The following is a 72,089-nucleotide window of genomic DNA, read 5'->3' on the forward strand; positions in this document are numbered from 1 at the left end:
GGCACTTCACTGGTCATAGGCCTCCAGTCTGATAAGCATCCTTCCACAATTACCCTCTGCTTCCTACCATCAAGCCAATTTGTGTCCAATTTGCCAGTTCCCAAGAGGTTCCATACTGTCTAACCTTCGGGAACAGCTTACCATGTGGAACCTTATCAAAGGCCTTACTGTAATCCACATAGAACTGGTCCACCAACCTGCCCTTGTCAACCTTTCTTGGTCACTTCATTAAAGAACTCTAACACGTGTGGGGCATGATCTCCCACGCACAAACCCGTTTATACCTCATCCCGTGCTGTCCCTGTTGCTGGGAATGTTTGATGGGGGGGGGGGGGTGGTCAGTTTAGAGGGAGCTTCACTCTGGATCTAACCCCGTGCGTTCCCTGTCCTGGGAGTTCAATGGGGACAGTGTAGAGGGAGATTTACTCTGTATCTAACCCAGGGCTGTTCCTTATTGGGAGTGTTTGTTGAGTTCGTGCAGATGCATCTTTATTTTGTAACTACTCACACTTGGAAAGAGGATTTTTCTTTCTGGTAAAAGATGGTTAGTTTAATTATGACAGAACAGGGCTGCTAAATCTTCACTATATCAGGAGAGGAGACACTGTGACAAACATCGCCTGCCGATTTGTTTACAGTGGTTCTAAACATTATTCAATGTGGCTCATGTTCAGAGACCATAAAGGCTCATAACTGGGTGGGAACTAAAGTGTCAAACGTTAGCGGTAAGTGTTTGTTGAAGGTGTCAGCTCTTTGTCGTGTAAAACCACATCCTGCACCGAGCTGTCCTTTCGCAACAGGAAGTTGTACATTTCTCTGCAATTGATTTTCTTGCTTTTCCTCCCGTTTGTTTTGAGATGGCATTTATTTGCAAAACAGGGAAAAGTGAACCCTTCACTCCTGTGTGAGACACTCTACTGTCTATGTGCTTCTTATTCAGAACTGAGTGTCTGCCTGATACGTAGTGAATGATTCACCCTCGATGTCCTCATGCCAGCTCCGGTAGCTCAGAATCTAGCAGTGCATACAGAGTTGTTTTGCTGTGTGTGGTACTTGCAAGTCAGCTAATCCACTTCCCTTTTTCTTTCTGTGGCCTTGTGCTTATAGGGCCATACAGTTGTACAACATAGAAACAGATCCTTCAGTCGAATTTGTCCATGCGGACTGAATATCCTAAAGTAATGTAATCCCATTTCGCCCATATCCCTCTAAACCCTTTCTATTCATGTACCCAGCCAGATGCCTTTTAAATGTTGTCATTGTACCAGACTCCACCACTTCCCCTGGCAGCTTGTTCCAAATACACACCACCCTCTGCGTGAAAGAAATGCCACTTCAGTCCCTGTTAAATCTTTCACATCTCACCCTAAACCTATATCCTCTAGTTCCAGTCCTGCCTGCTCCAGAGGATTGTCTTAACATCTCTGAATTGGGTTGAACTTTGTTGTTGAAAATCTGAATCCAGGATCTAGCTCAAACAATATACAATTAAAAACATATCCTGGTGTTAAAATGTATTGAATATGTACAATGGATCAACCGTTTGCACAAAATTCCTTTATGAGTCCGGTCGCTCACAGTCATAACAAAAGAGAAATTGTTACTTGGTCAGCTGCTGGGCAATATTAGGAACACAGGGTTGGACAAGCACCAATGTTAGTTCCAAAGTAGATATTATTGTTGAAAACAGTGGCTGAAAATGCATGACAAAGATGGTCGTGTTAATATTCACAGAAGAGGTCTGTTATAAAAGGAAATGTCAGAAAAATGCTGCAACTTTCGCTTCTGTCTTACATGCAGTGGTTAGAAGCACAGCATATGATAATTGCATTTAAAACCACAAAGGGCTTGTACACTGTGCAAATAACAATAGAAAGTATATGTTGTAAATATCTTGTGTTGTTGATTTGAAACCACATCCTTATCCCAGCTGCAAATATTATGCAGCCTGCAAAATCTTCTCATCTATGATGGACAGTAATGAGCACTGAGATGTTGCACGTTGGTCTTTATTGACTGCCTTTCTCTCTGTGATATCCGTATCAGGATAACTCATACTGTGGGACACGGCATTTTGCTTGCAATGATTGTAACTTACATTGAGTCTGTAAAAATTTGTGGTAACATTCTGGCAGCTCATTAGACTGCTCGCCTGAGTTCCGTTTTAAGTAAAGGCAGGTCATTTCAAATTTCCTGTTGTACACCTTAACAAAATTTGAAATCTCTCCAATGTTGCTGGGGAGACATGGAAGGGACTACGAAGCCAAATGTCAGGAAAAAGAAGCCAACTGGTCTGGGGAAGTGTACATTAACACCAAGGTCGTTTTTGATGAATTTAGGAGATTCTGCTGCCTGACCACCTCCTGTCTAACTCACATCTGGGGTGGCAAGGTAGTTCAGTTGTTAGCACTGTTGCCTAACAGCACCAGGTATGTGGGTACAATTCCAGCCTCAGGCAACTGGCTGGATGGAGCTTGCATGTTCTCTCCCTGTCCATGTAGGTTTCCTCTGGGTGCTCCAGTTTCCTCCCACAGTCCAAAGGTGTGCAGTTTAGGTGGACGAGGTAAAACTGAGGATTGCAGATGCTGGAAACCAGTTTAGATCAGAATGGTGCTGGAAAAACAGAGCAGTTCAGGCAGCATTAGAGGAGCACGAAAATCGACGTTTCAAGCAAAAGCTATCAGGAATAGAGGCAGGGAGCCTTCACAGTGGAGGGTTAGGTGGACTGGCCATGCTAAAATGCTCATAGTGTTCAAGGGTATGCAGGCTATGTGGGTTGAGTTGAAATGCTCTTTGGAGGGTTGGTGTGGGCTGAATGGCCTCCTTCTACACTGTAGAGTTTCTATGAGATGCTCAGTACCTCTATTCATGAAGCTCAAAAGCTCATGTGCTTTGTCAGGGGCATGTCCTCTACTTTCCTATCTCTTTTCACATGTTTATACTTGCCCCATCAAGTCTACCACACCGCCCTTCTGCTCAATGCAGCAATGTGCATTTCCCTGTAATAAATGTCATCCTTTGGATATACGTCACATTCAGCTTCTCTATACATACAACAGAGAAAATGGAGCAATTTACTCCTGTGTGTTACACCGTGTGGCACTTTGATAGTTTGTGAATCTGTACAATATATAGGTGAGTAAAGTATTATTATTGCAACCATTCTTTTTACTTTTGTTCACTCGTGAGATATGGGTGTCACTGGCTGAGTCCAGCGTTTATTGCCCCGTCCCGAGTTGTCCCTTGAGAAGATGGTGATGAGCTGCCTTCCTGAACTGCTCCAGTCCATCTGCTGTAGACAGACCTACAATGTGCTTAGGAAGGGAATTCCAGGACTCTGACCCAGCAACACAGAAGGAATGGCCGATATATTTCCAAGTCAAGATGGTGAGTGGCTTGGAGTGGAAGTTTCAGGGGGTGGTGTACCCATGTATCTCCTGCTCTTATCCTGCTCAATGGAAGTGGTCGTGGGTTTGGAAGTTGCTGCCTAAAGATTTTTGGTGACTTGCTGCAGTGCATCTTGTAGATAGTACACACTGCTGCTATTGAGCATTGAGGATAGAGAGAGTGGATGTGGATGTGGTTCCAAACAAGTGTGCTGCTTTGACCTCGATGGCATTGAGCTTCTTGAGTGTTGTTGGGCCTGCACCCACCGAGGGAAGTGGGGAGTATTCCATCACACTCATTACTTTTGCCTTGTAGATGGTGGACTGGCTTTGGGGAGTCAGGAGTTGAGCTATTCATTGCAGGATTTCTCGCCTCTGAACCACTGTTGAGGACATAATATCACAATTCAGTGATGGTAATATCACTGAATATCAATGAACCTTGGTAATATTTGCTTGAGCTGGAGATGGTTATTCCCTGGAAGTTGTATCCTCTGAATACTACTTGCTAATTTTCATCTCACTCCTGGATATTTTCTGGAATTTTTGCATTTGAATATGTTCTGTTTTAGTATCTGAGGAGTCATGAATGGTGCTGCATATTGTGCAATCATTGCTGAAAATCCCCACCTCTGACCTTATGATGGAGAAAAAAATCATTAATGAAGCAGCTGAAGATGGTTGGGCTTAGTACACTACCCTGAGGAACTCCTGCAGAGATGTCCTGGAGCTGAGATGACTGACCCCCCCAACAACCACGACCAACTTCCTATGTGTCAGGTATAACTCCAACAATCCAGTTAGACGCATAACCCATACTTCGAATCTCACCCCCTCTCTTACATCCCATGACATCGATAGGGATCCCCTTCTCCTTACCTCCAATGCCACATTCAGAATATCATTACCTGCTATTTCTATCACCTCCAGTGAATGCCACCATCAGATACATATTCCTCTCCCGTCCCTTGTCTGCCTTCCACAGGGACCATTCCGTCTGAGCCTCCCTGGTCAATTCTTCCTTCACTCCTAAGAAACCCCACAGCCCCAAGACACCTTTCCCTGCAACCACTGAAGGAGTAAAACCTGCCCATTTACCTCCTCCCTCCTCAGTACCTTTGGACCCGAACATACCTTTAACGTGTAGCAGAGATTTTCCTGCACTTGACACAATCTAGTCTACAGCATTCGCTGTTCATATTGTGGGTGACTGCTTCAAAGAACATCTGCGTTCTGCCTGCAAAAACGACCCTGAGCTTCCAATTGCCTGTCACTTTAACACACCACGCTGTTCCCTGGCCAACATTTCTGTCTCAAGCTTTCTGTAGTGTTCCACTGGAAGAACAATATCTCATTTTCCATTTGGGACCTTGCAGCCTTCTGGACTCTATATCGAGTTCAATAATTTTAGGGCATGAACTCTCCCATGTCCTTTCCCCTACCCAACATACCAGGCCTTGTTATCTAATGGTGTACTATTATACACCACCCATTGTTAACCACTAACAGTCTCCAGTAAAAGCTATTCATCCTGCCAGCCAGATTATAATCCAATCTCTTGTCTGTCCAAATCTTCGCTCTTTTTGCACTCATTACTAGCATTTACTCCTTATCCTGCCTCCTATAGCTACCTAGACTACATGTCCTCTCGCCCTATTTCCTGTAGTGACTTAGACAACACTGCCTCACCCCACCTCCTGTATCTATCTAAACTACATCTCCGCCCAGCTTACCTCCTGTAGCTACCTAGATTATACCTCTTCCCACCCTACCTCCTGTAGCTATATAGACTACACTTCTTCCCACCCAACCTCCCTTAAAAACACCCTTCCTTATTCCCATTTCCTCCACCTCCACTGCATCTGTTCCCAGGACGATCAATTCCAACACATAAAGTCCCAGATGGACTCCTCCTTTCATGGTTGCAACTTCCCTTCCCATGTGGTTGACGACCACACGATATGGTCTCCTTTACATCGGAGAGACAACATGCTTTCTTGTAGATCGTTTCAGAGAACATCTCTGGGACACCCACACCAACCAACCCCAATGCCCCATGGCTGAACACTTCAACTTCCCCCTCCACTCCATCAAGGATAGGCAGGTCATAGGCTTCGTCCACCATCAAACCATTACCACCCGATGCGGGGTGGAGGAACGCCTCATATTCCGTCTTGGGACCCTGCAAACGCATGGGGATAAACATGGATTTCAACAACTACCTCATTCCCCACCAACATCCCCCCCCACCCCACCCACGTTATCCCAGCCCCAAACCTCCAACTCAGCACAATCTTCGGTCCCGTCCATCACTTCCCCCCTGACCTATCACTTGCACCTCACCTTCGTCCACCTATCACTTTCCCAGCTACCTCCCGCCATCCCCACCCCCTCTCATTTATCTCTCAGCCCCGACTGACGGGCCTCATTCCTGTTGAATGGCTTATGCCCAAACCGTCGATTCTCCTATTCTTCAGAAGCTACCTGACTAGGCTGTGTTTTTCCAGCACCATACTGTCGACTACTTACCCCCTCCCCCTCTACTATCTGTTGCATAAAAGCTGACATTTTCTGAGTTACCATGACTTCTGAGGAAGGGTCATTCGACCTGAAATATTAACTCTGATTTCTCGTCAGAGACGCTGCCAGACCTGCTGAACTTTTCCAGCAAATTTTGTTTTTTTGTGAACGTAGAGTTTGTCCCTTTATCCATCAACTCCTGTTTTGTTCTGGATCCTTGATGCAACTGGTTGTCAAGGCGTATCACTCTCATCTCATCTCTGGATACCAGCTCTTTTCTCCATATTTATGTTAACTCTTTAATGAAGTCAGGAGTAAAGTAGCTCCAACAGAATGCGCACAGAGTATCCATGAGCAGGTTTCTGCTAATCCAATCTTGCTTCATAACACGAGAAGCATGTTTGTTAATCTATATTTAATCATGCAACAATCACTGAATACCCCACATAGCCATCTCCCCACACTCAGCCACGATCGAATGGCGGAACAGATTAGATGGGCCGAATGATCCTTTATGTCAGGGGTGGCACGGTGGCTCAGTGCTAAGCATTGCAGCCTTACAGCGCCAGGGACCCGTGTATAATTCCAGCCTCAGGCGACTGTCTTTGTGAAGTTTGCATGTTCTCCCTGTGTCTACTTGGGTTTCCTCTGGGTACGCCGGTTTCCTCCCACAGTCCAAAGATGTGCAGGCCAGATCAATTGGCCATACTAAATTGCCCATAATGTCAGGTGCATTGTCAGAGGGAAATGGGTCTGGATGGGTTACTCTTTGGACGGTTGGTGTGGATTTGTTGGGCTGAAGGGCCTGTTTCCACACTGTAGGGAATTAAATCTAATCTTGGTCTTCTCATCACTGGGAATATCACTGAAATTGAACTGTACGAGCCATATAAATATGTTGTTTACAAGAGCAGGTCAGAGGTTGGGCATCCTGCAGCGAGTAACTCACCTCCTGACTCCCCAAAGTCTGTCCACCATCTAAAAGGCACAAGCCAGGAGTGTGATGGAATACTCCCTGCTTGTCCTGGATGAGTGCAGCTCCAACAACACTCAAGATGCTTCACACCATCCAAGACAAAGCAGCCCATTTCACTGGCACAATATCCACAAAAATTCAATCCCTCCACCACGATGCTCAGTAGCAGCAGTATGTACTCTCTGCAAGATGCACTGCAGAAGTTCACCAACGATCCTCAGACAGCACCTTTCATGCCAACGGTCACTTCCCCGTAGAAGGACAAGGGCAGCAGTTACATGGGAACATCACCCCTTGCAAGTTCCCCTCTGAGACACTTCCCATCCTGACTTGAAATATATTGGCCGTTCCTTCAGAATATCTCTCAGAATCCCGGGGCACTGTAGCTGAACATGTGTCTGTGTGGCTGCCCCCAAAAACAATGGAGTGTAATGATAGAAGAAGGAAGCTCATCACAACCTGCCAAAATATCAACTGGGGATTGCTAATAAGAATTGTAGGAGGGTCGCATTGAGAACTCTTCACGTCTCGTTCTATCTCACTCTTACTCTCTCGGTCATCTATGACTACTCTCACCACTGACACATTTGGTCTTCCTTATCCTCTTCCCTACAATGATACCTTTTCAATATGTTTATGTGTTCAAGGTTTACATAAAGATTTCTACCTCGGCTGATGGTTGCCGTGATTATGGATATGATCGCCGAGCTGGAGAGTTGGTTTGCAGACATTTTGACTTCTGTCTAGCTGGCATGTTCAGAGTTTTGGAGCCTCGTTGTAGCAACTGTGAAAGCACTGAAGATGTCATCGAGACAGGGGACAAAACGTTTGCAAATCAACTTCCCAGCTCAGCTAACATACCACAACCATGGCTTGTTTATTTGTCCTTACTCTTATTCTTAAACAATTATCAGTCACTTTACCATCTCGATTAATTTGCATGGGCCTCTAAAATTTGCTTTCCAAGCTTATCTGAACTGAACCAGGTCTTTATAAAGTCTATGCCTTGTGAAATGCTTGTTTATCAATGTCTACATTAATCCTATATGCCCTACCATTGGAATTTTATATGCTGCTCCCAATTCCTCGTTACTCTATCTGAGCCGTAATGCTATTTAATGAATACCGTCCTTTCTTTGTTTGTATCTGTGAGGATATCAGTACTTGCATATCAGAATTCCTTTCTTTTTCCGGCACAGTTCCAAACTGGATCTTCTCCAGCCTCAGATTCAGTATAAGCTGACCATGCTCACTTATTCAACTCTGGATCAGCATTCAAGTAACACCGACTTATCAAACACTTCTTCTGAATTATCTTCAAGTCTTAATAAAGTTTCAGCTACCCTAATAACGATATTACTGTGGTCTCTGCCGATAGACTTTGTTTCGCCATTGCTCTGGTCACTACACACAAATAACTAAAGATTTTTCCACCTCTTCAGCCTCAGCTGGGTTTTTTTTTGTGATTGAAGAGGCAGCTATAATCTTTATTTCTGATAAATCATTCCACAGGAGTAAACAACGCTGTCCACAGACAATTTCTAAACTTCCTGGATTACAGCAAGTTGCACTCTAATTGGACTTTGTACAATGGAACTGGGATACACTCTCCATCCATTGCATCCTTCCTGACCCGTGTAGTTCAGTAGTTCCTTTATCTTGGAGTATAGTTACAGGATGTTTTCTTTGACGAAAAGATATGTTATCGTCCCTTTCGCCCAAAACCTTTCATATTTCTCATCTCCACTCTATGTACTTCTTCTATGTACTCACACAGCAGTGCTTATCTCCCGTCTCTTAATTGTAGGTAAAGGTGCAATCTAATCCATGGCCGTTTCCTTTAGAGTTTCCTTTTTGGACACATCATTATGAACAGCATTAAGTCCCATGAGTTTCCCTCATAATTTCCATCATTCTTAACAGCTGTGTCCCACCTTGTTCCAACGTGGATCCAGATTTCCGTCTCCATCCTCAGTGCTTCCTTCTCCAGTCTGAACATGAGACCTCGGCGCGTTCCCAGCTCTTCATTCTTTACCCTGGCTACTTGCCTTCCTTTTGCTCCCCCCATTTGCAGTCACTTCCGACTGCAGGAGGGTGACTGAGAAAAGAATAATTTTCTTGATTAACTCCGAATCGTTAGCCATTATCGCTGCCTGCCTACCAGTGTCCTCAATGTAGATTTTTATAGCGGAAGGTTAATAAATGGCTTCAGCTTTCGATGTTTGGGTTCTCTTGTCCAAATTCTTCAGCATCGTGATGAGTCCGGCCCAGATCGCGTCCTCAACCCTAAATCCACAAAGGAGAGAGTGGATTTTGTCTTACATTTTCGTTTCTTCATTTTTTTTTTGTTGATTGTTATATTATGATGGAAGCACTGTTCTTCTGATTTTTTTAACTTTATTAGTATAACTTTATACTTGTGAACTTCTGTAATGCTGGACTTCTTACTTTTCTGTTTTTATGCTGAGGGTTTTTACTCATGTATCTTGTGCACAGACAACTGAGATGGCACTGTAAGTAGCAACTCGTAATCTTTCCACTGCATTTGTTTCAGTCCTTGTGACAATAAAGCTAATTCAATTCAAATTACCTTGTTTAATCCTTTCAAATTCAATATCATTTCTCCTGGCTCTTTCTTTAATTTCTAGATGCTTTGTCTCTATGCCTCAGGCACCATTTCCTTTGCATCTATTACAGTTTTCTTTACAGCTCTACAATCCCAAGCAACAGTGAAGCATAAATGTCCTTGTGTTTTGCCTGTTAACCTTCTCAGCACGAGTAAGTGCAGCTCTATTTTGCCTAATTATTTTGTCTAAATATTTTCTCAATTGAAATGAGTTATGGTTCCACATTGTTTTCATCAACGAGGTACCCGTGAAAACGTCAACATTTCTTCCTGGACTTCAGATTATCTACAGTGGAGCATACCTTAGCAAATGACATCTAATGTTAAGTTTATATTCATGTTGTCCCTCTTCTATTTCCCTTTGCAAATCTAAATCTAATTTTCTCCTATCCCTGTATCTGTCTCTCTCTGCTATTTTTGTTTCGCCTGCCTTTCCTTGTCTTTATCTATCACCTCTCGTTTCTTCATTCTTTCCTCAAGCTCAAACTCCTTTCACAGTTATTGAAAATTGCTTTATTCGGAAGTGTCACCGAGCAGAGAGCTCAGTCTTTCTTGCATTTCCTCTCAAGCCAGAAGCAGTGCTCGTACCTGAATTATTTTTGCCTTTGGAGCCATAGCAAAAACTAAAAAAAAAACTGAGCTGAGTGTTCATGTGTTGTAAGTTCGACATCATTGCAACAAATTTGGCAAAAAAACAGTTTCGCACTTTCTGTGACACGGAAAAAGAGGCATGGTAAAACATTTCATCAATTACAGGTGATACTGATTTTCAGGGGTATGTCAATGTCAGTGGAACCGTTTTACTTGGATCATGGGAGGAGATAATGCCTTAATAATGGCACCAGAGCAGTAATCCTCAAATTCAGGCGAACACGAGGAGTGGGAGATGGAGTTTAATTTAGATGAATGCGTGATGCTGCAGTTTGGGAAAGCAACTTTGAGCCGGACACATCGACTTAAAGTCTGAGACAGTGTTGCTGAGCAAAGAGACCTTGGAGTGCAGGTTCACATTTCGTTGAAAGTGGAGTCACAGGTCGATAGGATAGTGAAGAAGGTGCTTGGTATGTTTTCCTTTATTGGTTAGAGTATTGAGTTATGAGTAAGCTGGTCATGTTGCGGCTGTACAAGATATTGGTTAGGCCACTGTTGGAATATTGCGTTCAGGAAAGATTTACAAGCATGTTGCCAGAGGTGGAAGATTTGAGCGAGAGGGAGAGCCTGAACAGGCTGGGGCTGTTTTCCCTGAAGCGTCTGAGGCTGAGGGGTGACTTTATAGAGATTTACAAAATTATGAGGAGTATGGATAAGATAAATAGACAAAGTATTTTCCCTGGGGTGGGGGAGTCCAGGACTGGAGGGCATAGGTTTAGGGTCAGAGGGGAAAGATATAAAAGAAACGTAAGGACAACATTTTCTACAGAGGGTAGTGCATGTATGAAATGAGCTACTAGAAGAAGTGGTGTAGAGTGATACAATTGCAATATTTAAAAGGCACCTGAATGGGTATATGAATAGGAAGATTTGGAGGAATATGGGTCGGGTGCTGGCAGGTGGGACGAGATTTGGTTGGGATACCTGTTCGGCATGGACGACTTAGACCAAAGGGTCTGTTTCCGTGCTGTACATCCCCGATTCTGACTCTGACTGCGTGGGCAAGATGAAAATCCTGCCGTGGGCAATGCTGAAATATGCGTGTGTGTGGCATAAGAAAATCTGGAATTGAAAACTATTCTTAGAAATAGTATCGAGACAATCAACCACCTCTTGGAGAGCTAAAGTCGTTCCCAAATGGGGAAAGGATGTCATTACCTGCTGGGTGTATGTGTGACCTGGTCCACGGTAATGCGATTGACTCCTTCCAGCTATCACTGGCAGCGCGAGATGAGCAGGTGATGGTAGATTGGATGGTTATGATCACATACCATGAAGGGATAAAAGAAAGCCATGTTTTTGGAAGGTGAGGATGAAGGTAAAAATGAAGTGTAATTGCAGTTGCACTACATTAGCCACCCTGATGAAAAGATGGATTGCAAAATGAATTATGCCAAGAGTCACAAACTGGAGCTCAAATCAAGCCTATTCATAAGACGGGACAGGAAAATAAGTGTAATAAGAACGTAAGAGATAGGAACAGGAGGAGACCTGCTCTAACATCCAATAATATCATGGCTGATCTCTACTCAGCCTGAACTCCACTTTCCTTTCCCTATCCCCATAACCCTTCAACGTATTACTAGTTAAAAATCTGTCTATCTCCTACTTAAATTTGTTCTGTGTTCCAGAATTCCCCAGATTCATGACCCTTTTAGAATAGGAATTCCTGTTTTAAATTTGTCACCCTTTAAAACTATATGATCTCCCATTCTAGAGTGCGGACACATCCTCTGTTTATCTATTTTGTCAATTCCTTTTAGTTTCTTGCATTCCCCCTAGTGAATCTGGGCCGAAACTGTTCAGTCTCTCCTCATAAGATAAGCCTTTCATCTCTGGAATTAACCAAGTGGACTTTCTCTGAATTGCAGTCAGTCTCATTCCAGTTATGTCCTAGTGTTCAGGAATGCCATGTAAATTACATTTGAATGGTTGTAATCGATTTGAATTAGACTTATTTTCCATATGACATCGAATTGCTTTATTTATTTGATGCACATAGAATTTATTGCAGAATTGAAATATAAAATGCTGCAGGATTAGTAAGTGTAAAACCATAACCCTCAACCTAATGTTATGCGTAATTGGCACAGAACCACTCTGTGATCATAGATTTCAAATCTATTGAGGTATATATTGGAGTAGCATGATTTAAAATAGCAAGAGGAAACAACAACTTTCCTTGCAAAATAAATCACAGAAGAATCAACAACTAAATTTCATGCTGAAACCATTCAAAAGGAAACAAATACTAGTCAAAAATTGATCACAAATGTAATGATAAAGAACATGTCTAACTCTGAACCGTACAAATTCAAGAGTTAAAGCAATACCCTCACTTCTCTAAAATTTTGTAACTATCTTAAAAAGTGCATTCGCTGGTTTATTAACAATCATTTCACATTGTGTAAATGCTGGCACAATTGTGGAGTCTGTAATCTGTAGGAAACGGTGGAGAACATATCAATACACAGGTGATCAATTCAGAATTTGCAGTAGACTTAACAAAAAAATACACTGCAATGAAGCAATCAAGGAGCTCACAGAATTCATCGCATAAGCAGGCATTTCCCTATCCCCATAACCCTTCAACGTATTACTAGTTAAATATCTGTCAATCTCCGACTTAAATTTGTTCTGTGTTCCAGCATTTCTATGGGAGTGAATTCCACAGATTCATAACCCTATTAGAGGAGGAATTCCTCTTAGCAATACCATGAACAATAACATTGTTGATTTCGAACACATAATCACAGTTTAGGAGAGGTGGTGAAAATCTTGTTTAAAATCTGGGTTTCCAATGGAGAATGGAGGCGAGACAATGGGTGGTGGAAAAGGAACGGTATAACTTACGTCACATGCCTGGGCAATGGTGGTACAATTAAAACCTGAGACTAAAACACATAAGATGTAGAGAACTGCAGAAATAGTAGAACAAAGAACAAAAACAATTTACAGCCCGGGAACAGGCCCTTCAGCCCTCCAAGCTTGTGCTAATCCCAATCCACTGTCTAAACCTATCTCCCAATTCCTAAGGATCTGTATCCCTCTGCTCCCCACCTATTCATGCATCTGTCCAGACGCAAATTAAATGAATCTACCGTGCCTGCCTTTACTATATCTGCTGACAATGCATTCCAGGCACCTTCACCCTCTGTGTAAAGTACTTTCCGCGTATATTCCCGTTAAACTTTTCCCCTCTCACCTTGAATGCGTGCTCTCTCGTTATTGAATCCCCCACCCTGTGGGAAAACAAGCTTATCTCTATCCATCCTGTCTATACCCTTCATGATTTTGTAGACCTCAATCAGGTCCCACCTCAATCTCCTTTTTACTAATGAAATAAGCCTAACCTATTCAAACTCTCTTCATGGCTAGCACCTTCCATAGCAAGTAACATCCTTGTAAACCTTCTCTGCACCCTCTCCAAACCACCCACATCCTTTTGATAACGTGACGACCAGAACCGTACACAGTCTTCTAAATGCAGCCGAACCAATGTCATCTATAACTTTAACATGACCTAGCAACTCATAGAGGCAATATTCCGTCCGATGAAGGCAAACATTCCATCTGCCTTCTTGACCACTCTATCTACCTGTGCAGCCACCTTCACGGTACAATGGAGCTGCACTCCCAGATATCTTTGCTCACCAACTTTTTCCAAGGCTCTTCCATTTACAAACAGTATAGTTTGCTCTAGAATTAGACCTTCCAAAATGCACCACCTCACATTTGCCTGGATTGAACTCTATATCTGCGACTTCTCCGCCCAACTACCCAGTCCATCTATATTCTCCTGTATTCTTTGAGAGTCCTTATGCTTTGTGATACTCCACAAATCTTCGTGTCATCTGCAAACTTACCGATCAGACCACCAATCCCAGATCATTTACGTAAATCACAAACAACAGTGGCCCCAGCACTGATCCCTGTGGATCACCACTGGTCACCTTTCTCCATTTCGAGAAACACCCATCAACTACTACTCTCTACCTCCTGTTGCTCAACCAGTTATTTATCCACCTAGTTCGAACACCTTGCACAGCACGTGACTTCACTTTCTCCTTTAGTTCACCAGTAGAGTTAACTAAGGGTTGGACAATTTTACAGGGATTAGCAGTGATGGAAATAAAGAGGGATATTCAACAATTTTTTTTAACATGATTGATCCCTTGATTGGTCAGTCTAGTAAGCCAGTGGGTAATAATTTGATAAGTGAACAGGACATTTTAAATGTTAGGATACAGTGACTGAGATTCTGGTGAACTGGAAAGGTTTCGATGTAGGTGCCATGAGAACGACAACAGTATATAATGTGACGATGCTGCTCCTTTAACAAGGTTATGTTTTCCTTGCTTTATTTTTCAAAAGGGGTCTTAAAAGGCAGAGGTGCTGACTTGTCTAAAAGGATGCCTAACAGGATTGCCTAAGGTAATAATCAGAAAAGAAGGTTTTCAGTTCTTCTTAAAAAACACACACGCTGGTACAATGAAAGGGGAGTGACCAGTTCTTCCGGTTCAGGGGTTTTTCTACTTTGATTTAGTTTTCAGCTAGGGACCCAAAGAAACAGCTACAGTGAGAAGAGGCTCCATTCTGATTCTCTCTCTGACATCTCTCTTGTCGGAAAGTGTATTTGAAATTACCTTTTCTGCTAAGGGGTGTGGTTATGGGGATGTTGTAGGAAATTAGAACAGCATCATTAAGTTGCGATAGAGTCAGTTGGGCTTTCAGATAGGTTTTAAGTTATTTCATATTCTATTCTGTTTTGTTTGTGTTTCATCTGCTAGTCTGTGAACAAATTCTGTTTTGTTTAAAGCTGAGTCGTTTGACTAGCTGCATCACTCCTGGAATATTCACTATACACATGGTTAAAACAACTGGAAACACTAGGGCCTCAGCTACATTGTTGAAACGTTTGGAGGGAGTCTGGCCTGGCCCCTAATAATAAGCATTTTGGCATTATACGTCTTAACATGTTAGGTGGGTGACATTCTGCACAAGAAATTCTCTTTTTCTTATAAGAGAACTGACTCACTGGACAAGGTTATAACTTGGAGCTTCAGGGAAGTTATGCATCAATAGAAAATATAACACAGCACATCAAACCAATACTCCCCACATTGGAAATTGGAAAGAAAAATGGCAAGATTTGGAAAATATTCAAAAGGCAACATTTGCAAAGATGGAATTATTGGTCATGATTCATATTGGTGACCTCTCAGCAGAAGAATACAGAGCCTGGAGCACTTCCATCACAAACGTCTATTGGCTGAATCACTTCTGATCAGGGATACGGAAACCTTCAATTCTTGAATTCCTTATCTAACCAGAAGCTGGTGAGACCGATGTTCCAGCCAGAGAGGGACAGTTGAAAGGCAGCAAAGAAAATTATTATCCAATGATAACTGGAAATGCAAGTCTGTAAGAGAACAGAAACATTGCCATGAACGGTGTGACTATTGTGTAATTACCTATCCCTAATTAACCAGATGGCAGTTAAGAGTCAACCACATTGCAGGAAGGAGGGCTGGAGTCACATAGAAGTCAGACCAGGTATGGACGAGTTGATAAAACATGGCGTTGGAAAAAGCACAGCAGTTCAGGCAGCATCTGAGGTGCCAGAGGGCTGACATTTTGAGCATAACCCTTCTTCAGGACGAGGGACGGGGAAGAGGGCTGAGAGATAAATAGACGGAGGGAGAGTGGGGCTAGAGAAAACATAGGTGGGATGTGAAAAGGTAGATGATTGTGATAGGTTGGTGGGAAGTGAGGATTGGAAAGGTGGAAAGAAAGATGGACAAGTAGGTCAGGGCAAAAAGGCAGAGCTTGATAAGAGGTTTGGAGGGATGGGTAGATTTGGAAACTGATGAATTCAATGTCAAAGCCATGTGATTTTCGGTTCTCGAGATGAAAGATGATGCGTTCCTCCTCCAGTTTGTGGGTGGCCTTGATGGACATGCCATTGAGGGAGTGGGAGGGGGAGTTGAAATGGATGACTACAGAAAGGTGAGGTTAGTTAGTTCTAAGGACCAGGGATGATCCCTGACCTGTTCTGTGATTTCAGCAAATAAAAACAAATTACCGCAGAAACTCAGCAGGTCTGTCAGCATCTGGGGACAGAGAAACAGAGTTAATGTTTCAGGTCCTCGTTCTGAAAATGGGTCACAGAAGTCTGAAAGTTATTTTCTCTCCCCACAGATGTGGCCAGACCTGCTGAGTTTCTGCAGCAATTTTGTTTGTTTCAAATCTCCAGTTCTTGTTTTTGCTTCAGGTAAAGGTAAGTCGACTTTAACCTGAATAAGCCCTTCTTCAGGAATGAGGAAGATGTGCCAAGCAGGTTAAGATAAAAGCTAGGGAGGAGGGACTTGGGGGAGGGGCATTGGGAATGCAAGAGGTAGAAGGAGGTTAAGGTGAGGGTGATAGGCTGGAGAGGGGGTGGGGACGGAGAGGTCGGGAAGAAGAGTATGGGTCAAGAAGCTGGTGCTGAGTCCGAGGGTTGGGACTGAGATAAGGTGGGGGGAGGGGAAATGAGGAAGCTGGAGAAATCTGCATTCATCCCTTGTGGTTGGAGGGTTCCGACGCGGAAGATGAGGCTCTCATTCCACAGGCATCATGTTGCCATGGTCTGGCGATGGAGGAGGCCAAGGACCTGCATGTCCTTGGCGGAGTGGGACACAGTGGGATGGCGTTTTTACAGGGGACAGGGTGGGAGGAGGTGCAATCTAGTAGCTGTGGGAGTCAGTCTTAGGAGGACCAATTCCAATACCGAACAACCCAGATAGTCTCCTGCTTGGCACACCTTCCTCATTCCTGAAGAAGGGCTTATGCCCGAAATGTCGATTCTCCTGCTCCTAGGATGCTGTCTGACCTGCTGCGCTTTTCCAGCAACACATTTTTCAGCTCTGATCTCCAGCATCTGCAGTCCTCACTTTCTCCTCAGTTAAAGGTAGCAGTTTCTGGCATGAGTGAACTACTTTTTTTTCCTGACAATCAACAACGTTCTTCAGCCCTTCCTCATTAGACGTAATTCCAGGTTTTTATTCAGTTCAAATTCAACCATGGCGGGTTTGAATGCAGGTCCCCAGAACTTTACCTTGGTTTCTGGATTCACAGTTTAGCAATAATGTCATTAACTCATCACTTGCCCAATCAGTGAGGAGTTTAGTTTTGTTGACAGTATTCGCTGTATAGGCAAAAGTGAGCACTGCAAATGCTAGAAATCAGAGTGCAGATTACAGTGTTGCTGGAAAAGCACAGCAGGTCAGGCAACATTCGCGGAGCAGGAAAAGCCCTTCATTCTGTTTCTCTCTTGACAGTTGCTGCCAGACCAGATGAGTTTCTGTGAGCAATTGCTATTTTGAATACAGATTTCCAGCATCCGTGATTCTTAATTTCACTCTAGAAATTACACACCTCTGAAGCATGTGGGATTTAACCCTTGGCCTCCTGATGCAAGGGTAGGGACACTATCACTGCATCGTAAGTGTTCTCAGCTAATGGTGTACAATGCTAGTCACACTGAGATTAATCGATTTGACCAGAAAATCTGTCCACCTTTCATTATTCACCATCAGCTGTAGGCAACCCTCGATTCCCAAGAGAAGGAAGCTCGTTTTTACTTATGCTCATTTTACCTCATACAATGGCAGAGACGAAAAGATTAAAAATTGAGCTGCAAACCATTTGATGACGTTCTCCCATAGCCAAGAGGTTACAGAGTGAGATGTTGAACCAGAATTGTCATAGAAGAATAGAATCCTTACCGTGCGGAAGCAGGCCATTCAGCCGATCAAGTCTACACTGACCCACCAAAGAGCATCACACCTACCCTATCCCTGTAACCCCTGTATTTGCCATGGCCAATCCACCTAGTCTGCATGTCTTGGGACTATGGAAGGAAAACAAAGGGAACCCACATAGACACAGATCATGTGCAAACCTCCATGCCGGCAGTCACCTGTGGGTGGAATTGAGCCTGCATTCCTGGTGCAGTGAGGCAGCAATACTAACCTCTGAGCCACCATAACAATTACACTTGAAGTAAGGAAGAAAGTCAGACAACAAGCTCAGAATTATGAATCAAAAACGAATTTGGATGACCTCATTCACAAAAATACAAAGCATCGAAATTAGTAGGAAATGTAAATATGATGTCATTTTGTTTCCTGTACTCTTCTGGCAACGGATTGGGGTGGTCCTTTGAAAAATAACAATTGTGAAAGAACTTACTAGGGTTTTAGAAACAAGTTACTAGTACACATTGGTTTCATGTTCACACCATTGGTTTTGTTTCAAGCAGCAGTGAAAGCCCTTGGTCAGTTTTCATCGAAGGAAAAATGAAACATAAATCCAAGGATGTATTTTTACTGGAAGCATAAAGAAGGGTGGCATGGTAGATCAGTGGTTAGCACTGCTACCGCACAGGGAGCCGGGTTTGATTCCAGCCTTGAGCGACTGTCTGTATGGCATTTGCACGATCTCCTAGTGTCTGCGTAGGTCTCTGGATGCTCTGGCTTTCTCCCGCAGTCCAAAGTTGTGCAGGTTAGTGTGGAGTGGCCAAACTAAATTGCCCATAATGTTCAGGGATGTGCAGGTTAGGGTAGATTGGCTGTGCTAAACTACCCATGGTGTTCAGTAATATGCAGGTTAGGGTGGATTGGCTGTGCTAAATTGGTCCATAGTGTTCAGGGATGCATAGGCTAAGTGCATTTGTCAGGGGTAAATGTAGAGTAATAGAGTCAGGGAATGGGTCCAGGTGGGATACTCTTCGGAGGATCAGTGTGGAGTTTTGGGTGGAGGGCTTGTTTCAACACTGTAGGGACTCTATCTAAGGGCATCCGTGGGTCCATACCCACAATATTATGTCGAATTCCGGGCCCTATATGTTTTTGAGGAATGACTGGTAGTTTGGTTTTGAGGAACTGCAAAGTCTGATCATTGACTTCAGAAAGAAAGCAGGAGAGCAAGACCCACCTACACCAATGGAGCCGAGGTTGAGAACTTCAAATTCTTGGGAATGACAATAACTGTCAATCTGTCCTGGACTTACCAAGTAGATGCAATAGCCAAGAAGGCACAACAAAGGCTCTTCTTCCTCAGGTGGCTCAGGAAGTTCAGCATGTCCAAAGGATCCTCACCAACGTTTACAGATGCACCATTGAAAATACAGTGTCCTGGTGAAGAACAGTCATGTATGGCAACTGCTCTGTCCAGGACTGTCAAACACGACAGAAAGTTGTGTGCACCAGCCAGACCATCACAGGAGCGAAGCTCCTCCATGGACTCTATTTACACTTCTCGTTACCGTGGAAAGGCTGCCAACATCATCAAGAAGTCCTCCCATCCCCAATTAGTACTCTCCTACAACCTCCTCCACCAAGTAGAAGATACAGAAGCTTGAACACACGCACCAGCAGGCTCAGGAACAGCTTCTTCTGTGCTGTTGTTAGACTGCTGAATGGATCTCTCTAACTTCATATAATGTCAATTTGGCTCATATTGATCTTGCTTGAGACACATCCCATGCAGTGTAACTTGTATGACTAACTCTGTAGAAACAGTCTATGATCTGTATGCAGCCTATGATCTGTCTGAGTACAATAAATTAAAATCAAAATTCAACATCTGAGCAAATTCAACGCAACACTCCTTTGGTATGTGGGTCTGGTTTTTACTGAAAAATTCGGAAGAAATGCAGTGGAACATAATGAGACTGAGAAGACGATTCTACTCTTGGGTGAATCCGGAAATAGCAGGCACAGTTTTGAAATAAGCATTTGAGATTGCAATTAAGCAAAGTAAATCTCAGAGAATGGCATTAATATATGGAATTCCCTACCCCAGAGAGCTGTGCAGATTGAGTCACTAAATATATTAAAGGCTGAGATAGATGGCTTGTAAAAGCACACGGAAAGCAAAAGCCTGGGGAACAGGGTGGTAGATGGATTTGAATTCAGTTTTATGACTTTCTTGATCCTATTGAATAGGACATATTGGCCGAACTCAACTCCTAACTGCAATAGTCTTCTCTTGTCACAAAGCTGGTCCTTTTTTTAACTAAAAGCTGCTCCTTTTCTTAAAGATACTGCATCTTTGGTTTTTCTTAGAAGGCTCGTAAACCAGATCTCCTTTCCGATTTGACTGGTTTAGTACAAAGATTAAAGGGTATTGAGAGAGCTTTTTGTTCGTATGTAAACAGATGCGACTTCAGGTCAAACGGTCATGCTTTAGAAGTGACCTGCATAATGTTAGCTGAGTGGTGAGTTCTCTAACAGAGCAGTTCAGTCCAGTACTAGTTAGTAGTTCAACAGTGGGCGGTGTGGAAACAGGCTCTCTCCCTCTGTCTGCCCTTCTAACTCCAACCTGTAAGCATCTGCTCCAGTTTTACTGTTTTTTTTTTGGGGTGAGGTTTGCTTATTGGGACTGTTGTACACATTTGGAACAGCATAATTAAGTCTAAATTGGATACATCAATTTCTGTAGGGGTTCTTGGTATTTAATTGTGTAATTTTGTGAATAATTTTTTGTGTGTTTTAAACCCTGATAGTCAACCTAGCTAACTTACTCCAGGTAATTTTCACTGTACACTTACCGAAACAAATTGCAAAGCTATGATCTGGGCTGCTTGCTTAAGAACATTTTGAGCGGTCTGGCCTAGTCCAAAACATTCTCCTGGACATTGTGCAACTGTCTAATATGTGTGATAGCAAGTATTTATCTCTTTCATTTACTTGACTCGAGTGAACGCAAACTGAGCTGAGATGTAAAGCAGTTTGCACGCTTATTATTGCCTTGTTAATAGAAAGATCATGAGATCTCGGAGCATAGAGTTATACAGTAAGGAAACATATCTTTCAGTCCAACCCATCCATGCCGATCAAGTTTCCCAAACTAAACCATTTCCACTTGCCTGCATTTGTCCCATATCCCGCAAAACCTTTCGTATTCATGTTCCTTTCAAAATCTCTTTTAAATGTTGTAACTGGACTTGCATCTACCACTTCCTCTGTACGAAAAAGCTGTCCCACGGGTCCCTTTGAAATCTTTATCCTCGCAACTTAAAAAAAATGGCCCCTCGTTTTGAACTCCACCACCCTAGGGTAAAGAAAAGACCTTTGCTATTCACCTCATCTACAGTCCTCGTGATTTTATAAACCTCAGTAAGGTCACTCCTCAACCTCCTGTTCTCCTGCGAAATAAGTGCCAGCCTATTATTTTGGAAATTAATCCTCCCGTCCCGGCAACACCTTGGTAAATCTGTTCTGAACCCTCTCCATTGACTCATCAAGTCTTTCCACCAATCAATGAGATCATGGCTGATCTGGCAATCTTCAGTTTCAACCTCGTGTATTTTTCCCCATTGTTCATAATTGATTCAAACAACTGTTTGTCTCAACATTCAATAAGGACGCATGGGATACAAGGAAATCTGGCTTTCATGATACAGAATTGGCTGGCCCATAGCAGACAGAGGGTGGTAGTAGATAGAAGGGCTTATGCTCGAAACGTCGAATTCCCTATTCCTGAGATGCTGCCTGACCTGCTGTGCTTTAACCAGCAACACATTTTCAGCTGTGATCTCCAGCATCTGCAGACCTCATTTTTTACTCGTAGATAGAAAACAATCAGCCTTGAAGCTCTGTGACTAGTGGGTGCGCCAAAGGGGTCTTTCTGGGACCTCTGCTCTTTGTGATTTGTCTAAATGACTTGGATGAGGAAATGCAAGGATGGATTCATAAGTTTGCCAACGAAATGAAGGTTGGTAGAATTGCAGATAGTGTGGCTGGCTTTTGTAATTTGCAACGGGACATTGACAGGATGCAGACCTGGGCTGACAAGTGGCAGATGGAGTTCAACTTGAAAAAAAGTGTGAAGTGATTCCTTTTTGAAGGTTGAATTTAAATGCACGTTACAGGGCTAAAGGCAGGACTCTTGGAAGTGTACAGGAACAGAATGATCTTGGGGTCCACATCCATAGATCCTTCACAGTTGCCACCCGAGCTGATAGGATTGTTAAGAAGGCGCATGGTATGTTGACTTTCATTAGTTGGGAGATCGAGTTTAAGAGCTGTGAGGTTATGCTGCAGCTCTATAAAGCCCTGTTGAGACCACACTTGGAACATTTTGTTCTGTTCTGGTCGCCACATTTTAGGAAGGATGTGGAAGCTTTACAGAGGGTGCCAAGGAGATTTACTAGAATGGCTACCTAAAATGGAAGGCATATCTTTTGAAGAAAGGTTGAGGGAGCTAGGGCTTTTTAAAATTGGAGTGGAGAAGGATGAGACGTGACTTGATAGGGGTGTACAAGATGATGAGAGATACTGACAGAGTGGACAACCAGAGAATTTTGCCAAGGGCAGAAATGGCTATCACGAGGGGACATAATTATAAGATGATTGGAGGAAGGTTTGGGAGATGGCAGTGGCAGATTCTTTACTCTGAATGGTGAATGCGTGGGGAATGCACTGCCCGCAGAGGTAATAGAGTCAGATACATTAGGGCCATTGAAGCAACTCTTGGATAGGCACGTGGATGTTAGGAAAATGTTAGGTACGTTGGTTAATTTGATCTTAGAGTAGGATAAAAAGTCGGCACACCATCGGGGGCTGACGGCCTGCACTGTGCCAAGCTGTTCTATATTCTATGTACTTTACAATGTAACTCTACAGCAGTCTGCAGTGAGAAATGGCACAGATTCACTGTCTCCTGAGAGATGAAATATGTCTTTATCCCTGCCTTAAATGGGCACCTCCTTACTCCAAGATAATTGAAACTAGACCTAGGCTCTCCGGCAGGGGGAAGAAATGTCTCAACATCAAACCTGCAGCATGGAAACAGGCTGATATCTAGACACAGTGTGTATTAGGGTAGGAAGCTGCATGCCAAAGAGGAGAGATTTAGTGTCAACAATTCTACTATCAGGCAAGAGTCACTGTTAACAGGCATCTCATCATTTCTAGCAAGAATCTCAGCTCAATGTCTCCAGCTTCAGTGAAACATGTGGCTCGTTCCTCCAGACCTTGAGATAGGCGTCATTGGCCCGACCTTACACAAATCTCCCAGATTATTTCCCACAGCCCACATCAGTCAGGCTCTTATTAGACGCCACCTTTAGGGAGAGGGAAGACCAGGGGACAATTATAGGATGATCAGACCTATCATCAGATTTGGAAAAATGCTGAGATAGTGAAGTTGTAACGCAAGACGTGGTCACAGAGACAGGAAGAAAGGCATTTAAGGTGAAAAGGTTTGCATTCAAGCCTTTGATATAACCAAATACAACAAACGTAAGCAAATAAATTGACTGCAGAGGACAAATACACCCGATCAGGAAGGTATCTAGCAAGACATTCTGCTATTAATATCAATAAACATTAATAATATGTACTTCATTTAACGAAGGAGCTTCGCACTTTAGGCAAATGCAATCCATATTGAACGTTCTCACCTTAATGGCTCTAGTCTCTTCAATTCCATTCCAGATTGATAATCCAATTGACGTTAAAGCAATCAGCAAACCTATGACGTTCGAGACAAGTACAATACGTAACTGGAAAGGAAAGGTCAATCATTGGTTAACATGAGTCATTGGGTCATGCAACATGAAAACAGAACCTTCAGTCCAACTTGTCAATGACGAACATCATCCCAAACTTATCTAGTCCCACCTGCCTGCCACCCACCTGCCCATATCCCTCCAAACCTTTTCTATTCATCTACTCTGTCTTTTGAATATTGTAATTGTATCTGCATCCTTCCTTCCACACATGATCCACTCTCTGTGTAAAATATTTGCTCCTCATGTCCTTTTTAAAAGTCTCCCTGCTCTCACCTACTGTTTCTTATGACCCTGCCTCACTAGTTACCTGATGAAGGAGCAGCGCTCTAAAAGCTATGTTATGGACTAAGCCAGGCACTCAAAACATTCTTAAGCAGGCAGCCCAGACCATAACTTTGCAATTTGTTTCGGTAAATGTACAGTGAAAATTACCCAGAGGAAGATATCAGGTTGACTACTCAGTTAAAAACAGACAAAAGTGTATTCACAAAATTGCACAATGAAACACCAAGAACAAAATAAGGAACCGCTACAGAACTCAGTCTATCAAAACGAGGCTTCATTATGCTGTTCCGAATATACGCAACAGTTGCAATAAGCAAATACACTTAGAAACCAGTATAAATAAATGGAACAGATGCTTTGATGTTGAAGTTAGAAGGGCACAGAGAGAGAGATAGATAGTTAGATAGATAGATAGATAAATAGATAGATAGATAGATAGATAGATAGATAGATAGATAGATAGATAGATAGATAATAGATAGATCGAGAGAGAGTTTGCTTCCAAACAGCTCACTCTTGAACTCCCAAGTACCTTTGGACTGAACTAAACTGCTCATCTGGAGAGCCCTTTCATTCTACAGGTCACCTCTAAAACAGTGGCCTGAAGTCTTATCTGTTTACATATAAAGAAAAAAGCATATCAATACCATTTAATCTCTGTACCAAACCAGTCTAATCAGCATCGAGAGCAGTTTATTACCCCTTTGAAATAAAAAACAATGATATAGTATCCTTGAGAAAAGGAACAGCTTTTAGAAATAGGAAACGAGTTTTGTGACAGCTAGTGTTTCCAAATACACCTGTTGGAGCATAACCTGGTGTTGTTGCACTTTTAACTTTGTTCACCTTGAAGGTGTGACCCCTAGTCTTAAAAATGTCTATCCTATGGAAAAGACAACTACCATTAGCTCTATCTGTACCACTCATTATTTTATAAACTTCTACAAGGCCGTCACTCAAACTCTTACACTCCAGTCAAAAAAGTCCCTCTATTATAATTCAAACCCTCCATTCCTGGCAACAGCCTGGTAAATGTGTTTTGAAAGCTCTCCAGCTTAATAATAACCTTCATATAACAGGGCAACCAGAACTGGAGACAGTACTCCAGAAGAGGCCTCACCAATATCCCATACACCCACAATCCTATACTTCCCAACCCTTTACTCAATGAACTGAGCAATGAAGGTAAACGTGACAAATGCTTTTTTATCCACACTGTCTACATATGACACAAACTCCAAAGAGGTCTACAGCACGCAAACAGCCCTTATCCATGCTGCCCAGTATTCACAATTAAACTAGTTCCATTTAGAGTCATAGAGATGTACATCACTTTGCTCCAACTCATCCATGTCGATTAGACATCAGAAAGTACTTTGGTTCCATTTGCCAATATTTGGTCTACTCTCTCTAAACATCTTCTATTCATGAACTTACCCAGGTGCCTTTAAATGTTGTAATTGTACTAGCATCCACCACCTCCTCTGGCAGCTTGTTCCACATACACACCACTCTCTGCGTGAAAATTATATCCTCCAAATCTTTGCCATTTCACCTTAAACTTCCTTTTGGACTCTCCTACCCTGGGATAAAGACCTGGTATATTCACCCTATCCCTATTCCTGTCACGATTTTATAAACCTCTATAAGATCGCCCCTCAGCCTCTGATGCTCCAGGAAAAACAAAACCCCCTGTCTATTTCAGCCTGTCCCTGTAGCTCAAACCCTCTATCCTTAAAATATTTTCTGAACCCTTTCAAGTATCAGCTTTCCGACAGGAGGGAGATAATAATTGAATGCAGCATTCCAAAAGTGGCCTAACCAATGTCCTGCGCAGCCACAACATGACCTTTCAACTTCTACAGTCAATGCGCTGGCCAGTAAAGGCTTGGGTGTCAAACACTTCACTAAGGATAGAGAGAAGGTCATTGATGAAGCACCTGAAGATAGTTGGACATTGTTTTACATAAAATAAACTAGATAACTTAATCACCAAAGATACAATACCTTAAATTTTTCACTTATCCTGAGTGGTAACAAAGGAATCATTCCTATGACACAAAACTGCAACAGAAAAGAGAGAACACACACAAATTAGATAAAAGTATTGTGATCTCTTCTGCGTCAGACAGAAAAGCTCCCTCATATAAATTGTCTGAGTCAATACAACTGCAGAGTTTGTATTTAAAATTATTTAAAACAAAGTATGTCATTAATCAGAAGGAAAATTTGCCCCATTCTGATTGTCTGGTTTCAGCTCAGTCATTCTTTTGTGAGATGCAGGTTACAACTCCTCAGATACTGAAGCAGTTTATGTCCAAAAGCAGCAGGAACTGAACAATAGCTGAACTTGGAATGGAAAATAGCAAGTATAAAGGTTTATAAAATCTTCAAGGGCCCGGATAGGGTGAATCAACAAGGTCTTTTCTCTGGGGTGGGGCAGTCCAGTACTGAACAGTAAGTGGGCGGCACGGTGGCACAGTGGTTAGCACTGCTGTCTCACAGTGCCTGAGACCTGGGTTCAATTCCCGACTCAGGCGACAGACTGTGTGGAGTTTGCACGTTCTCCCCGTGTCTGCGTGGGTTTCCTCCGGTGGCTCCGGTTTCCTCCCACAGTCCAGAGATGTGCGGGTCAGGTGAATTGGCCATGCTAAATTGCCCGTAGTGTTAGGTAAGGTGTAAATGTAGGGGTATGGGTGGGTTGCGCTTCGGCGGGACGGTGTGGACTTGTTGGGCCGAAGGGCCTGTTTCCACACTGTAAGTAATCTAAAATGAAGGGCATAGGTTTCGGGTGAGAGATGAAAAATATAAAAGATATCTAAGGGGTATATTTTTTCATACAGAGGGTGGTGCGTGTATGGAATGGACTGCCAGTGGAATGCATGGAAGCTGCTACAATTAAAAGGCATATGGATGGGGCATATGGATGGGCATATTAATAGGGGGTTGAGAGGAATATGGGTCATGTGCAGGCAAATGGGGCTAGATTAGGTTACGATATCTGGCTGGTATGGACGAGTTGGACCGAAAAGTTTGTACATGCCTAAGGCTCGAAGACTAAGTAACATTCAAACATGAGTCAATGACTGGGCACTGCATGTCGGCATAAGCTTAAGATTATATTTCAAATCAACTTGGTCAACATGCCACACCAAAACGAGATGTTTTCACTTCTCCATTTAATAGTGTAGCAAATTATAGAATTACATTGGAACACAGCAATAAACGTAAGCCTACACTCTCAGAGCAATTCCAAAATGATGACACTACCTCGAAGTCTCCCACTAACATGAACCCATGTCAATCCTATCCAACTCCTACTGATCACCCCTGAATCAAACAAAGATCAATTCTACTTTTTGTTTCCTTCCAAAGTCTCCCACAGCAGTGCATCAACTCTACAGCAAGAGAATTGTGTGCAGTTCTGGAATCCACATTGTAGAAGGGATGTGATAACATAGAAGAGGGCGCAGAGGAGAATTTTACCTGGACTAGAGGATTGCAATCACCAACAACAATTGGACATTCTTTGATTTGTTTTCCTTAGAGGAGACGAAGAGAGGATATGTCAGAGGTGTGTAAAATTATGATGGATACAGTCAGGAAGGAACATTTCCGGTTGGTGCAGGGGTCAATGACTGGAGCATAGATTAAAGGTAGCATGTTCAGAAATGATGCGTGGAAGTATTTTTTTCCCAAGAGGATAGTGGGAATCTGCAACTGTAAGAGTGGTAAAGGCAGAAATCGCCATATCTTTTAAGAACTATTAATAAGGCATGCAAGGCTATGAGCTAAGTGCTGCAAAATTGGATCATTATAGAATCATCGTGTCGTACAGTTGAAACAGACCTTTTGACAATGCTGATCAGATATCCTAAATTAATCTATACCTGTTTGCCAATGTTTGGCCAATATCCCTCTTAGACATTCCTATTTACGTACTCATACAGAGGACTTTTAAATGTTGGAGGCTTCCTAATCTCGATAACATCTTTTGGCAGCCCATTCCATGCATGGACCACCTCTGTGTGAAAAAGTGACGACTCAATTCCCTTTTAAATGTTTCCCCTCTCACCCTAAACCAATGTCCTCTAGTTCTGGACACCCCCACTCTGGACAAAGACCTTTGTAATCCACCCTATGCATGCCCCTCAAGATTTTATAAACCTCTATAAGCCTCTGACCCTGCAGTGAGAACAGCCCAAACCTATTCAGCGTCTCCCTGTAGCTCAAACCCTCCAACCCTGGCAACAGACTTGTAAATCTTCCCAGAACCATTTCACGTTTAACAACATTTTTCCTATAGCAGGGAGACTAGAATTGAATGCAATATTCGAAATGCCCTGTACAACCACAACATGACATCCCAACTCTTCTACTTAATTAGGTGCTTCTTTTTGACAGGTGTGGACATGACGTGATGATTGGCTGAAGGGCCTTTTTCTGTAGACTATATCCACGAGTCTATCACTATATTTGTCACTATAAAACATAGCTTCTAATGATATGTGCGATCCTTGACACAAATAAATCTGACCTACTCCACCCTGTATCTCAAATCACTGTCCAGTTTTCTACCATTAGACCCTTTTTTATTTTTCTTTATTTAATTTGACTTTTTATTGTCACGTGTACCTTGGTGAAGTTTTATTTTGCATACAGTACAGGAAGATCATATCGTAAGAAGTGTATGAGTAATAGAACAGAGCGAGGAATACAACATTACTGCTGAGAGAAGATGCACAAAGATTGAGATCAACATGACATTTAAAACTCGAAAGAGTCCAATCTGAAGTCTAATAACAGCAGGAAATAAGCTGTCCTTGAATCTGTTAGAATGTGTGTTTAAGCTTTTGTATCTTCTGCCGGATGAAAGGGGTTGGAAAAGATTATAACCGAGTGGGAGGGGTCATTGATGTTAGATTCCTTTCTGGAGTAGCAGAAAGTATAGGTGGAGTCAATAGATGGGCTGTTGATTTACGGATGAAGAATGTTTTCCCCATTTTCTTCTATAGCCCTAAATCAATTGCGAAGCAAACCTATCCCAGTAGTCCCATAATAGTCAACCCAAATTAGTCCTTCTGCCCGAATTCCTCTTCTTAGTTCTGTATCAATACAAATAAAGTTCAACATCAGGGTCCAGTCTGAGACCCTGATCAATCCGCAATAGGACCAATTTAAAACTCTTACCAGAACGCCAGACCACCATGGAATGCGGGCTTGTGCAAATGGGCTATGGGGCGTTAAAATCGCCGATGCAGTTCCCAAAATAGCGATTGTGAAGCCCAAGTACATTTGACTTATCTGTAGACAAGTACCAAAGCAAAATAGGACATCAGCAATGAACAGACATAAAGGTTCGTTGATTAGCAGACAATCAATAATTCAACGGTTTTCCAAATCAACATCAGGCTCATGGTATTTCTAACTGAAGAGACACCAAAAGCCCAACATTGAATGGTTATGCTCCATATCGGAACAGACACTGAACAAGCATTTGGAGGTAATGTTCTTGAGGTTTTGTGACTGGCCTAACAATTCAGAAGCCCATAACAAGGCTTGGGACATGAATGCCAGTCCCACCAGGCATCTGTAATGAAATCATGAAACCATAACCGATTGATATAAAAGCCCAAACTGGCCCGTTTATGTATTTTAAATGAATTAAAATCAATCTTCCATTCTTGTAATGACCAACAATGTGGTCGCCTCTGACATGCCTGTACAAGACACATCCATTAAGGACAATAAGAGTTGGGTAAAATTAGCAATGCCCTTGAAAGGAATATTTTATTTGGTTTACGTTTAGAGAAGCTGCTAAATACACCATGGATTGTGTGAACTTGTTGTGGTATTAAAGCATGCATTTTTTCCCCCTTTTTTTGAAGAGACGTTTTAAGGCAGAGGTGATGAGCTGTCTACCACAGTCACGAGGATAAACAGCCCAGCGAGGCGTTGAGTTTTTATTTTAAAAATTGGAACCATAGAAGCAGCCTGAAGGGGTGTGGAAAACTCCCATTGACCTAAGACTTTCTGGTTTAGCTTTCTGCAGTTGCCGTTGCGGTCTTGAAGAAGAGGAAGGGGCATGGAAAGGATAAATAGACAAGGTCTTTTCCCTGGGGTGTGGAGTCCAGAACAAGAGGGCATAAGTTCATGGTGAGAGGGGGAAGATTTAAAAGGGACCTAAAGGGGCATCTATTTCATGCAAAGGGTGGTGCATGAAGAGAATGAGCTGCCGGAGGAAGTGGTGGAGGCAGCTACAATTATAGCATTTAAAAGGCATCTGAATGGGTATATGAATAGGAAGGGTTTGGAGGGATATGGGCCAAGTGTTTGCAAATAGGACTAAATTAGGATACCTGGTCAGCATGAACATATTTGACTGAAATTGCACTGTTTTCGTGCTTTACATCTCTATGAGTCGAAGAAAAAACAAGTTGGTGGCATAGTAGAAAGTGAAGAAGGCTTCCTAAGATTGCAATGGGATATTGATCGAAAGGATCAATGGGCCGAAACATGGCAGATAGAGTACAACCTGGATAAATGCGGGATATCCCATTTTGATACAGCAAACAAGGGTTGGGCTTACACTATTAATGATAGGGGCAAACGTTGTCATTAAATTCTCATTGCGCACCAGTGGGATCTTTTTGCATCCATCTTTTGGAATACTCACAGAAGGATATCGTAGCTTTCCATCACGTCCATAGTCTTTGGCTTTATTTTTACCTGAGAGAGATCAATGTACGGAAAATAGTTTATCATCAGAAAATCAAAATGGGTTTGTAGTATTCGATTAGCAATGTTCCAGCGCAATATTTGATCTTGCTTTAAATCCCTACCTCCCGCCCAGATGAGACTAGAGTTTACTTCGAGGCATAACATGGACAGAACCCTTTGGTCCATCGTGTCTATGCCAAACACCAAACATTTAACTGGAACTTGGTCGATAACTTACTGCACCCTGAAACTTGAAGTGCTCAACTCAATGCTTCATAAATGCTGCAACTGTTCCTGCCAGTCCCACCCTCTCTGGCAAATCCCCATATTTCTACCACCCTCTAGGTGAAAAAATCTGCTCTCAGATCCCAGTTACACATTACTTTAAAATTATACCCTCTGTAGGCACGTCTGCCATGGGGCGGTAATTCCCATGATGCACTCTGTGCTGCCTTACATACATTCTATTTCTGGGCCTGACCATCGATGGAGAGCTCTGCCTCAAAATTTTCAGACAGCACTTCCATAGCAGTCACTTCGCACTTGCTGTCACAAAACAGGAAGGTTCGAAGGACACAAAGCTTCAGTGAGAGGCGACCAAGTTAATGCATATGTGTAAGATGTGTAAACAATTTGACAATATGTAAACAGCTTGTCAACTGAGTGAGGGGTCAAGATGATAACGTGAACGAGAGGTTGCAGAGTCATAGACATGTACAGCACAGAACGAGACCCTTCAGTCTAACTCGTTCATGCTGACCAGTTTTCCTAAATTATTCTAATCTTGTTTGTTAGCACTTGGCACATATCCCTCTAAACCCTTCTTATTTATATACCCATCATGATGTCTTTCAATTGTACCATACACCCAGATGCTTTTAAATGTTGTGCCAGTCTCCACCACTTCCTCTGGCAGCTCATTCCATACACGCAACCCAATCTGTGTGAAACAGCTGCCCCTCAGTTCCTTTTTAAATATTTCCCCTCTCACCTGAAACCCATATCCTCTAGTTTCGGACTTGCCCACTCAGGGAAAACGACCTTGGCTATAGATCTAACCAGGCCTCGCATGACTTTTACAAACTTACATAAAATCACCACTTCAACTTCTGACACTCCAGGAAAAATAGCTCTAGTCTATTCAGCCTCTCCCTGTAGCTGAAACATTCCAACCCTGACAACATCCTTGTAAATCTTTGTAAGGAGTGTGAAGTGAGGACAAGGGGAGAATAGAGGGGAGGAACAGGGGAGGCGGCAGTGTTGGTGAAGAGAGGGAGAGGGAAAGGCGATAGGTGGGGGTGAGAGAAGTGGAGGTTAGATTGAAAGGGGTGAGGAGGGGAAATGGGGAGAGGTGGAGAGTAGAACAGAAGGGATGAGGAGTGGGAAAGGAAGAGGAAGAGGGAAGAGGGAAAGGGATGAGCAGGAAGAGAGTTGAGTATAGAGGGAAATGGATGATGTGGGGGAAATGGAGTGGTAGAGGGGAGAAGGAAAGGGATGAGGTTGGGGAAAGGTTGAGTGTAGAGGGAAAGGGATGAGGTGGGGTAAAGGGAGAGGTGGAAGGTGGGTGAAGGGATGAGCAGGGCAAGGGGATTGGATGAGGAGAGTCATAGGGAGGGGAAAGGAAGGTGAGGGGTGGGGATGGAAGAGGAGGGAAAATAGGTAAAGGAACGGGGAGGAAGCTTGAGTTTGGATTGTCGGTTAGGGTGTTTGACATACTTTTATGCTCTAACTTTTCCTAGGTTGCTCTCCAAGTAATCATTTTTGAATCCTTCGAAGCTCCCTGACTCCAGCCTTTGATTTAATGGTTTCTGATGCAGAGTAATCTGCTAATCATAAGTTTCAACTGTCCGGCCATCTCCACATAGTCAGTGCATTGGAACCTTGGAACCTCCCTCATTCCTTGGCATGATTGTTTTTCCAAACAGCTGGGTGTGTATCCGAATTTTGAAAAGTACGGCCAATACATTTTTCTGCTCACCAGATAAGTCCCTTGCAACTTGAGATGCTGACCAGACTGTTTAAATACTCACGGGCATTTGTTTTTACATTTCTCTCATTGATTGGCTGCTTTAACTCTGAATCTTGGCCATGATCAGAGCTCGCTCCTGACAATGCTCGTTCTTGATGACATAAGTAATCCACTGACTTTTTCCTGCATCCATCAAGTTCATAAAGGCCCTGCACAGATAGGAATATCACTGAAGCTCTGTAACAGTATTCTGGATGTAAATTCACCACATGAACTAGAGAAACTGCAGGGAGATTGATTATACATTCCACATTCTCCATAACACTGAAGGATGGGAAAAAATTGAATTCGTCCTTCCCACACCCACAACCACCCCACCGCCCACCCCACCCCACCCCCAACACACACACACACACGCACACAAGCAAAGAGTTCTGAAAGGCAAATCTCTGAGGTGTAGAAGGAAAAAGATAATCTGAACAGAATTTATAAGGCAAGATCTTGACTGACTCGAAGAGTTGAATGTTTGAGAACTTTAAATGGAGAGTTAATGAAGGCAATGCATTTGATGTGGATGTCCTAAAAGTTATTGATAAGATTCCACTAGTTTGGAAAATAATACCTTACAAGTCAGGATAACCGAGAAAATCGGATTGGAAGTTCTCTCAAGTCTACACAGCCACCTGCATACTTGACATACCTCCCTATGTCACCAGAACAAGCTCAATCCTCCACACACTCAGTGACCCATTCATTGATATCAGAACTGAACTTATTAAAGGTATTTCCATGAAGAAGCATAACTGGTCTTCCCTGTGTTTCTGTCAGGAAATTCTTATCTATGTCATGTTGTCAGAGAACCTTAGTCAGGATCTTCACGAAACTGATTAAAGGAGCAATATGATGTGCTCCTACTTGTATCGGTTATGTGCTTTGCATTTGTTTCTTTTTCTGGAAGGAAGCACAAATTCACAGGAAATGTTAACCAGCTTTACCGAATTGGTTTCTGTCACTAAGATCTTTGCTAATAGCAGTAAATCATTGAATTAGACTTGTTTCTGGAGAAGGAGAAGCTGCTGGAAACCCATGAATTCCCAAGCGTTTTGACTGTATTGAAATTGCTTCCAATTAGTAAGGCACACAGATCAAAGGATACAATATCATAACGACCACAATAGTAGAATTAGGCCTTTCAGGCCATTGAGTAAGCTCTGCCATTCGATCATGACTGATATGTTTCTCAATCCGACTCTCCTGCCTTCTCCCCGTAAACTTACTAAACATGAACCTATCTATCTTTGCCTGAAATCCAGTCAATGACTTGCCTCATCAGCATTCTGTGATAATTTCTATGGATTCACCTCCCTCCAGCCCTGGATGTTCCTCGGAAACATTCCTCAAAAACATTGGGACCGAAATTAAGAAACCTTTTCTCACCGAGAAGGTTGAGTTACATCCTCCAGCAACCTCTTATATTCAAGAGACAGCTCTGATGTATGAAGAAAATGTGAAAGAAATGGAAAACCTGAAAAATGTGAAGTTGATCCACACATCATTCCGACAACAGGAAATGGGAGGTCACAATGAAGAGAATCCCTACAGCGTGGAAACTGACCATTTGGCCCAACAAGTCCACACCAACATCCCGAAGAGCATCCCCCCTAAACCGAGCCCTCACCTACCCTAACTCTGTCGCCCTGCATTCCCCAATGGCTCATCTACCTAGCCTACACATCCCTGGAAACTATAGTCAGTTTAGCACGGCCAATCCACCCAGCCTATACATCTTTGGATTATGAGGCAAAACTGGAGCACCTGGGGAAACCCCACACAGGCATGGAGGGAAGGCGCAAGCTCCACACAGACACCTGTCTGAGGTTGGAATTGAACCCAGGTTCATGGTATGGCGAGGCAGCAGTGCTAACCAGTGAGCCCACAAAACTCTGCGGTGTTAACTTAGCACAGAGCAATCTACAGTTGCAATGCAATACCTTGGCTCGAAATACTCAAAATTTCCTGCTCTGGAAAAAAAAACACCAGTTGAATTTTTGAGGAAGGAAACTTGAAATTTACCTCTTTCCCTATGAGCCTTTCCACCAGATCCATTCTGGGAATAGCTCCCAGAATATCCACAACCACGTTTAAAGCTTTCTTCTTGTCTTGGTAGAATTTCTTCAGCAGCTCCGCCACCTTCAAAGCATTTGCATTTTCTAGTTTGCCAGCTGGTATGCGATGATCACCCAATAAGTGCCTGAAGTGTTTCATCTCCTCGTCTGTCAAATCCTCTAGAATTTGCTGAATTTTCTCCATGACTTCCTGAAAGGAATAGGGTGACACACTGTATTTGTCGTACAATATCATGTTGTATAACTTTCAAAGGGAATAAATAGTGAGACCGAGAGTTGGAAAAATGACTTCAAAGCTTGATTCAATGTGACTGTGTCTAATTTCCCATCGCCCCGTGCACATATCTCATTAACATCATTGCCCATGAATTACAAAACGTTGTCAATTGCAGTTTCAAACACTTCAAAGATGATACTGAAGAACATAAGAGCCAGTATCAGGAGACAGGAAGACCACAACAGGTGGCACAGTGACTCGATGGTTAGCACTGCTGCCTTATAGCACAATGGTCCCAAGTATGATTCCGGCCACGGGTGACTGTCTTGGGTGAATGAGGCATTTGCACATTCTCCCTGTGTCTGTGTGGGTTTCCTGCAGATGCTCCGGTTTCCTCCCACAGTTCAAATATCTGCAGGTCATTTCAATAAAGGGGGTGGGGAGGGCAGGGTTGTGAGGTGGGGGTAGTTAGACGGTATGACCTGACTGGTTGATGGGAGAAATGAATCCTGTTGGTGGCTGGAAGGAAGGGTCGATGAGAGGAACGGGCGGGAGAGGATGAACAGGACTAGGCCATTCGAACATGCTTCACCATCAATGCAACCATGGCTGATCCCATTTTGGCTTCAGCTTCACATTCCTGCCTGCTCGCCTTAACCATTCAACCTGCTACTCATTCAAAATCTGTCTATTGCCTCCTTAAAATGAATCAACGCCCCTGCATCCACCGCACTCTGGGCTAGTAATTCCACCAATTCATGAGCCAAGTAAATTCTCTTTTGCAAATCTGCTACCGCTTATCCAAAAACGATGACCTCTCCTGGAATGACCCACATGAGGATACGTCCTTTCCATGCAACACATTTTCAGCTCTGATACTCCAGCATCTGCAGACCTCACTTTCTCCTACGTCCTTTCCATGTCTATTTTGGCAATCCCCTTTATAGACTTCAATTATATCTCCTCTCAATCTTTCAAACTCTAGAGAATATTCACTTAAACTGCTCAATGTGACGTTTTAAGACAAACTCCTCACCAAATTTCATTACAAGCCTATTAAATGGCAAAGTAGACGAGTCCTTCAGTTTGAAGATCTATCATTGAAAAATCAGTCTCAGGCTCAGATTGGTTTATGTCCTGGATAGGTCAATCTTCTCTTTTTAGACTGAGTTCTGACACATCTTTGACGCTGCCATAAGCATCAACTTACTGCCATATTTTATTAAACTCAGTACATAAAGTAGTTCCTGATTCTCTCTATGTCCCGGTATGTCACAGCTGCACTGGGCAAATTCTGTTTGAGGGCTTGCTTCACTCTCTCCCTTTCTGCTGTCAGCTGCACTCAACTTCTGATGTCTCTCATAGACGTGTGCTGCCTGAAATCCCGAAAAGGTGACTTGTATGGCCTGAAACCTGTTCTTTCACTTATGGCCAATTCCAAGCTCCAACCAATCTCGTCGCGCAAAAACTCCAGTCAAATCAAACTAGAAATTAATTTTTAGCTCCATCCATCTGCATGACAAGCTAGCCTTTTCAAGATGACTCAGCACATAAGAAAGATTGTTGAATGCTTAACTTCCTTTCTTTATTTTTCTGCATTGTCCCTGAGCTTTTGTACCCAGGTCCTTTTATGTCTAAGAGGGTACTAGGAATGGAGACATTGTATACTTTTTGCTGTGCTTCTGATTACATGAAACAAATTCTGTTTCATTAAATCGCTACAGTGAGGAAACAGGCCATTTGACCTATCATGTCCGCACTGATCCCTCAGAGCATCCAACCACTCTACCCCATCCCTGAATATCCCAAGGCTAATCCACCCAGCTGTAAGTAAAAAATGAGGTCTGCAGATGTTAGAGATCACAGCTGCAAATGTGTTGCTGGTCAAAGCACAGCAGGCCAGGCAGCATCTCAGGAATAGAGAATTCGACGTTTCGAGCATAAGCCCTTCATCAGGAATAAGAGAGAGAGAGCCAAGCAGGCTAAGATAAAAGGTAGGGAGGAGGGACTAGGGGGAGGGGCGATGGAGGTGGGATAGGTGGACGGAGGTCAAGGTGAGGGTGATAGGCCGGAGTGGGGTGGGGGCGGAGAGGTCAGGAAGAGGATTGCAGGTTAGGAGGGCGGTGCTGAGTTGAGGGAACCGACTGAGACAAGGTGGGGGGAGGGGAAATGAGGAAACTGGAGAAATCTGAATTCATACCTTGTGGTTGGAGGGTTCCCAGGCGGAAGATGAGGCGCTCCTCCTCCAGCCGTCGTGTAGTTGTGTTCTGCCGGTGGAGGAGTCCAAGGACCTGCATGTCCTCGGTGGAGTGGGAGGGAGAGTTAAAGTGTTGAGCCACGGGGTGATTGGGTTGGTTGGTTCGGGCGGCCCGGAGGTGTTCTCTGAAGCGTTCCACAAGTAAGCGGCCTGTCTCACCAATATAGAGGAGGCCACATCGGGTGCAGCGGATGCAATAGATGATGTGTGTGGAGGTACAGGTGAACTTGTGGCGGATATGGAAGGATCCCTTGGGGCCTTGGAGGGAAGTGAGTGTGGAGGTGTGGGCGCAAGTTTTACATTTCCTGCGGTTGCAGGGGAAGGTGCCGGGGGTGGAGGTTGGGTTGGTGGGGGGTGTGGATCTGACGAGGGAGTCACGAAGGGAGTGGTCCTTGCGGAACGCTGATAGGGGAGCGGAGGGAAATATATCCTTGGTGGTGGGGTCCGTTTGGAAGTGGCGGAAATGGCGTCGGATGATACGTTGTATGCGGAGGTTGGTGGGGTGGTAGGTGAGAACCAGTGGGGTTCTGTCTTGGAGCTGTCAGGTGAATGATGAAACAAACTCGATGGACCAAATGGCCTACTCCTGTTCCTGTTTCTTATATTCTTCTAGACGTACACCACTCCCTGAGCAACTTAAGTTGCATTCATCTGGAATGGGCAATTTCTTAACTGTCAGTGCTCTGAAGTGCTCAGTTATTTCTCGCTGTCAATTGCAAGTTCTGAGCAATATTTCTGTCCTTGTTCTCCTCTCTGCTGTAGTACCATGGACTTCACCCTTTTTAGTTGTGAGGTCAACTGTATAGCCTGTATTCCTTACTTCAGTCATAGCCATCCGAAATCCCCTTTTCTCACCCCAGCTATCAACATCAAGCACTTAATAATTGGTTCATTTTTACTTTTGCAAAGAAAAATACTTGCATTCCTGCAAAGAATGATGGCTGCTCGACCTGTCACATTACTCTTCCTGTGTGGTTTCTCAATGCCTTATTACACAGACTGCATTATGCATGATTTCAACTGAAAACTCTACGTGGAAATAGAATATAGAATGGTACAACGCAGTATAGGCCCTTCAGTCATCAATGTTGTGCAGACCATTTATCCTAATGTAAGATCAAACTAACCTACAAAGCCTTCAATTTACTGTCATCCATGTGCCTCTCCAGGAGTCGCTTAAACGTCCTTAATGTGTGTTTGATTGCAGTAACACCACTGGCAGTGCATTCCATGCACCCACCACACTCTGAATAAAGAACCGACCACTGACATCTCCCCTGAACCTTCCTCAAATCACCTTAAAATTATGCCCCGTTGTGATAGCCATTTTTGTCCTGGAGAAAAGTTTCTAACTATCCACATTATCTTTCAATTCCAGCCTCAAGCGATTGTCTGTGTGTGGTTTGCATATTCTCCCCGTGACTGTATGGGTTTTCTCCTGGTGCTCCGGTTTCTTCCAACACTCCTAGAATATGCAGGGTAAGGGTGAATTGGCTATGCTAAATTGACCATCGTGTTTAGTAATGTGTAGGTAAGTTGCATTAGTCAGCGATAAATGTAGAGTAATAGCGTAGGTGGGATACTCTTCGGCGGGTCAGAGTGGACTTGTTGAGCCAAATGGCCTGTTTCCGCACTGTAGGGATTCAATTAATTCTATTTCATGAATTCTATTAATCTATGCCCCTCATCATCTTGTACATCTCTATCAAGTCACCTCTCACTCTTCTTTATCCAGATGGGTATATGAATAGGAAGAGTATGGACCAAGTGCTGGCAAATGGGATTAGATGGGGTTGGGATAATTGGTCGGCATGGAGGAGTTGGGCCAAAGGGTCTGTTTCCATGCTGTACATCTCTATGACTATGCGACCGTAGGGTCTGTTTCCGTCATTTACTTCTCTATGACTCCTTGAACCTGTGACCAAAGGGTCTGTTTCTGTCCTGTACATCTCTATGACTCAAAAAGTAAAGTTCACCACATTGTTTTTTCTGAAATTAATGTTTTTTTGATTACAAAATATCAGGAATTGGTAACAGTTTCTCCTTATTCACTCTATTCAAATAGCTCAAACTTCTGAACAATGCAATTTAAAAAAAAAGTTTAATTAATTATTTGCATTCTAAAGAAATACGTCTATTCTTTAAAAAAAATCACTCATTTACTGAAGTGAACAATTTTCCCGATTGTTGCCGAACCAGTGAACCTTCTCAAAAATGTTTGACTTTTCCTGAAGATTTGGAATTGTAGTAGTCTGTTCCAGAATCCTTAACTTTACTTAGCAGTACGCTGAATTAAAGTCTTCTCTAACTGTGATGATACAAAGGGAAGTTCTTACCTCATTCATAAAACAAAAGCTGTTCAGTTGTCACGCACTATAAAACAAAATTTAAAATGTGTCCTCTATGATCAAAAATCGATCACAAATGAAAGTGAAACAAAGGGAGAAATCGCTGAAGAAATCTGCACGTGTGGCAGCATTTGTGTAGAGAGAGCAGAGTGAAACTTTCGTGTTCAGCGACCCTTGTTTAGAACAACCTACCCTGCTGAGTGACTGCTAGCACAGTCATTTTGAAATAGTAGTTGCAGACCTTCGAGAACGTGGGCTGTTTGAACAAAAGAGACACAGCAGAGAGTCTGCTAACAAAGAGGGATACAGCAGAGAATCACAGACAATTTTAAAAAAAATGCCCCGAAGAAAATAAATTGGTACTTCGGAAAATACCAGCTGATTAATTTGGCCAATGTATTTGGTAGGACGGTGTTGATGTGGTGATGTAATTAATATTTATATGGACATTGAACAGTGCATCATAGAGTAAGGTTGAAAGCAGGATACATGGCACCATATGGTAACATTGATTGATCCCAGTTTGTCTGATGGCACATGCTGGTGAATGGTTCATTTAGTCTCGAATGATAATACAAAGCTGCACTCAAACTCCAGGGAACTGAAGCTCATCGTCTAAAGATCAGATAAAAACTGGGTGCTTTGAGTGTCCAGGCGCTTCTTCAAACATTTCTTCAAGGACCAGCAGATCGCTTCAGGATCTGAGCAAAGTCCTGGCGTACAACCGCAGCATTGAACGGGCAGAGAATTGTGAGTCTCTAATGTCCTATTGTATGTACTTAAGGACAATACTGAGACAGTGCCAAACTTCTGAGGGAGCCTTTCAGCTCAGAATGAGCCCACAATCCAACTTCAAAGCGGACTTAAATATGAGAACGAAATTTAAAAAAGAAGTTGCTGCTTTACTCCGCTGTCCCTGTAACACTTCAAGTGGTCTCAGTTTAAATTTCCTCTTTGCAAATAGCACTGGGTTTATAAAACCATGAGGGGGCACAGGTAGGATGAATGGTAGCTGTCTTTTCTCCAGGTTTTGGGATTTGAAGAAAAGAGGCCACAGTTTTAAAGTGAGAGTAGAAAGATATTAAAAACATACGAGGGCCTCTGTTTTTACACAGAGTGGCTGTGGATAGAGGAAGTTGTGGGTATGGATACAATATTTAAAAGACACTTAGATAATGACATGAATAAAAAAAAGGCTTGGAAGGATGTGGGCCAAGCGCAGGCAGGTGGATAAGTTTAGTTTGAGATTATGCTAAGCGTGGACTGGTTGGACCAATGGATCTGATTCCCTCTATGAATCTATGAGTCTACAAAAGCAGTAGAGATTCTCCCATTCCTCAACTTTTGTTTACATCTGAAGCTGCATCAGGTCCAAACTGATGATCTGACCTGTTATCTTATCGTAGCTGGTGGTATCCTACTGTCTGAAAAAGTTAACCCTGTATCCTCTGACACCCGCCATATTACTTCGAAACTATTTGATTGTATGAGGAATACTAAATCTTGAGAAATGCGATTTCTAACGCTCTAACTATGAGCAACACCACAAAAACAAGGAGGTCAAACTGCAACAAATATTCTCCACACAAAATGTGGGCGCAAGGTATTTTTATTCGAAGACGTTGCAACTCCGCAGTAAAAATATTAAAAAAAGGCATTGTTGGAGATGGATTCCAAAAATCGATAAGCTTGGATTTACAAATACAGCCAAAAACATCACAAATGCTGTTGAGCTAAAATAAAAACAGGAAGTGCGAAAGGCATTCTTCAGGTCTGGCAGCCTCTGTGGAGAGATGGACAACAGGAAGATTTTGAGTCTGGGATTTTACCTGTTGGGTTGCAGGATGTGGAATGCCCAGCTATTTTTCAATCAGCTGCCTCGAAATGATTTTGATAGAACCTCGTTACAAATCGATGAGGTTTCTCTTACTGATTTTTGCTCACTGTGTGCCAGGTAAGTGCATCACTGTGTTGCCTCTGTACTAGTTAAATGGTTAATGCACAGGTAAATCTGCAATGACAAATCTTCATTTTCACCATCACCTTTCCAGAACAGTTCCTTCATTGTTGTTATGAGTCTTTTGAATGGAGCTCTCATATATTAAGGTTGATCTCTCTCCGCACATTCTCTGTAACTGTAACACTTAATTTTGCATTCTGATCTCTTACTCTGACGTAGGGTATGCTATGTTTGGACTGCACCCAAATGAATGCTTTTCACTGTGTCTCAGTACACGCGACTATAGCCAAATAAATCAAAATCAAATCAACGAAGTAATTTCAAAACTGCATAAAATGTCATATTCTCACTGTCTAATGGACTGTCCTTCCACCCCAAAGTTGAACATTTGAGTAACTTCCATTGTATGCTTTTGGAATCACAGAAAGACACAGCACATAACAAAAAATACCATTCACTCCCTAAACTGAGTAGCTTTCTGAACTGTAACCCATTCCATAGAGGAAAGGTCTGTCAACAGGAAGAAATGCATATTTATGTTGCAGGGCGTTGGTGAAGACACACCGGGAGTTTTCTATTCAGTTTTGGTCACCTTGCTATAGGAAGGACGTTATTAATCTGGAAAAAGTGCATGAGAAATTTACAAGAATGGTGCCAGGACTCAAGCGAGAGATGTTGGATAAGTTAGGATCTTTTCTTTAGAGCATATGAACCGGGAGTGGGGGGAGGGGGTGGTGGTGGAATCTTATAGATTCTATGAGATTGTAAGAGGCAAGCATAGGATGAATGCACTCAAACTTTTACTGAGGGTTGGGAAATCTAGGACGAGAGGCCATCAGTTTAAGGTTAGAGGGGAAAGTATAAAAGGGAACATGAAGGACAAAGTTTTTACACAGAGGGTGGTATACATATGGAATGAGCTGCCAACGGAAGTGGTTAAGGCGAGTACATTAACAATGTTTAAAAGACATTTGGGCAAATACATGGATCAGAAAGGAATAGAAGGATATGGGCCAAGTGCAGGGAAATGGGGTTAGCACGGGTAGACATTTTGGTCAGCATGGACCTATTTGGGCTGAAGGGCCTGGTTCTGTGCTGTAGGATTTTATGAGTGTATAACTGGGAGCAAGAGTATGCAATTCAGTCCCTCAAACATGCCCGGCCATTTATTAGTCCTCTGCAGTGAAATCAAGACATCAGGTAGCCAATGGAAGTCCCAACACTTAATCAATTGCAATTTTCTAGAAAGCACTGTGCCGTTACTATTTTATTAAGAATTGTACACTTGCAGGCCGAATGCCTTTAATTGAAAGGCTTGACTTATCTATCTTTTTCAAAAAAAGGCAACATAACCTCTCTGGCAATTGCATGTCTCACGTTAAACAAATATTTGAAATAGAAATATACGGGAATGTGGAACATAATAACATACCAGCGTTTCACCCAAATACTCCATGCTCAGTGTGATTTCCTTTCCCAAACTCATCTGTCTAATCCGATCTGCCTATCCAACAAAATTATAATCCCAATGGAGAGAAATGTCGGAGTGCTTCAGTGCAGGGAAATCTCGACGTCAGTGTGCATGGATCACAGAAAATGAGTGTGCAAGTACAATGAGCAATAAGAAAAGCAATTGAGGTGTTAGTATTTATTATGAAAGGAATACAATATAAAACTAGGGAAGTGTTCTATGAGTAGACAAGGCATTAGTGAGACTGCACTTGGAGTATTGTGGATAATTTTCGTCTCTTAATTTGAGGAGGGCGTCGTTTTATTGAAGGCAGTTCAGAGGAAGTTCACTAGATTGATTCCAGAGATTAGGAGTTTGTCTTATGAAGAGAGATTTCTTAGGCAGGCACTTCATGGAGTTTCAGAGAACAAGAGGAGATATAATTGAGGTGTATAAGGGGGATTGATGAGGAGATGTTTCCTCAGGTGGGGCAAGTTAGAGCAATGGGTCAGTGTTCTAGCAGATTTAAAATCTGTAGGATAAAATCACCTCTGTCAAAGGATCTTGGAATTGTAAAATTCTCTTACCTAAAATACGGTGGATGCCAGGACACTGAATAAACCGAAGGAGGAAGTGGACAGCTTTTTAAATTAGTAATGGCCATAATACAGAGTGGAGCTGAAGACTATGAAATAAACCACAATGGTACTGAATGATGGAGCAGGCTAGAGGAGCTGAATAGCCTACCCCTGCTCCAAGCAGTGGATAAATATATCTGCCTGCGCTCATAAGGTCAGAGAGATGTACAACATGGAAACAGACCCTTCAGTCCAACTTGTCCATGCTGACTAGATAGCCGAACCTAAACTAGTCCCATTTGCCAGCACTTGGTCCATATACCTCTTAATCCTTTCTATCCATACACTCAGATGCCTTTTAAATGTTGTAATTGCATAAGCCTCCACCACTTCCTCTGGCAGCTCATTCCATACCCGCACCCCCATCTGTGTGAAAAAGTTGTCCCTTTTAAGTCTTTCCCCTCTCACCATAAACCTGTGCCTCCTAGTTCTGGGTTCCCCCGGCCCACGTAAAAGACCTTGTCTATTTATCCAATCCATGCTCCTCATGATTTTGAAAACCCCTATAATGTCACCAACATCATCTGACGCTCCAGGTAATACAGCCTCAGCTTACCCAGCCTCTCCCTATGGCTGAAATCCTCCAAACCTGGGAAAATCCTTGTAAATCTTTTTTCTGTACCCTTCCACATTTCACAATATCATTTCTAAAGGGGGGAGACCAGAATTTCATACTGTAGTCCAATGTCCTAACCACTGTCCTCCATAGCTGCAAAATGACCTCCCAACCCCTGCACTCAGTACTCTGATCAATAAAGGAACGCATACCAAATGCTTTCTTCACTATCCTATCTACCGGAGACTCTACTTTTAAGGAGCTATGGACCTGCAGTTCAAGGTCTCTTTGCTCATCAACATGTCCCAGGACTTTACTATTAAGTGTATAAGTCCTGTCCTGATTTGCCTTTTCAAAGTTTAGCACTCAAATTTATCTAAATTAAATTCCACCTACCACTCCTGAGCCCATTGGCCAATTTGATCAAGATCCCGTTGTACTTTGAGGTAATCATCTTTGCTGTCCTCTACACCTTGAATTTTGGTGTCATCTGCAAACTTACTAACTATCCGTTGTGTGTTCACATCTGAATCATTTATATAAATGACAAAAAAGTAGTGGACCCAGCACCGATCCTTGTGGCACACCACTGACTATAGGCTTCCTGTCTAAAAAGCAAACGCCCACCTCCACCCTCGGTCTTTAACTTTCGAGCTAATTCTGTATCAAAATGGCTAGTTCTCCCTGTATTCCATGCGATCTAACCTTACTAACCAGTCTACCATGAGGAATCTTGTCGAACGCCTTACTAATATCCATATAGATCATGTCCACCGCTCTGCACTCATAAATGATCTTTGTTACTTTTACAAAAAACTCTATCAACTTTGTGAGACATGATTTCCTGTGCACACAGCCATGTTGACTATCCCTAATCAGTCCTTGCCTTTCCAAATATATATAAATCCTGTCCCTCAAAATTCCCCCCAACAACTTGTCCACCACGGATGTCAGGCTCACTCATCTATAGTTTGCAGCTTGTCCTTACCACCTATCTTAAATAGTGGCACCACGTTGGCCAACCGCCAATCTTCCAGCACCTCGACTGCTGTACTCCAATCACAACGCCATAAACAAACACATAGATTTAGATACCATCTATCAACCCCTCAGAAAACGAACAGGAAATGACATCACCACAAACCCCAGGAACCCCATCCATGAGAAAGATATAAATAGAAAGCAGGACACAACGGCTTCGCTTCACTTGGAGGTCGCCACTGATGATGTTGCCTAGCCAGGATATCAAACCTACAGCTCAGTGAGCAAATCTACACCCTAATTCTTGTTAATCAAAGGAAAATAACTAACTGTGACTTAAAAATAGTCAATGTCCCCAACTTTTCTGGGATAGAGAGTTCCAAATTCACACCACCCACAAAATAACTTCTCCTCATCTCTATCCTAAAAGGGTAGCCCCTCGTTTAAAAAAAAAACGCCCCATCGTCCTGAACTCACCCACAAGAACCACCATCCATTTAACATCCACTTCATCAAGGTCCTTAAGGCCTTTATACACTTTGATCAAGTCACTCATAAACCTGTCTGAACCCCAATGGAAGTTAGCCCAAACTATTGATTCAAAGTATTAATCTAGTAAATCTATTCAGAATTGCCTATAATGCATTTATATCCTTTTAAAAATGAGACTGGGATTAGAGTGAATTTAGACTGCGAGGTTTCAATAGTACTTATGATAGTTAAATTGAAAAACAGGCTCTATTTAATGCACCTTGTACCAAATGAACTGATGCAGCCTCGAGCAGGAATTTACAAACAGCAGTTTGTTTCATCAAAACATTGCAGAGGGGCCTTGGGGCCAGAAAAGGTTTAGACACAAGGACATGAAGGACATTGATAAGAAATGAGGCAAAACAATAACGGTCTAAATGATTCTTGATTGAGTGAAAGAGACATGCATGTCATTAATGTATGATTGGAACTGAAATCTCTTCTTCTGTTTGTATGAAGCAAGATTAGATGTTTCTGCTATAAAAGGTCCTCAATTTTTCTGTATTCTCCAGAATCCTACTCTGGAGATGCGCTTCCTGCGTTGCTTGAATAATACAACTGTATTCCTGTACTCAGTCTCCAGTGGTCGATGAAGTTACTGCAACAGAGAAAAAAAAACTATATACAGTATCCGAGATGTGATTTCACAGGCCCTGTATAACTGAAGCATTACATTCTTGCATTTCCATTCAATTCCACTTGTAACAAAGGATAGTTCCTCTTCCTTTTAAGCAAAATGCTGCAGTTGTAACACGTGTACTAGAACATCAAACTCCCTCAACACCTCAGAACTCCTGAGTTATTCTGCCTTTAAAGGAAAATGATGTTTAACCAACATATTAGACTTCATCAAAGGATTATTCTCTGCTTTGGATAAGTGGAGTCAGTGCACTCACTGTTACTGTGTTTGATATCTCTAGGGTTTCCTGCCTCCCATCAGTCTTGAACAGAGGAATTATTTTGGCAGATTTCAAGACGAATGAAACCACTCTTGAATATTTAGAAATTTGGAAATTCGGAAATTCATGTCAATATGTCTCCGACCTCATTAGCAATCTCCTTAAAGGCCCTATGATGGAGTCTACCTGGAGCTGGAGACTGGTCAGTCCCCTATTTCATCAGTTTACAGAGTAAAGTCTCCTTAGAGAATCCAATCTCACTATGTTTATCCCTCTCATACCTTGATTTTGTTTTATCTTCTACAGTGACAGAGAAGCAAAATATATGTTCATTTCATTAGCCATATCCACAATACCTACCATTTACTCCACGTTCTTACTCTCAAGAGGACCAACACTTACCTTTTGTGTACATTTTATTTTGCTAATTCTTTGGAAACTCTTGCTTTGTTGATTTCAGATTTCAGGCTAGCTTCTTCTCATGTTCTAATGTCATCCTCCTGATTAACCTTTGAAGCATTCTCTGCCATTCTTTATTTTTTAGATCAATCATCTGACTTACTTTCACCCTTTCAGTTGCATCAAATTGGATGATTTCTCTCACTTCTTTAGCTAATCACAGATAGAGAATCCTCCATCCAAAATGTCTTGCTTTTGTTTGAATAGAGTTATTTTGAAGTATCCTCTTAAATGCCACCACTATTACATTGAATCTATCTCATTGCTTATTATGCCATTCTCTTCAGCGAACTTAGCTTTCATACGCACACTTTATTTAAAATTAAAATACTTGTCTTGGACACAATCTTCTCTCTTTCAAATCTGCTGTGATTGCTGCTACCGGGAGTGTCTTTACTCGTAGATTGTTTCACAAATCCTGTCACATTACACAATTCCCATGATATGATAAACGTATAACCTGTTGCCTGATTGCTACGAAACATGCAGCTTGAAGAAACTCTCTCAAAAGTAATCGATAACTTCTCATCCAGGCTACTACTGCTAAACTGATTTGCACACTTTATATATAAATTCGGGTCAATAATGATTATTGCCGTCCCATCATCACAAGCACTGAATATTTAATCTTGTCTACCTTGTTCTACACTGTGATCACCATTAGACGGCATGTAGACCATGCCTATGAGATACTGCTTTCCTCCAAGAGTCCTCGTGCCATAACGATTCACCTCAACGTGTGTTTGGAATTTCACTTTTCTCTTTGTTTACTTTGTGACGTTAATTTTGATGGTTGCTGTATTCCTAGCTTTCTTTTATTTCTCTGTCCCTTCCTGCAATTCTCTGACTCTCATTTCTCACGTTATCATTTTCTTTTCAACTTTTTCTTTGATAAATCACCTCTTTCCATCTTGGAATCCCTTGCACCCATTATTGAGCGTCAAAGCAGCTGTCATTCCTGGTGGGTGGAAAGTCGCCCTGTGGTTAGCATTGCTGCCTCACAGCGCCAAGGACCCAGGTTCAATTTCAGCCTCGGGTGCCTGCCTGTGGGAATTTGCGCATTCTCCCAACGTCTGCGTGCATTTTCTCCGGGTGCATCCGGTTTCCAAACATGAGCAGTTAGGTGAGTTGGCCATGCTAAATTGCCGATAGTGTTCAGGGACGTGCAGGTTAGGTGCGATACTCAGGGGAATTGTAAAGTTGTAAGGTGGGGGAATGGGTTTAGGATGGTATATCTTCGGAGGGTCGGTGTGGACCTGATGTTCTGTTGCATATCTCCAAGTTTCAGATTGGGGTTGAATTACTGTCACAATGGGGAAATGTCTCAAACGCTGTTTACTGCCCTGCATTAATGCATCACCAAAACATGAATTCCTTTGGAAGATAGGAAATGGAGACAGTTCATTGAAGGTGTCTGTATCACTGTGTGTGTTGTCTGTGTATGTGTTTCTGTGTGTCTGTATATGTCTGTTCGTGTGCAATTCAGCATGTGCATTCAATGTTAAATTTTTTCAATCTGTATTGATGCTGCCAGTCGCTTTTGTGTTTACTTATATATAAAGTCAATGTCAGTCCTGTGCTAACATAAAATGTTGGCTGTGGACAAATCTAAGATGGCTGCCGGACTCATTTGGGTCAGGAATGCTTTTAGCAAGGGAGAGGGGGACAACGTGTTCACTTTGTGACTCACTCACCATTACATGCTATTCTACACAAAAATCTTCATACATCCATCGATTAGATTCCAGTCTGTAACTCACTCCGTGGTATCTGTTATTGTGTATATAAAACACCCTGAAACCCTTGATTAGATTCTTGTCTGTAACTCACTCTGGCGTATCTGTTTTTTTCTGTATACTAACCACCCTGAACCCCTTGATTAGATTCCATTGTGTAACTGACTCCGGGGTATCTGTTATTCTGCATATAAACCAACCCCGAACCCTTGATTTGATTCCAGTCTGTAACATACTCCGGAATATCTGTTATTCTGTATATAAACCACCCTGAACCCCTTGATTCGATTCCACTCCCTGTCTTGTTAAGCTCATGTCCCCAACACAATCTAATATCAATTATGCTCAATGTACCACTTGTCCTCCTATCTGCTGGCACTACCATCATATTAACTCTCTGATATTTAGGTACAAGATCAGTGTAATATTATACAGTCAGGAACCTTCCCTCCCTCAGAGACAAAACGTCCCTGGCTCTGGAAATGGGGACTGGGTAGGGAATGGGGACTTTAGTCTGCCACTGTATTAGTTTAGAAGTCTGTGCTATACATGGACATTTCTCTATATTATTTTCCATCTGCCAATGACTTGCCCACTCAGTGAAGCTGGCCATTGCGGGTCACAACGTTTTTGGTCGTCCCCACAGCTTTCTCTTGCACTCAATGAGGGTCGTGTCAGTGTGTAGCAGAGGCTGACAACAGGACAGACAGCACCAAACAAAGAACTTGATGTTGAATTTGTAGAAGAGTTCAGTAACTTTTGAGAATGTTGAGCCACTGATATATTGACCCTGTTGTACTACAGTTGAGAATTCAGGAGTGTGTGTGTGCGCGTGTGTGTGTGTGTGTGTCTGTGTCTGTGCACGTGTGTCGCTGCGCTGTGTCTGGATGCAGATGATAGACCAATGTCAATGGAGTAAACGGAAGGAGAAGTAACTTTGAGGAGGATTTAAGCATACACTGTTTACTGTCATTGGCAAGGTGCCTGCGGATGAAGGTGGTCCACAGGATTGCTGATGTCATCTCAGTAAAAGACTCAGTGAAACTTCCTTGTTGTTCTTGGCCAATTGATATGAAGGACAGAATTTCTGTGAAATAGGTAGGTGAGGGCTGGGTGCTTTCTATTTGTCATAAAGAACAAAGTGGTCAACCAATGCACAAGTACACACACACACACACACACACACACACACACACACACACACACACACACACACACACACACACACACACACACACAGAGAGAGCTATGGAATGCCTAAATATATTGGAGGGATATTGGCTTTAACCTGTGTTGTCACTGTCCCGGCAGTGTTTGATGGGACAGTGGAGAGGGAGATTTATTCTGTATCTAACTCCATTCTCCCCAGACTCAGAGATTCAGATGGAGGAAGTGTGGGTGAACATTCATGGAGCCGCCCTGAGTGTGTTCGATGGGGATAGCGTGAGGGAGGTGGGTGATTTTATTAATACCCAACGCCACACGGTTTTGTCCATTCACACAGTCTATTATTCTTCCTTTCTAATTGAAGGTAGGGACAGAGAATTTTAGTTGTTACTGGGGATAAATGTTCATATTTTCAATCTACACAGATGTTGCCGGTCTCTCTTGCATTTCCCTATTTATAAAGTCAATGCCAGTGCATTCATGTAAACCATATGATTTTCGAATTATCACATTATTTAATTTTAATGTACTGAAATTCCAAATGTTTTAAATTCTGGTGGTGTCAATGTTTCGACCTAATGATGAGTGGCATATAGGCTATTACAATAGCAAGTCTTGGTTACTGTTTCGGGTGAACACTTGGCTCAAGTGGCTCTGTCATGGTAGCAGTATCTATTTGTATAGAACACTGGGGTATAAGTTAATGGCTGTGATATTCTAAAATGGTTTTCTATGACTCATTATTCTTGGTAACTAAACTATCCACTATATGGATCTGCCAATAAGTTATACACAAACAACCGATTGCAAGTAGAAGAACTTTGCTAATTGGCAATGCGTGTGTGAAGAGAATTACATACACTGTTTGGAAAGTAACATCTATTTGCTATGTATTAGCCAGCAACAATTCGGGAAGTTCTGTTACAATACCATAACTTTCTATAATATATCTTTTATTCTTCTGAGCTTAGTTACGAGAATAATTTTATTTGAATAATTGATCCACCTGCTCTGGAATGCTCCTGAGTATAAGTGTTTAGTTTTAACTAGGGAGTGTTATTGACCTATGATTATTCATTATAAAACTTGCACAGCTGATTGAAATCTTATCCGTCAGTTCTTATCATCACTCCGTGTGTTGGTGTATCTGGCTGATCCCATGCTTGACCTCAATTATTTGAGCTGTATTTGTACGTTGAGGACAACTGTGAAGACAGTTTCATAATATGGAGATCAAACTAGGCAAGTAAATAATAAATAATAATTACACAGGAACTATTTATAATTATGAAATATATTTATACACCTCATCGCACTGCTATCATCCTTTTTGGAATAATTGTACTTCCTCAACAATATCAGTTTCAGTGGGGTACGGAGAGACTCTGAGGAAGTCAGCCTTGGGGGTGGGGGTGGGGGTGGGGGGCAGGTGTTTGTCTGTTGTGTCGGAGACCTAGACATATTTCGGACTCCTTGAAAGAATCAATGAAGCTTTTATTCTAACACCTGCCACACCCATCTTCCCCAAGATGTTTGATGTAGTCAGTGTGAGGAGACTAGAATTTATTTGTTTTCTGTTCCAATGAGAAGAAATTCTGTCTGAATTTTAAAACCGCCTTATTCGTGTTCTGAGAGTGCTAAACGGGGACAGAGATGAGGGGATTTGACTTTTTAATTATCTGCTTTCTTTTTGAATGTATAGATGAAAGTTTAGTCGATAATTTGATCCCTTGTTGTCCGTACCCTGAGGGATAGGGTCATGGGAAAGTCATTCTTTATTTTCAGAATGGAACGACCTTTATTTTGTGTTCAAGAGAGTTGAAAGACATAAAATATGGAATATAGAACATTACAGCGCAGTACAGACCCTTTGGCCCTCGATGTTGCACTGACCTGTCATACCAATCTAAAGCCCATCTAACCTACACCATTCCATGTACGTCCATATGCTTCCAATGACGACTAAAATGTACTTAAAGTTGGCGAATCCACTACCGTTGCAGGCAAAGCATTCCATACCCTTACTACTCTCTGAGTAAAGAAACTATTTCTGACATCTGTCTTATATCTATCACCCCTCAATTTAAAGCTATGCCCCTCGTGCTCGCCGTCACCATACTTGGAAAAAGGCTCTCCCTGTCCACCCTATCTAATCCTCTGATTATCTTATATGTCTCTATTAAGTCACCTCTCAACCTTCTTCTCTCTAACGAAAACAGCCTCAAGTCCCTCAGCCTTTCCTTGTAAGACCTTCCCTCCATACCAGGCAACATCCGAGTAAATGTCCTTTGCACACTTTCCAAAACTTGCGGTGACCAGAACTGTACACAATACTCCAAGTGCGGCCGCGCCAGAGTTTTGTACAGCTGCAGCCCAACCTCATGGTTCCCGAACTCGATCCCTCTATTAATAAAAGCTAAAACACTATATGCAGTCTTAACAACCCTGTCAACCTGGGTGGCAATTTTCATGGATCTGTGTACCTGGACACCGAGATCTCTCTGCTTATCTGTACGACCAAGAATCTTACCATTAGCCCAGTACTTTGCATTCTGGTTACTCCGACCAAAGTGATTCACCTCACACTTGTCCGCATTAAACTCCATTTTCCACCTCTCAGCCCAGCTCTGCAGCTTATCTATGTCTCTCGGTAACCTACAAAATCCTTCATAACTATCCACAACTCCACCGACCTTAGTGTCATCTGCAAATTTACTAACCCACCCTTCTAGGCTCTCATCCAGGTCGTTTAAAAAAAGGATGAACAGCAGTGGACCCAACACTGACCCTTGCGGTGCACCACTGGTAAGTGGACTCCAGGATGAACATTTACCATCAACCACCACCCTCTGTCTTCTTTCAGTAAGCCAATTACTCATCCAAACTGCTATATGTCCCACAATCCCAATCTTCTGCATTTTGGACAATAGCCTACTGTGGGAACCTTATCGAACGCCTTGCTGAAATCCATAAACACCACATCAACCTGTTTACTCTCGTCTACTTGTTTGGTCACCTTCTCAAAGAACTCAATAAGGTTTGTGAGGCACATTGGTTAATAATTACCTGGGTTGTCTCTACTCCCGTTTTTGAACAGGGGAACCACATTTGCTATCCTCCAGTCTTCTCGCACTCTTCCTGTAGACCAGGACGATTTAAAGATCAATGCCAATGCCCTGGCTTCCCAGAGGATCCTAGGATAAATACTGTCGGGCCCAGGGGACTTACCTATTTTCACATCTGCAGAATTTCCAATACCTCTTCCTTGTGAACCTGAATCATACCTAGTCTAGTAGGTTATATCTCAGTAGTCTCCTCGACAACATTGTCATTTGCTGGAGTGAATACTGTCAAAAAACATTCATTAAGTGCTTCTCCAACTCCTCTGTCTCCACACACAACTTCCCACTACTATCCATGATTGGCCCTATCTTACTCTCGTCATTCTTTTATTCTTTAAATGCCTATAGAAAGCCTTAGGTTTTACCTGATCCTATCCGTCAACAACTTCTCAGGTCTCCTCCTGGCTCTTCTGAGCTCTCTCTTTAGGTCTCTACTGGCTATCTTGTAACCCTCAAGCGCCCTAACTGAGCCTTCACATCTCATCCTAACATAAGCCTTCATCTTCCTCTTGATCAGAGATTCCACTTCCTTCGTAAACCATGGCTCCCGTGCTCTACAGCTTCCTACCTGCCTGACAGGTGTGTACTTATTTCGGACACACAGGAGCTTTTCCTTGAATGAGCTACACATTTCTAATGTGCCCATCCGCTGCAGATTACTTCCCCATCCTATGCTTCCTAAATCTTGCCTTATGGCATCGTAATTACCTTTCCCCCAGCTGTAACACTTACCCAGTGGTATACACCTATCAATTTCTAACACTAAAGTAAACATAACAGAATTATGATCGCTCACATACTTCGAAGTCTAACACCTGGCCGGCTCATTACCCAATACCAAATTTAATGTGGCTTCACCCCTTGTTGGCCTGTCTATATACTGTGTCAGGAAGCCCTCCTGCACACACTGGACAAAAACTGACCCTCTATACTCCTCGTACTATAGTGTTTCCAGTAAACATTTGGAAAGTTAAAGTCCCCTATGACAACTATCCTGTCTCTCTCACTCCTGTCGAGAATTATCTTTGCTATCCTTCTCTCCACGTCTCTGGAAATATTCGTAGGCCTATAGAAAACTCCCAACAGGGTGACCTCTCCTTTCCTGTTTCAAACCTCAGCCCATACTACCTCAGTTGACGAGTCCCCAAGGATCCTTTCTGCAACTGTAATACTGTCCTTGACGAAAAATGCCACACCTCCACCTCCCCACATCCCCCCCCCCCCCCCCCCCCCCCCCACTTTCACCATCTCCTCTGTTCTTACTGAAACATCTAAACCCTGGAGCCTGCAACAACCATTCCTGTCCCTGCTCTATCCATGTCTCCGAAATGGCCACAACATCGAAGTCTCAGGTACCAACACATGCTGCAAGTTCACCCACCTTATTCCGAATGCTTCTGGCATTGAAGGAGACATAATTCAAACCGACTTCTTGCTTGCCGGTGCCATCTTGCGTTCCTGAAACTTGATTTCGGACCTCCCTACTCTCAACCTTTTCTATACTTGAACTAGAATTTTGGTTCCCTTCTGCCTGCTGAATTAGTTAAAACGCACCCCAATAGTCTTAGCGAAACTCCCCCCCTGGATATTGGAACCCCTCTGATTCAGAAGACGACTATCCTTTTTGTAGAGCTTCCACCTACGACCTTCCACCCACCCCAAATATCGAAGAATCCAAAACCCTCCCTCCTGCACCATCTCTGTAGCCATGTGTTCATCTCCTCTCTCTCTCTATTTCTTGCCTCACTAGCACTTGCCACAGGCAACAAACCAGAGACAACAACTCTGTTCGTCCTAGCTCCAAAGAATCGAGGAAACTATTTTATTGTTTAACAGCAGTGTAGACATTGGCAGCTGGCGACATCCCTACATATACAATCAGAATGGTGTTTTCAAAATTATGTGAAACAAATAGTAAATATTGTGTCAGAGGCCCAGGGTTAGATGTCTTGCACTGTCAGGCCACGATAAGTGATTAAAGACCTTTGCCCAGATAATGTTGGAAAGCATCATTTTAGTTTGTAAAATTTGGTTGGCATGGCTGAGTTGTACCAAAGGTTGTTTCTGTGCTGTATGACTCTATGTATAGATTAGAGTGGTGCTGGAAAAGCACAGCAGATCAGGCAGCATCCCGAGGAGCAGGAAATCGACATTTAGGGCACAAAACCTTAACTAGGAATGAGGCAGAGAGTCTCTGGGGTGGAGAGATAAATCGGAGGGGGTGCGGCTGCGGAAAAGGTAGCTAAGAGTGCAATAGGTGGATGGAGGTGGGGATAGGTCAGAGAGGAGAGTGGAGCAGATAGGTGGGAATGAAGATTGGCAGGCAGGACAGATCATGATAATGATGCTGATCTGGCAGGTTCAAACTGGTGTAAATTTGGGGAAGGGGAAGTGAGGAAACAGGTGAAGTCCACATTTATGCTCTGGGGTTGAAGAATTCTGAGACAGAAGCTGAGACGTTCTTCCTCCAGGCGTCGGGTGGTGAGGGAATAGCGGTGGAGGAGGCCCAGTTCCTGCATGTTCTCAGCAGAGTTGGAGGGGGAGTTCAAATGTTCGGACACGGGGTGGTCGGGTTGATTGGTTCAGGTGCCATGGAGATGTTTCTTAAAGCAATCTGCGAGGACGTGTCCTGTCTCCCCAATGTAAAGGAGACCGCATCGGGAGCAAGGAATATTATAAATGATATTGGTGGATGTTCAGGTAAAACTTTGTTGGATGTGGAAAGTTCCTTTGGAGCCTTGGATGGAGATGAGGGGGGAGGATGTCATTGACAAGGGCTTGGGATGCACAAGTCAGTGGAATGGAATGGGGGTGGATACAGGAAAACCTGTGATGGACCAAAACATTGAAATTGGTTTGGTATTCTTGAGCTTTGTCCCAGGTTGTGGAGTGTCATTGTCAGGCTCAAGTGAAGGTTGTGGGAGGACAGAAGTGAGGAGGAAGATTGAACGAGAAGGTTGGAAGCGGTTGGTAGATGCCAAACAAATTGGGAGTATCTGACCTTCAAATAACTTCTCTTTTCTTTTACAGTTAATTTATTGGCGATTCTTATCGTGCTTAGGGGAAACTGTGGCCTTTCTGCTTGCACTACTCGCTATTGTGGCCATGGCAGCATCGTATTTAATGTTCATTATCACTGAGACATATCTATTACTTTTATTTCCCAGTGGGCATCTTGGACATCACCTATGCTTGTCATATAATCAATATCTTGTTTTGTGTTGCTACAGACTGTTCTGTTCGGTTCACCATCACTTTCACCTTGATCGACTTGTGGCTATTTGTTGCCAGAAGATTAATACGCAATATTGCACCGAGAAAACTGCACGTATAGTTTTAGCAACAATGTCTATTCTGTTCTGCTTAAATAAAATCCCTTTTACTTTACTTTTGAAACTGGAAAGCTAGTCAACAATGCTCTGTGTATTTGTTACAGAAAGGCAAACTATTTTACCGATCCAGGTTGGGTGGGTTTTATTGGTTTGATTTGATATTTACCCCATTGCTCCCATTTCTTTCCATCATGTTGCTGAATGCTCTGATGGTCAGACATATTTTGGTGTTTGGTCAATTCCGATTGTGACTAAGCAGAAAGAGCAAGAGGAAAAATATCAATGATCCAGAGATGGTGAGTAGACAGAAATCTGTGGTTTTGCTCTTCAAAATATAAGGCAGCTTTATAATTCTATGGCTGCTGTACCCTATAAATTTCTTCTATGCCCTCACAGACAATGTTGACAATGATACATTTTATAAAGTTCGAAGAGCTGGCTGGACCTTAACTCTCAGCACAAACACATTCATTTATGTGGCAACTTAGGAGAAATTCAGAAATGAGATGAAGAGTGCAGTGAAATATCGGTTTACGAGAATTATTCAACTAATGAGTAAACGAAAAAATTGAGAGCAGCATAGAGAAACGCTCTCATTTTCCCTATCCGTGGACTTAACATTTAACTCACACCTACTCAGCAGGAATTATAACTCTATAAATAACTCTCATGTGGACAGTGCACCGATTATATTTCGGTGTGTCAGATTAAGCAAACTGTAGATGCTCGTCAGAGGTTCAACTCTGACGTGATTGCATTGCCTCACCACAAACAACTTAACTGGGACTTAATAAGTACCCTGGAACTGGAGAGGATGAAAGATTATTCACGATAGGGATTACACAGATACTTAGAGTTGGAAACCCAAAAAGACAGTGGAGATAGCACACACTGTGATATTGAGAATACAGGAAGAAAGTCAAACCAACACATTTGCACACCTACCTCCATTGGATCAATTCTCATGTCCTCGCAACACGTCCCTCTCCTTTTTCATATAATGTTCCCTAATGCAGTGTCTGAACTGGCATCTTGATCATTCTTAAAAATTGATGCCCGGCCTCCAAACTGCAACTCTAATCTGGAGAACGCAAACTCTGTCGATACCACTTATCTGTTACTACAGAGATTAATCCCCAATTTGAATGTCCAAAGTCAATTTTGCACACTTGATAAAGTAGCAAAATTGCTCCGCTTAAGTCACATCCTTTGCATGTTACAGTTTGTTTTGGAACAAAGATAAACTTCCGTGTTCATTCTTCTAAACCTTATCGTTGCTTTCTACATGGTTGAATAGAACATAGAACAATGCAGCACAATAGATGTCCTTTGGACTTCGATGTTGTGTCGATCATTTATCTTATTTAAGAATCAGTTGAATGTCCGTAATGTATCTGACTCTACCACTACTGCTGGCAGTGCACTCCACACACTAACCAATCTCTGTGTAAAGAACCTACCTTTTACATCTTCACTAAACCTTCCTCCAATCACCTTAACATTATGCCCACTCCTGATAGCTATTTCCACCCTGGCAAACACCTCTCTAGCTATCCACTGTATCTATGTCTCTCATCATCTTGTACACCTGTATCAAGTCACCTCTCATCCTTCTTTGAGAAAAGCCACAGCTCCCTCAACCTTTCCTCATAAGACATGCCCTGCAGTCCTGGCAGCATTCTGTAAAATCTCCTCTGCACCCTTTCTAAATTTTCCAAATTCTTTCTATAATGAGATGACCGGAGCTGAATGCAATATTCCGAGTTTGGACGAACCAGGACTTTATTGAGCTGCAGTATAACTTCACGACTCTTAAAGTCAATCCTCCAGCTCGTGAAAGCAAACACATCACAGGACGAATCTGCTGTGAAATTATTCCTCTGTAAGCCACCGAATTCAATTTTCTACTTAATCTTAACTCCTCTCGGTTTTCTCTTGCAATCCACTCTATTCTTATTATTCAGCTAATGCATTTGGCGATTATTCTTTCATCATGTCCTCTTCCACATGCAGGTACTGTCCCCTCAGACACTTCAACAATACATTAAAAGTTTCAATATGTACACAAGCAATGTGAGCATCTAACTCCCTGACACTCCTGTCTTCTGAAATCTTCCTAAAACTCAAATTTCTTAACGAGAGCTACATACTGGCAGAGTGAATATTTCTGCCAATTAAATATTTGGCAACTGATGACAGGACATTACATCACTTTTGAATTCATTCAAAATTTGAATGCCCAGATACTGGCTCGAATCTACTCACTGGAAAACATGGCTTGAAAGTTTGGAAAGTTTTCATCATGTATCAATTAGAGATTGGTTCCGACCAACACACTCACATCTTGCACATCTTTTCGAAACTGCCTTCTCACATTTTCACAACCATTGACCTTGTGTGATTTCGTCAGTGTAAGAAACCTCCATTCATATAGTTGCCTTGCTCCTCCAGTCCGATTTGACAAGCACATTCCTCTCTCCATGAAAACAAAATCACCTTTTCTGGTGTTAACACACTGTTAGCTCTTCCTAAAGAAGTTCACTAATTGTCACAATCTGCTGAGCTGTATTTTATTGCACTTCCAACAATTTCCAGCTTCCAAAATTATGATCCTTGTTTTCACATCCTTGTTCATCCAATTCTTTAATCACATCTGACGAATGAAACCTCCAATCGATGTATACTCCTCTAATTTTGGCTTGAGATTTCAAGTGTGTGTTTTTTTTAGGGAACAGCCTTATGTTTAGGACTCCAACCTCCATAAAATCCTTGCAACAAAGCTCCATCAATCGACCTTGCATTCCTCTTTTAAGACTATTCCTTAACTATAGTCAGCTTGACCAAGATTTTGTAGCATCTCTCCATCCATGTGAATGAGAGAGAGAGAGAGAGAGAAAATATTCCTTAGTTACAGTACTGCTAATCTCAAAGAACTCCTTACAGTTTGTAAACAGGGCATTCGGCCAAACAGAGAGGATTCCATCCAGACCCTTTCCCCTCCTCTATTACTCTTCATTTCCCATGATGAATACTACTAACTTACACTCCTGAACACATTGTTCAATTTAGCATGGCCAATTCACCCTCATCTGTTCATTTTTGGATTGTGGGATTAAAAAAAAAGCAGAACAACCAAAGAGAACATGGGGCAAATGCGCAAACTCCACCCAGTTGCCCAGAGAGTGGAATCGTATCCTCGACCCGGGTGCTGTAATGCAGCAGTAACAACCACTGAGCCACCACACCACACATTTGAGTCAAGTTTGCTCAAGTCTACACCATGATATTTTCTAAGAAGGAAGTATACAGACGATAAATCAAGGAAACCAATATCTTTGGAACGTGGGACACATGAGATATCAGAACTATATTTTTCCTAAGCGATGGTTTACATGAGAAGTTAGACACAGAGTGTGATCTGACAAACTGAGCCAATAGAACAAGCTTGTTTATTCGAGATTTTGAGGCAGTGGCAGTTATCCGGAAATCAACTTGTCAACTTCCCTTCTTTCTCAGAAGAAGTGTTAGAGCCACAGAGATGTACAGCACAGAAACAGACACTTCGATCAAACTTGTCAATGCCAACCAGATATCTCAACATAATCTAGACCCACCTGCAAGCACCCGATCCATATCCCTCCAAAACTTTCCCATTCATGTACCCATCCAAATGCCTCCTAAATGTTGCAATTGTACTCACCTCCACCACTTTCTCTGGCAACTCATTCCGTACGCCCTCTGCGTGAAAAGTTGGCCCTTGGGACTCTTTAATTTCTTTCCCCTCTCACCCTAAACCTATGCCCTCTAGTTCCGGACTTTCCCACCCCAGGGAAGATACTTTGTGTATTTCTCATATCCATGCGCCTCATGCTTTTATAAACCTCCATAAGGTCACCCCTCAGCTTCCAAGGCTCCAGGGAAACCAGTCCCATGCTATTCAACCTCTCACTATAGCTCAAATCTTCCAACCCTGGCAACATCCTTGTAAATCTTTTCTGAACCCTTTCAGGTTTCGCAACATCCTTCCAATAGGAAGGAGACCAGAATTACACGCAATATTCCAACAGTGGCCTAACCAATATTCTGTACAGCCGCAACATGACCTCCCAAGCCATGTACTCAATACTCTGACCAATAAAGGAAAGCATACCAAATGCATTCTTCACTATCCTACCTCCTTGCGAATCCACTTTGAAGGCATTATGAACCTACACTGCAGGGTCTCTTTGTTCAGCACATAACCGTTAAGTGTATAATTCCTGCTAAGACTTATTTCCCAAAATGCAACACCTCGCATTTATCTGTATTAATCTCCATCTGCCACCTATCAGCCCATTGGCCAATATGATCAAGATCCCCATTGTAATCTGAGGTGACTGGAGGCTCGCTCAGCAGCTGTAACTTTGTTATGCATAACCGGGCTTCTACATTGCAGAAAAGTCAGTTTTTTTGTTACAATACACCGCTGGAGCAGATGGGTCTTGGACAATCTGGCTCAGAGATGCCGACAGTGCCATTGCATCGCAAGAGCCCTGCAGCTACACCAGATGCAGAGTATTTCAGCTCAGTGATCGTGCAGTTACGTGCCCATTTCCTGAGATTGAAGGCATCCAGCTTTTAATGGGAGACTGTAGACTGAACTGCGACTGGTGAAACGTCAGTGTTATATTAACTGCATAGTTCAAGTTATTTAACGGCCAATTTAATCAAAAGATTCATTTCGTAATGTTCAAGAGGATTATTAACTCAAGGAATTCAACTAAATACCACTTCCGTTGTTGAGAGCTAATCAGTTGAATAAAACTACCGTGAAAAATTCAGGGTGGGTGATATGTTGCAACTATGGAGTGCATGAACTTGTGCAATCCACAGAAACATCTGGAAGCAATGTCTGCGGCTCACGGATAATGAGCTTGAATCGGATTTCAGACAATGCCATGTACTCAAGGAGGGAAATCTGCATTCACAGTTCCAGTTAACATTGATGCCCCGTTCAAGAGGCACTTCATATTCGTTACATCATCAGGAAGTTAGTGCGATCAAATAGTTTGTGAGACACGGGCAGTAGCAGTGTTAAGTGTGAACCCTGCAATTTTCAACGTTATTGGCAAATACACTTTTTCAGAGAAACGAGAGGTTGAGTTTGAGGGAACTAACAGGCCACTAAAACTGAATATTTAAAAGAGAATGCTGTGGTCGTCAGTGACATGACAGCTAAGTGGGTAATTATTGCATCCTGTGACCAAGAGCATGTGTCTCAAAAACAATCTTTCGTACTAGATGCCGCTCTTCAGGACACCGCCCTTGTGATTAATTTGGAGTAAGATGTGAAGGAATTCGATGCAATGTCTCCCTCGGCCTATTGATATATATTTGAAATCAATAACATTGACAGGCTGTACGATAAGAACAACTCGCGATTATAATGAAAAGACGAACACCACAGTGCCATAATCTTCTGAGTAATAAGGAAATACAAACACATCAGCAAAAGGTAAATAGGGTGAAGGTTTTTAATTCCTGGTGCAAAAAGTGGCGGAAGAAAATGATTCCAACTGAAGCACACAGACGGATCGTTGTTATTGGGCTCTGATCACGTGACCCTCCTTAGTTAAGCATCCTACTGAGTAATATAACAAGAGATTTCACAAAATCTTTAAAATGGCAGTGTGGTACAGTGCTCACATGAGAAGAGATTTGGTGAGTTAAGCAGAAGGAGGAGTCAGTAGTGGAAGGTACATTATGTAGCCACTGTGTGACAGAAAGAACAGTAGAATCAAATCATTACAGCAATAAAATCAGCCACCGGGGGTATGCCAGGAATAATGCATTAAAAAAACACAGAGGCGAAGATGGGTTCGAATAAAGAGAGGTTGAAAAATCCAAAGATTAATATTGAGGTATAAGAAAGTTATGTCTATGTGGATAAAGCCAAGCTCTGTTGATAGGGTTGCGACAAAGCAGTTAGATATGATAATGCATGAGATATTAAGATTGGGCAGGAATTTAACTCAAAAAATGACATTGTTGTCTCTATCAGAATGTCCGGACTATCCCTGTGGGACAATTGAGAGTTTGAGAAAATAAAAGGTGATTTTTTTTTCAGAAAAGGCATGCTGACGTGATCAGGCAAACTTTACAGTATATAACAACTTTTGTGGGAGGATACATTTCGAGGGGATAGTCACAAAATTCATGTTCCACATAATTTCATGGGGTTAAAACTTAGGGAAAAATGGTTGAAATTTAAAGGGGGGGAGGAGGAGTCCAAAGTTGGGAGACAATTTCTGACAGGGGAATTATTGGAACCGGGTAAACTTGGGCTGCTGCAAATTTTGTTTGCATGAGAACTTTTCTGAACAGTCATGATTTGAGGAGACAACATTTCTGAGAGGCAGAAATTGTGTGGCAGCTGAAGAGGCAAAATGTCAATAATACTGAGGGTGAAAGATTGAACATTTTTGGGTTATTTACAGTTGTGGAGAGAGCAAAATTTGAGGGTGCAAGTTTGGGGAACTACAAGTGCTATGGGAATCTCCATTGTAGGGTGTGCAAACAATTGCGAGTTAAAATAAAACTGCGAGAGGCAGAGTTGGGGAGGGTAGCGTTTGAGTGGTGTGAATTTCAGAATATTCAGAGGGCAAAAAGACAGAGGAAGATTAACAGACTTAGACAGGGGAATAAGGAAAAAGAGATAAAGAGTTAGGGAGGGAGAGAGAGAGACAGAGCGACAGAGAGAGAAAGAGCAGAGAGGGAGAGAGACAGAGAGATATGGATTGTGTGAAGGCACAAGTTATTTAGCTTAGAAAGGCATCAGATTTGATGGGTGGAAGACGTATTCCTGTGCTGTAACTCAAAATCAGAAACAGATAAAGAGAGACCTGAAGCAGGAAAACCCTATTCCGCAATGGGCTCAGCAATATTGAGTGAATCACGACGCAGATCATCATTGCGTCTCCACCTCTCCCAGGGTGCACCATGACTCCCTGTCAGTAATAGAGAACCTTCACATCCACAGGGATTGTGGGAAAACTATTCGCCGTTCTTTCAATGAACACGAAAACGATAATGAAAATGAGAAATGAACAATAACTGTCAATCAAATCATATCGCAATTCTCAATGTTAAAAGCAGACAAAGCAGACTAATTCAAGTGTGTATGCAAATGGTTAAGAGAACATCAAATTTGACCTTGATGCTTAAAAACTATGTTTTCTGACATCAGCACCATCTCGCTAAGTGGTGGTTTAAATGGTGCATGCACAGAGTTAGAGGGCCCGTTTTCGTGTGGGAACAGAATTTGGGAACGACGGATTATGATTTCCGGTCATTCAAAACCCATCTGCGAACACGATTTGTCTTTCTGATTCATCCACATCTAGCAACTCCCACAATATATATATATATTCTTCCATGATTTTCCTCTGGGTTGAAAATGAAATTTAAAAAAAAATGGCACAAAGCTTGGCAATGCAAGTCATCTGCTGAGCTGTGCGTCTTTTTGTTAGAAATTGAATAGAAACATAAAGTCATCCACCACAAGAAGTGTTTTCAACATTAAATCTTTTTTTAAGTGAAACATCACAAGTTCAGAATTAAAGACAGCAACTTCTGCGAATGTGCATGAACAGGGCTTGGTTGAATTCAAATAAACTAGATATAGTCTCCAGAAAATGCAATAGAACACAGAACATTGAACATTACAGCACAGTACAGACCCTTCGGCCCTCGATGTTGCGCCGACCAGTCATACCGATCTGAAGCCCATCTAACCTACACCATTCCATGTATGTCCATATGTTCAATAACACGGCGTGGCGCCTGTTCCTGTTACTGCAGGCATGTTGCAGCTGTCAGTATCAATTGTGTCGATACCAGGAAGAAGATTGTTAGCGAAAGTTCCCTCTATACCAGTGAATGCTGATTGCTACGAGATTTTTTCCACTGCGTGACAATCAATATTCATACTGAAGCAATGATTGTGACCGTGAGGATGAAGATAATAATGCTTTATTTTCCTGCTGTATCAGTAATCTCTAAACTACAGAACAAATGTTGAAATGTGGTATGCAAATATTCATTCACAGGAAACAATCTACTCTCTTAAAATATAAAAGTAAAGGTTTCTCGAATATTTGGAATTCAAATGTCTTTCTTTTGAGCTCAAAATAAAGTTGCTTTCGCTCTTTGAAAATTAAAAAATGACTTTCACTCACTTCCATGGCTGTCAAGCATTACTAGCACAGGGACAACAAAGGGTTAAATTGAGACTACTGTTTTCTCTAATTGTTTCAGCTCAAGCTAAATTTAAAGTCCCTTCAGAGTTGTCCCCGGCAAACATCCCGGGACAGGGATAGCAAGAGGTTAAAAAACAGAGGAAAATTCAGTTGACTCATTTGAACTGAATGAAAAAACGTTCTCCTCCCACTGACCCATCAAACGCTTCTTGGACAGGGACAGCAGGGGGTTAAAATGAAATCTCCAAACACTTCAATTTATTCTTAATGTTTCCAATAGACTTCATTCTGTGTAACGTGATGTTTCATTTTGTTCCCCGTGTATTTGATATAGTATTCAGTATTTCTTTGAACAATAATTGCATTCCAATTATTACATGCTTTAAATTAATCTAGAAAAGCTGTGCATGTGTCATGGAATATGGTTTTACAGAATAGGATGCAAACTAAGCTGCATTAAATATTTATTAATTTTGTTATTTTATTTATACAGCACTGAATTATGCGTGAGCCCTATTTAATCCACTTATTAAAACTTATTTGTGGAATTTAATTATTTGGCTTTCTTCCTATGAAAGGAACAATAGCATGTCAATGGCGGGAACTAAGCTCAGAGGTTCCAGAACTGAAAGAGCAGATCTAAGCTCTGCAATCCTGCCACACACAGTCGGGAATAGTGGTGGACAACTAAACAAATCACTGGAAGAGGCGACTCCACAAATATACACGTCCTCAATGATTGAAGAGCCCAGCAGGTCAGTACAAAAGTTAAGGCTGAAGGATTCGCAGCAATCTTCAGCCAGAAATGCCGAGTGGATGACCCACCTTGACCTCCTCTAGAGGGGTCCACAGCATCGCAGATCCCAGATTTCAGCCAATTCTTCACTTTGCTATAATTTCCCATTGCCAGAACTGTGTCTTTATTTTGGAAATTGTGACAATTTAATTTAAGAAAAGAAGGGAAGAAATATAATTACACTGAAATGCAGAAGAATTGAGCTGACATCAGATTTAGGGAAATGTAATTAAACTGTATTGGATGAGAAAACTGGCTACATAGAAAATAATCTGATGCAGTAGTGCCGACATTCCTGTGTGAAAGGAAATCACGTGTCACAAGGAATTCTCGGGAAGACACTGGTCGACCTACCTATCTCTACAGCATCCTACAGCCCCGAAAGCTCTCTATCTTTGTATCCTCCTCTGGCCCCTACACCCTGTATATCTCCGTAACCTCCTCCAGCCCCGACCCCCCACCCTATCTCTATAATCTTCTCCAGCCCTACACCTTTTCCCTTGCTCTGTAACCTCCTTCAGCCTCAACACATTTCTTTTCTGTAACCTCCTCCAGCCCTTACACTTCTCCTTATTTCTGTAACGGCTTCCAGAACATATTGTCTTCCTTATTTCTGTCACCTCCTCAAATCCCTACAGTCCTTCTAATCTCTGGAACCCCCTCCAGCCCCAACGCCCCTCTCCATCTATGCAAACTCCCTCAGCTCCCACTGTCCTTCCTATCACACATGCACAGTAACACATGCAGACTCACACAGCCAAACATGCACGAGCACTCATATACATAGGGAAACACACGTCCAGTCACAAACATTAGAAGGCGCGGGCACACACTTGTGAACGCACAGTTACACATAAACAGGTGTTCAAATGCACAGATACATACATACACACACACAAACTCTCTCTCACACAGACACACACAAATGTACACACTCACTCACATACATTAACACACACGGGCTCATACATGTGCACAAATTCGCACTTAAACAGGCAGAGACACTGTCACTGTCATACAAGCAGACACGCACAGGCAATAAATACACCCATTCATACAATCACAAACACACACACACACGCTCACGCACCCAAACACTAGCACAAACAGACACATTGTATATTAATACAACAACAATAGCATGGGATACCTGATATTTGAGTAGTCAGCAGCATTCAGCTACTGGATTGTGAAAAGAAGTACAGGACTACTGTGTGGTACGGGCTGAAGTTTGGACACTCTGCAGTATGCACAGCATGTACTCTCTACAGTCATACATTACCCATAATGTAGGAAAACAGTTTGTCGTGTGGCAGACTGAAACTTGAACATTCAGTTATGTGCAGTGTTAGTATTGAATACATGGTCACACCATGAAATGTTGGATTCCTCCCAGTCTTGACAGTGGGACAATGTAACCTTTGTTGAACTCCGAGAGAGCCTTGTGGCAGGTGAGATCCGTGTTGCAGGCAAATATTTAATAGATTGACCGATTGCCTAAAATTATCAGATTGTTTCTCCTCATGTCCCTGAGATGGAAGCATTTCTGTCAATTATGTCCACCTTCAGGCTTTTCGCCTGTTCTTGTATCCCTGCTGGAAGACTCCAACTAATTCTCACCCCTTGGGTTACTCTTAAAGACCTAAAATAAAGCACGCAAGCTACTGAAGGCTCTTTTGTGGCATGGCTCCAGGAGGCCTGTGTTCATCTCCCACATCTCTACATCGCACTTCGAAGTATAAAATAAAATTTAAAACTGCAGCAATGTTTTCTTTAGCATTAAGAATGGTTGCTGTAAGTTGAGTCCATTATAGGCGTGGGAAAACCAGTAGCAGTCTGTGTTTAAACCAATTGCAATCCTTCAGAGAATGATGCGTTTGGATCTTTGAAAGTGGCTGAGAGATTATGCCTACATCATTTCTTCCCTTTCCCCTATTGTCCAACTGTAACTACTCTTCCCGATTACATAGCTAATTCTAACGCTGTATGGCACAACTGACTGAGCTTCCAGCCCCGCCTTCACATGGTAGGTTATAGTTAACCAACATTGAAAGCAATTTTCCTCATTCTCCAACTTAGCCTTCTCCCAGTTCCCTAACAGTTACTGAACGTCCCTCAATCTCAAACATTTCTTGGAAGCAGACCTCGGGATTTGCCCACCGTACTCTGGCACTAATACCTATCCCTTGAAAGGACCAGCTGACACTTGGTTGCTAACTTTATGAGCTGCCCCCTTTAAGACAGTGATCGCACTCATTAGTCGGCTGACCAACACTCTGAGTCATCCTGCGTTTCTTAAAGGTGCTGTCGGTTAAATCCTTTAATTCTGTACCTTTCCTGATCTGCCTCCTTCTCAGCAGCTCACTCTATGTTCCCTCTTTTTGTCTCTGTCTCCCTCTTTTTGTCTCTGTCTATCTGTCCAACTCTAACTCGCTGCTTCTACCTCATAATTTTGTTCTCTCCGATTTTTCTCACACTCTGCTTTTCCCTCTTAAATATTTCACATACACACCCATTTTCAGTTCGTCAACTAGTTTTCCCTGTGTTTACCTTGCCTTATTCATATGTATCGCCATCCATAAACAAACTTTCAACTTTCCATCTTCATCTCATTGCTATTGCCTCGATGTTGGGTTTGGGTAGCTCTCCTGGCTGGGTGGCTATATTGTAAGGCAGAGTGATACCAACAATGAAGGTTTGCTAACAATGCCTGTACCAGTCACGATAAAGATCACAAGAGATAGAATGAGGTGTAGGCCATTTTGACTTTCAAGCTTTATCGGTTAATCAACAGGACCATGGCTGTTCCAAAAGTCCTTACATCTACTTTCCTGCCTTTTCTGTTTAAATCTTCATTCCCCAACTGATCAAGCATCTCGCTATCTAAGTCTTAAATATCCACAAGGATTCTAGCCCTCATAGCTCTCTGCAGTAAGGAAATGCAAACGTTCATAATGCCAGAGAACAAATTTCTCCTTATCTCAGACTGAAATTGGAGTTCCTTTATTCTGGCACACTGGTCCTTGACTCCCCAAAAAGGGCAAATATTCTCTTAGCCTTTACCCTTAAGAATCCTGTACGTATCATGTGAGATCACCTCTCATTCTTTTAAACTCCAGTGAGTCGAGTTTACTCCGCTTTTGCCTTTGTTCATAAAAAAATCTCCCCATGCCAAGAATTTTTCTAGTGTACCTTCTGTGAACTGTCTTCAATAATGGTATGTTTCCTTGAATAAGGAGACCAAAACTGCGTGTAGCACTTGAGTGGCACGCTGGTTCATTGCTGCCACTGTTCCAGGTTCGATTACAGCCTCGGGTGAATGTCTGTGTGGAGTTTGTACATTCTCCTCATGTCTGCGTGGGTTTCCTCCGCGTGCTTTGGTTTCCTCTCACAGTCCAAAGATGTGCAGCTCAGTTGAATTGGCCATGCTAAATTGCCCATGGTGTTAGATGCATTGATCAGACTGAAACGGGTTTGCGTGGGTTACTCTTGAGAGGGTCGGTTTGAACTGATGGGCTGAAGGGCATGTTTCCACACTATAGGTAAATTAATCTACTGCAGATATGGTATCACCAGCGTGAGGTGCTGTTACACTGAGACTTTCCTACTATTATACTCCAACACTTTTGAAATAAGTGTCAACATTCCTTTAACTCCCCGATTACCTGCCGTCCCGTGTGGTAGTTCTCTGTAGTTCATGCGTGACCACCCTCCCACTCACCCCCCCCATTTCTTTATGATACATGTTTATCCTTTTGTACAATTTTCTGCTCTTCCCTTCTCCCTTCCAACATGAGCAAGTTTATGTCTTCCCAACTTCTCCACAATTGGCCAACATTTGCGCACAGATTAAACTATCAATATATCTCTCTGAACTGTTTGCATCTCTCCTGCTGCCTGCCTTTCCACCTCTTGTCAGGTAATCTGCAATTTTGGCGACAGAACGTTCACTGCCTTGCTACAAGTCATTAATATCATGCAGGTCCCACCGTCTCTTCTCTCTTCTCACCTGAGGCGTGGTGACCCTCAGGTTAAACCATTACCAGTTGTCTCCCAGTGGTTACACATTTCTCAGGAGCTACGGTTGTTTTCTTTAGTATTTATCTCTGAAGTGGACCCAGCGCCATCATGTCTGACCATTTTTCTAAAGCTGCTTGGAATCTTGCCCTCATGGTGAACCAGCAGTTTGTTCACTGCCCGAACTGCAACAACCCTTTAGATAGGCGAACGAAATGTTGGCCTTCATTGCAAGAGGATTGGACTTCAGAGGTCAGGATGCCTCACTGAAGTTATACAGGGAGTTTTAGAAATTACCCGCGGAAGCGTTTTGGGGTGCTTTGTTCTCCCTAACTCAAGGCCGAGATTCTCGCTGTAGACGGAGTCACCATCCTGACAACTCCATCACTCAATGAGTTCAGAGCTGATCTTATCATCTTTAAATCCAGTTTCCTGCCTTTTCTCCAGAACCCTCGATTACCTTCCTGATTGAAAAAACCCTCTCTTTCACAGTCTTGAAAGTACTCACGGGGCGAAACTCCTCCATAGTAAAGAATTCCTCAGATTCACTCACCTCTGACAGAAGAAATTCCTCGTCATCTCTGACCCATTGTTCCGACATGATGCCCTGTCGTCCTAAGCTATCCCACAAGTGGAAACAACCTATCTGCATTCAGCCTGCCAATTCCCGGAAGAAAAAAAATGTTTCAACAAAGTTGCTTCTCATTCTTCCAATCTTCAATTTGTACCAGACCAATCTATTCAACGTCTCCACATAAGACTGTACCTTCAAATCTGGGATCTGCCTCTAGAACTTTCAAACAAACAAGATGGGTTCAATTACCTCGGGATCTACAGGTGAAGTTTTGTGTGTAGTCTATACCCTCAGCTAATGACGGATTGTACGCGATTCAGAATTTCAAGTGGAAAGAGCAATGTTTTGCAAGTCTCCTGCTCAGCTGATCAGGGCTGTGACCCAAGTTCAGACTGTCCTTTCGAGCTTCTCCAAAGATCTGAATCGGACGTGGTGCCACTGCGAACTCTATAAAATATTGCTCTGGCTACAGTGAGAGTATCGTGTGCACTTCTGGAATCCATAAGTTCAGAGGGATGTGATTGCACTGGGCGAATGAGCGAGGTGATTGCCCAGCATGTTGCCATAGCTGAAGCGATTACTTATGGATTTGTTCTCCTCACAACAGAAGAGATTGAGAGCGAACATGATATAAATGTATCAGTGATGAGAGACACAAACAATGACGACAGAAAAAGAAGCTATTCCCTTTGATTGAGGCGTCAATAATCGAAGGCATAGATTTACAGCAAGAGGAGGAAGATTTAGAGAACATGTGGTTCTATTTTTTAACTGAGAAAGTAGTGGGAATCTGTAACTCATTGTTTGTGAGGATGTTAAGGCAAAAACCTTCATCACACTTGAAGCAGTATTGGGATGAAAGTAGGCAGAGGAATATTGGGAAACAAGTAAATATCTCCCTGAAAGTGTCAACAAAAGTGGATGCAGTTGTAAACAAGGCCTTCGATATGCTTGCATTTAATTGTTGGGACATGAGGTCAACCAGCCATGTTGTGGCCACAATTGTGTCCCTGTCAATGAGCGGCTAGCCCATTGCTTCCTGCATTGTTTTGAATAAAACTCACTGCATCCATGACCACTTCTGTTTTGTGCTCATTTCTCATGAAGAGGGTCACTGAGTCACATAGCAACGGAAGAGGTCCTTTGGCTTATCATGCCCTTATTCTGGGAGGATGTGCATCTAGTCCTAGGCTCTCCCTCAAGCGGAAACAACCTCTTCGCACCTCCTAAGTATCCTGTATGTTTCAATGTAATAATACATACTCTACATTCCTTGGATCAGTCTGGCAACCATTGTAATGTCAGAGCAGGGTATGTGATGTAACCATCACTGATTCTCCCACTCTTAACATCCTTGGGCTCACCATTGACCGGAAACTCAACTAGCATTACCAATAACAACATTTTTTACAAGAACAGATCAGAGGCTAGGAATATTGTGGTTAGCAACTTACCTCCTGACTCACCAAAGCCCGCCTACCGTATACAAGGCGCAAGACAGGAGTATGATGCAATACTCACCACTTGTGTCGGTGAGTGCACTTCCAACGACACTCAAGAAACATAACACCATTCAGAGAAAGCAGTTCTTTTGACATTCACAAGTATCCACTCTCTCCACCATCACCCATGCTCAGTAATAGCAATGTGTACTGTCAACGGGATAAAGTATAGAAAATTATCAAAGAGGCTTAGATGGCATCTTCCAACAAACTTGCCAGATCGAATACAATGCGGGGAAGTGTGAGGCCATGTACTTTGGTAGGAAGAATCGAGGCACAGACTATATTCTGGATGGAGAGAAAGTTCAGAACTCTGAAGTGCAAAAGGGCTTGGGAGACCGAGTCCAGGGTTCCCTTAAGGTGGACTTTCAGGTTAAGTCAGTCGCGAGGAAAGCAAATGCAATTGTGTATTTACTTTGAGAAGACTGAAATATAAAAGCAGGGATGTATTTTTAGTGTTTCTAAGGCTTTGATCAAACCTAAGATTATT

The 72,089-nt window shown here is 42.5% G+C and overlaps 1 protein-coding gene across 1 annotated transcript; it reads right to left on the minus strand.

Annotated features, from left to right (window-relative positions):
- Positions 1 to 12,497: 12,497 nt before the first annotated feature.
- On the minus strand, positions 12,498 to 35,006 carry LOC132834524 (uncharacterized). The gene is made up of 7 exons (XM_060853443.1): positions 34,768 to 35,006; positions 32,756 to 32,903; positions 30,682 to 30,734; positions 29,196 to 29,309; positions 26,013 to 26,069; positions 23,610 to 23,711; positions 12,498 to 15,581 (listed from the first exon to the last, which is right to left on the minus strand). Exons 1-7 carry the CDS (start codon positions 35,002 to 35,004, stop codon positions 15,465 to 15,467), a joined length of 828 nt encoding a protein of 275 aa, XP_060709426.1. The 5' UTR covers positions 35,005 to 35,006; the 3' UTR covers positions 12,498 to 15,464.
- Positions 35,007 to 72,089: the final 37,083 nt, after the last annotated feature.

The sequence above is a fragment of the Hemiscyllium ocellatum genome, chromosome 40 (genome assembly GCF_020745735.1).
Source record: "Hemiscyllium ocellatum isolate sHemOce1 chromosome 40, sHemOce1.pat.X.cur, whole genome shotgun sequence".
Classification (NCBI taxonomy): Eukaryota; Metazoa; Chordata; class Chondrichthyes; order Orectolobiformes; family Hemiscylliidae; genus Hemiscyllium; species Hemiscyllium ocellatum.

Bases quoted from the DNA above. Each gene is read 5' to 3' on its own strand.
- LOC132834524 (XM_060853443.1), bottom strand. From the start codon at position 35,004: ATGGAGAAAATTCAGCAAATTCTAGAGGATTTGACAGACGAGGAGATG. The intron at 29,310-30,681 runs GTGAGTATTCCA...ACTTGTCTACAG, and splicing joins GAAAGCTACGATATCCTTCT to ATAAGTCAAATGTACTTGGG. The intron at 15,582-23,609 runs GTGAGAACGTTC...GTTCTCTTACAG, and splicing joins AAGAGACTAGAGCCATTAAG to ACTTGCATTTCCAGTTATCA.